At 37.9% G+C, this 60,165-nt stretch overlaps 1 long non-coding RNA gene across 2 annotated transcripts; it reads left to right on the top strand.

Annotated features, from left to right (window-relative positions):
- The first annotated feature begins 21,235 nt into the window (after window positions 1-21,235).
- On the top strand, window positions 21,236-59,441 carry LOC137636538 (uncharacterized). Of its 2 annotated transcripts, none has more exons than XR_011043142.1 (4): window positions 21,236-21,371; window positions 31,428-31,590; window positions 40,574-40,660; window positions 58,451-59,441. It is a non-coding gene; the product is annotated as an uncharacterized lncRNA (long non-coding RNA). The 2 variants fall into 2 exon arrangements; XR_011043143.1 differs by lacking the exon at window positions 21,236-21,371 and adding an exon at window positions 25,825-25,904.
- The last annotated feature ends 724 nt before the right edge of the window (window positions 59,442-60,165 follow it).

The raw sequence follows: 60,165 nt of genomic DNA, 5'->3' as shown, positions 1-60,165 counted from the left end.
GTTAAAGGCGTATTGGAACATCCGGTTTCTGGCGAAAGTCATTTCGCCAGAAACCGGCTAGTAAACGGTTCCGTTATCTTATAGCGAGGGACTTAGAACCCCCTCAACATAAGGTTTCGGTTGTCGGGGTAGTCTCAATCTTGGGGTGATCACAAACCTCTTGATTGTTACTACTTTGATCCGCTCTGGTTTGGGGTTCCAGAGACGCTCAAGTGTTGGTGACATGTGCTCCCAACATGTGCTCGCAACACATGGAGGTGGGTGCATGGTACTGATCTTGTTGTGGACGTCCCCCCTGTCTCAAAGGTCATGACCTCATCGTGGTGAGACAGTGGCAACATGCTTCATACATGGTGTGCTTCAATACACTACAAAATTTTATAAGCATGGCTAACTATGACCATAACACCATTGGTTTAAAGTCTCCTGCTTGTACTGAAAGGGAAAAGCACCTTTAGAACTTAATGATAATATTTCCTGCGGTTGAAATAGTTTCAACATATTACATTAGTATCAATGGCTCTAAAAATGCAAAGGGGGATAATACAGGAATAGTGATACTGTACAGTAGATTAAGTGGTACTTTTTTTGTTGGTTATCTTTAGATGAAATACATTTTGCAATCTTAAGTCAAATGACTTTATAGAACTTTGGACTTGATGGTATTTAGGTAGGTCTTAATGTGTCAGGTATTTTGGGGGTAAAAAACTTGATTGCATAGAAGTATATCTTGAGGTACAAATTGCTGTATAGTGGTCAGGTTCATAGCACATTTCTGTAAGGTAATTCTGAAAGCCTGGTTAAGGTAAGTTGTGAAATATCAAAGTTTTTATATAATTATCGAATGTGTAGTAGGTTTTAGGCGCGTATAAAAAAGTAGGTTTGTTGTAAAGTGTTTGTGAATGTCTTCTGCCCCCTATGTTTTTATAAAATAGTTTATTATTTTTCAGGTTTTTGTAAGTTTGTACCTATATAATAATTTAATTATGATCATTATTCTATTTTTAAAGGCTAAATAATCTATAAACTTCATACTATCTACCATAATATTTCTATGCAAATCCTCTAACAATTATATAAGTAAATACTTCGCTGATATTGACATATCTTTCTCCCTTTCAGGTAACAGGTCTGGCCTCACAAGGTAGTGTGGTTGGCAGCCATTTTGACCTTTTAACACATTTTTATTGCAAGGTAATACGATATTCTGTAAAAATTTCAACAACTATTATTTACCTACCGAAAATAAATGTTGAAAAGAGTATTGATATTTTTTTGGCCCCAAAAAACATTTAGTTTTTTCTCATTTTAGGAAGAGTTACCTTGTTGATCCTCCAACTCCCCCCCCCCCACCCCCTTCCACCCTGGATCTTACCAAAGAGTGCTCAATTATCGTAGAATAAGTGCTTAAAATAGTTTCAGTTTATTTTCTTATTTAGATTTTAGGTGAATATTTTTGTGGTAATTTTTTTATACTTATTTTTTTAATTTATTTGTAAAAAAATTTTATTTTGTACTTAGCTTTTATCTATTCTTTTTTAATATTAGAACATTCCTTGAATTTTTTTTTTTATTTAAGAAGGTATTGAATTGGCTTACAAATTAATTTTTAATGAATTTGTTTGGACCGGGTTAAAATCGACCCATCAAAACCTATCCAAGGTGGTGAAATAACATTACCTATCCAGGGTTATTAAATTGTTATTTCTAATTATTATAAGATTGTTTAATTGATTTGTATAATTAATTCTAATATGAAATACTTCTTGTTGTACTGTAAGGAAACCTTAGTTTTAGGAAATACAATATTCAAGTTTTAGTGATAAAATTCATATCCATTTAAGCACTTTTTGAAAAGGATGTTTATAGCACAACATTTTATTTTTGTTCTGATTTCAGTGATACCTGATTACTTAAAAGACATAGCAGCTCTTCGAATAAAAGGTATGTCAAAAAAATACTACAGTATATTATGTTAATATTAATTTACTACTTGCCATGACATCACCAATCTTCCACCAGTAACCCACAAGATCCATGCCTGCCTTCTCCCTCTGCTAGCTCGGCTGTGAAGGCTGTTGCTAGGTATCGTAAAAGGCTCCAGAGTGCGGCTGTTCAATGTTAGAAAACTAGTCACTCCTGCTGCGTGTGCTGTCTCTTCTGCTGCTTGTGATGTCTTTGCTGCTGTCCGCGCTGTCTCTGCTGCTGCCCGGGATGTGTCTCCTGCTGCAAGTTTTTAATTTTTCACTTTTTTTTTTTTTAATTTAGCATTTTTTTTCAAGTGTTCTCGCTGGATTATCAGAACATAAGACTAGTAATTTATGGTCATTCTATGATTCTATCTTCTTAGACAGTTTGTGATGTAGGCAGGCAAACTTTCATTGATTAATAATAGAACTTTATTCAGCAGTCTTCAATATTGGCAAAGTTTTTTCAACTTTATAGGGTATTTTGATTTCAGTCTTTAATTAATGAAAAGAAAACAGGTGACTGTACTGCCCAGAGTAGCCCTTCATGGAAGAAAAGTTAAATATATTGACATAGTAGCCTAGTCCTCTGAGGAAGAAAATAGACATAAGGACCCAAAGTAGACGGTGATATATGTAAAGAAAGTATTGACAGTGATAGTCAAAAAGTAGTCCTCTATATAGAAAGGAAGCAACAGTCAAAGCAACGAATTAGATATACTGAGTTAGGTATCATTGCTAGATTATGAAGGTATGCTAATGATCAATTGCAGGAGACTTTAACCAAATCCTTTACTAACATTCTCTAAGAGTCTATATCACTTATTACTTTACTTCCCACTTTTTATCTCCAAGGTCCGGGTCAGTTAGGCTTAAAGGAAAGACTTGCAAAAGTATGCCGATTCCTAGCTGACCTCTGTGACCTAATGTGCTGATTCCTGGCTGAGCCTGTCTGGGCTCAGTGAGGTGTAAAGGCACATCATAGCGCTTATGCGCGATTCACGCTGATTCCTGGCTTACTTCTGTGACTCTGTCACGGGTTGGTTACAGTGTTAAAGGCGTGATGGTGTCCGGGTCAGTTAGGCTGAAAGGAAAGACTTGCAAAAGTATGCCGATTCCTAGCTGACCTCTGTGACCTAATGTGCTGATTCCTGGCTGAGCCTGTCTGGGCTCAGTGAGGTGTAAAGGCACATCATAGCGCTTATGCGCGATTCACGCTGATTCCTGGCTTACTTCTGTGACTCTGTCACGGGTTGGTTACAGTGTTAAAGGCGTGATGGTGTCCGGGTCAGTTAGGCTGAAAGGAAAGACTTGCAAAAGTATGCCGATTCCTAGCTGACCTGTGACCTAATGTGCTGATTCCTGGCTGAGCCTGTCTGGGCTCAGTGAGGTGTAAAGGCACATCATAGCGCTTATGCGCGGATCACGCTGATTCCTGGCTTACTTCTGTGACTCTGTCACGGGTTGGTTACAGTGTTAAAGGCGTATTGGAACATCCGGTTTCTGGCGAAAGTCATTTCGCCAGAAACCGGCTAGTAAACGGTTCCGTTATCTTATAGCGAGGGACTTAGAACCCCCTCAACATAAGGTTTCGGTTGTCGGGGTAGTCTCAATCTTGGGGTGATCACAAACCTCTTGATTGTTACTACTTTGATCCGCTCTGGTTTGGGGTTCCAGAGACGCTCAAGTGTTGGTGACATGTGCTCCCAACATGTGCTCGCAACACATGGAGGTGGGGTGCATGGTACTGATCTTGTTGTGGACGTCCCCCCTGTCTCAAAGGTCATGACCTCATCGTGGTGAGACAGTGGCAACATGCTTCATACATGGTGTGCTTCAATACACTACAAAATTTTATAAGCATGGCTAACTATGACCATAACACCATTGGTTTAAAGTCTCCTGCTTGTACTGAAAGGGAAAAGCACCTTTAGAACTTAATGATAATATTTCCTGCGGTTGAAATAGTTTCAACATATTACATTAGTATCAATGGCTCTAAAATGCAAAGGGGGATAATACAGGAATAGTGATACTGTACAGTAGATTAAGTGGTACTTTTTTTGTTGGTTATCTTTAGATGAAATACATTTTGCAATCTTAAGTCAAATGACTTTATAGAACTTTGGACTTGATGGTATTTAGGTAGGTCTTAATGTGTCAGGTATTTTGGGGGTAAAAAACTTGATTGCATAGAAGTATATCTTGAGGTACAAATTGCTGTATAGTGGTCAGGTTCATAGCACATTTCTGTGAGGTAATTCTGAAAGCCTGGTTAAGGTAAGTTGTGAAATATCAAAGTTTTTATATAATTATCGAATGTGTAGTAGGTTTTAGGCGCGTATAAAAAAGTAGGTTTGTTGTAAAGTGTTTGTGAATGTCTTCTGCCCCCTATGTTTTTATAAAATAGTTTATTATTTTTCAGGTTTTTGTAAGTTTGTACCTATATAATAATTTAATTATGATCATTATTCTATTTTTAAAGGCTAAATAATCTATAAACTTCATACTATCTACCATAATATTTCTATGCAAATCCTCTAACAATTATATAAGTAAATACTTCGCTGATATTGACATATCTTTCTCCCTTTCAGGTAACAGGTCTGGCCTCACAAGGTAGTGTGGTTGGCAGCCATTTTGACCTTTTAACACATTTTTATTGCAAGGTAATACGATATTCTGTAAAAATTTCAACAACTATTATTTACCTACCGAAAATAAATGTTGAAAAGAGTATTGATATTTTTTTGGCCCCAAAAAACATTTAGTTTTTTCTCATTTTAGGAAGAGTTACCTTGTTGATCCTCCAACTCCCCCCCCCCACCCCCTTCCACCCTGGATCTTACCAAAGAGTGCTCAATTATCGTAGAATAAGTGCTTAAAATAGTTTCAGTTTATTTTCTTATTTAGATTTTAGGTGAATATTTTTGTGGTAATTTTTTTATACTTATTTTTTTAATTTATTTGTAAAAAATTTTATTTTGTACTTAGCTTTTATCTATTCTTTTTTAATATTAGAACATTCCTTGAATTTTTTTTTTTTATTTAAGAAGGTATTGAATTGGCTTACAAATTAATTTTTAATGAATTTGTTTGGACCGGGTTAAAATCGACCCATCAAAACCTATCCAAGGTGGTGAAATAACATTACCTATCCAGGGTTATTAAATTGTTATTTCTAATTATTATAAGATTGTTTAATTGATTTGTATAATTAATTCTAATATGAAATACTTCTTGTTGTACTGTAAGGAAACCTTAATTTTAGGAAATACAATATTCAAGTTTTAGTGATAAAATTCATATCCATTTAAGCACTTTTTGAAAAGGATGTTTATAGCACAACATTTTATTTTTGTTCTGATTTCAGTGATACCTGATTACTTAAAAGACATAGCAGCTCTTCGAATAAAAGGTATGTCAAAAAAATACTACAGTATATTATGTTAATATTAATTTACTACTTGCCATGACATCACCAATCTTCCACCAGTAACCCACAAGATCCATGCCTGCCTTCTCCCTCTGCTAGCTCGGCTGTGAAGGCTGTTGCTAGGTATCGTAAAAGGCTCCAGAGTGCGGCTGTTCAATGTTAGAAAACTAGTCACTCCTGCTGCGTGTGCTGTCTCTTCTGCTGCTTGTGATGTCTTTGCTGCTGTCCGCGCTGTCTCTGCTGCTGCCCGGGATGTGTCTCCTGCTGCAAGTTTTTAATTTTTCACTTTTTTTTTTTTTTAAATTTAGCATTTTTTTTCAAGTGTTCTCGCTGGATTATCAGAACATAAGACTAGTAATTTATGGTCATTCTATGATTCTATCTTCTTAGACAGTTTGTGATGTAGGCAGGCAAACTTTCATTGATTAATAATAGAACTTTATTCAGCAGTCTTCAATATTGGCAAAGTTTTTTCAACTTTATAGGGTATTTTGATTTCAGTCTTTAATTAATGAAAAGAAAACAGGTGACTGTACTGCCCAGAGTAGCCCTTCATGGAAGAAAAGTTAAATATATTGACATAGTAGCCTAGTCCTCTGAGGAAGAAAATAGACATAAGGACCCAAAGTAGACGGTGATATATGTAAAGAAAGTATTGACAGTGATAGTCAAAAAGTAGTCCTCTATATAGAAAGGAAGCAACAGTCAAAGCAACGAATTAGATATACTGAGTTAGGTATCATTGCTAGATTATGAAGGTATGCTAATGATCAATTGCAGGAGACTTTAACCAAATCCTTTACTAACATTCTCTAAGAGTCTATATCACTTATTACTTTACTTCCCACTTTTTATCTCCAAGGTCCGGGTCAGTTAGGCTTAAAGGAAAGACTTGCAAAAGTATGCCGATTCCTAGCTGACCTCTGTGACCTAATGTGCTGATTCCTGGCTGAGCCTGTCTGGGCTCAGTGAGGTGTAAAGGCACATCATAGCGCTTATGCGCGATTCACGCTGATTCCTGGCTTACTTCTGTGACTCTGTCACGGGTTGGTTACAGTGTTAAAGGCGTGATGGTGTCCGGGTCAGTTAGGCTGAAAGGAAAGACTTGCAAAAGTATGCCGATTCCTAGCTGACCTCTGTGACCTAATGTGCTGATTCCTGGCTGAGCCTGTCTGGGCTCAGTGAGGTGTAAAGGCACATCATAGCGCTTATGCGCGATTCACGCTGATTCCTGGCTTACTTCTGTGACTCTGTCACGGGTTGGTTACAGTGTTAAAGGCGTGATGGTGTCCGGGTCAGTTAGGCTGAAAGGAAAGACTTGCAAAAGTATGCCGATTCCTAGCTGACCTGTGACCTAATGTGCTGATTCCTGGCTGAGCCTGTCTGGGCTCAGTGAGGTGTAAAGGCACATCATAGCGCTTATGCGCGGATCACGCTGATTCCTGGCTTACTTCTGTGACTCTGTCACGGGTTGGTTACAGTGTTAAAGGCGTATTGGAACATCCGGTTTCTGGCGAAAGTCATTTCGCCAGAAACCGGCTAGTAAACGGTTCCGTTATCTTATAGCGAGGGACTTAGAACCCCCTCAACATAAGGTTTCGGTTGTCGGGGTAGTCTCAATCTTGGGGTGATCACAAACCTCTTGATTGTTACTACTTTGATCCGCTCTGGTTTGGGGTTCCAGAGACGCTCAAGTGTTGGTGACATGTGCTCCCAACATGTGCTCGCAACACATGGAGGTGGGTGCATGGTACTGATCTTGTTGTGGACGTCCCCCCTGTCTCAAAGGTCATGACCTCATCGTGGTGAGACAGTGGCAACATGCTTCATACATGGTGTGCTTCAATACACTACAAAATTTTATAAGCATGGCTAACTATGACCATAACACCATTGGTTTAAAGTCTCCTGCTTGTACTGAAAGGGAAAAGCACCTTTAGAACTTAATGATAATATTTCCTGCGGTTGAAATAGTTTCAACATATTACATTAGTATCAATGGCTCTAAAAATGCAAAGGGGGATAATACAGGAATAGTGATACTGTACAGTAGATTAAGTGGTACTTTTTTTGTTGGTTATCTTTAGATGAAATACATTTTGCAATCTTAAGTCAAATGACTTTATAGAACTTTGGACTTGATGGTATTTAGGTAGGTCTTAATGTGTCAGGTATTTTGGGGGTAAAAAACTTGATTGCATAGAAGTATATCTTGAGGTACAAATTGCTGTATAGTGGTCAGGTTCATAGCACATTTCTGTAAGGTAATTCTGAAAGCCTGGTTAAGGCAAGTTGTGAAATATCAAAGTTTTTATATAATTATCGAATGTGTAGTAGGTTTTAGGCGCGTATAAAAAAGTAGGTTTGTTGTAAAGTGTTTGTGAATGTCTTCTGCCCCCTATGTTTTTATAAAATAGTTTATTATTTTTCAGATTTTTGTAAGTTTGTACCTATATAATAATTTAATTATGATCATTATTCTATTTTTAAATGCTAAATAATCTATAAACTTCATACTATCTACCATAATATTTCTATGCAAATCCTCTAACAATTATATAAGTAAATACTTCGCTGATATTGACATATCTTTCTCCCTTTCAGGTAACAGGTCTGGCCTCACAAGGTAGTGTGGTTGGCAGCCATTTTGACCTTTTAACACATTTTTATTGCAAGGTAATACGATATTCTGTAAAAATTTCAACAACTATTATTTACCTACCGAAAATAAATGTTGAAAAGAGTATTGATATTTTTTTGGCCCCAAAAAACATTTAGTTTTTTCTCATTTTAGGAAGAGTTACCTTGTTGATCCTCCAACTCCCCCCCCCCCACCCCCTTCCACCCTGGATCTTACCAAAGAGTGCTCAATTATCGTAGAATAAGTGTTTAAAATAGTTTCAGTTTATTTTCTTATTTAGATTTTAGGTGAATATTTTTGTGGTAATTTTTTTATACTTATTTTTTTAATTTATTTGTAAAAAAATTTTATTTTGTACTTAGCTTTTATCTATTCTTTTTTAATATTAGAACATTCCTTGAATCTTTTTTTTTTATTTAAGAAGGTATTGAATTGGCTTACAAATTAATTTTTAATGAATTTGTTTGGACCGGGTTAAAATCGACCCATCAAAACCTATCCAAGGTGGTGAAATAACATTACCTATCCAGGGTTATTAAATTGTTATTTCTAATTATTATAAGATTGTTTAATTGATTTGTATAATTAATTCTAATATGAAATACTTCTTGTTGTACTGTAAGGAAACCTTAATTTTAGGAAATACAATATTCAAGTTTTAGTGATAAAATTCATATCCATTTAAGCACTTTTTGAAAAGGATGTTTATAGCACAACATTTTATTTTTGTTCTGATTTCAGTGATACCTGATTACTTAAAAGACATAGCAGCTCTTCGAATAAAAGGTATGTCAAAAAAATACTACAGTATATTATGTTAATATTAATTTACTACTTGCCATGACATCACCAATCTTCCACCAGTAACCCACAAGATCCATGCCTGCCTTCTCCCTCTGCTAGCTCGGCTGTGAAGGCTGTTGCTAGGTATCGTAAAAGGCTCCAGAGTGCGGCTGTTCAATGTTAGAAAACTAGTCACTCCTGCTGCGTGTGCTGTCTCTTCTGCTGCTTGTGATGTCTTTGCTGCTGTCCGCGCTGTCTCTGCTGCTGCCCGGGATGTGTCTCCTGCTGCAAGTTTTTAATTTTTCACTTTTTTTTTTTTAAATTTAGCATTTTTTTTCAAGTGTTCTCGCTGGATTATCAGAACATAAGACTAGTAATTTATGGTCATTCTATGATTCTATCTTCTTAGACAGTTTGTGATGTAGGCAGGCAAACTTTCATTGATTAATAATAGAACTTTATTCAGCAGTCTTCAATATTGGCAAAGTTTTTTCAACTTTATAGGGTATTTTGATTTCAGTCTTTAATTAATGAAAAGAAAACAGGTGACTGTACTGCCCAGAGTAGCCCTTCATGGAAGAAAAGTTAAATATATTGACATAGTAGCCTAGTCCTCTGAGGAAGAAAATAGACATAAGGACCCAAAGTAGACGGTGATATATGTAAAGAAAGTATTGACAGTGATAGTCAAAAAGTAGTCCTCTATATAGAAAGGAAGCAACAGTCAAAGCAACGAATTAGATATACTGAGTTAGGTATCATTGCTAGATTATGAAGGTATGCTAATGATCAATTGCAGGAGACTTTAACCAAATCCTTTACTAACATTCTCTAAGAGTCTATATCACTTATTACTTTACTTCCCACTTTTTATCTCCAAGGTCCGGGTCAGTTAGGCTTAAAGGAAAGACTTGCAAAAGTATGCCGATTCCTAGCTGACCTCTGTGACCTAATGTGCTGATTCCTGGCTGAGCCTGTCTGGGCTCAGTGAGGTGTAGAGGCACATCATAGCGCTTATGCGCGATTCACGCTGATTCCTGGCTTACTTCTGTGACTCTGTCACGGGTTGGTTACAGTGTTAAAGGCGTGATGGTGTCCGGGTCAGTTAGGCTGAAAGGAAAGACTTGCAAAAGTATGCCGATTCCTAGCTGACCTCTGTGACCTAATGTGCTGATTCCTGGCTGAGCCTGTCTGGGCTCAGTGAGGTGTAAAGGCACATCATAGCGCTTATGCGCGATTCACGCTGATTCCTGGCTTACTTCTGTGACTCTGTCACGGGTTGGTTACAGTGTTAAAGGCGTGATGGTGTCCGGGTCAGTTAGGCTGAAAGGAAAGACTTGCAAAAGTATGCCGATTCCTAGCTGACCTGTGACCTAATGTGCTGATTCCTGGCTGAGCCTGTCTGGGCTCAGTGAGGTGTAAAGGCACATCATAGCGCTTATGCGCGGATCACGCTGATTCCTGGCTTACTTCTGTGACTCTGTCACGGGTTGGTTACAGTGTTAAAGGCGTATTGGAACATCCGGTTTCTGGCGAAAGTCATTTCGCCAGAAACCGGCTAGTAAACGGTTCCGTTATCTTATAGCGAGGGACTTAGAACCCCCTCAACATAAGGTTTCGGTTGTCGGGGTAGTCTCAATCTTGGGGTGATCACAAACCTCTTGATTGTTACTACTTTGATCCGCTCTGGTTTGGGGTTCCAGAGACGCTCAAGTGTTGGTGACATGTGCTCCCAACATGTGCTCGCAACACATGGAGGTGGGTGCATGGTACTGATCTTGTTGTGGACGTCCCCCCTGTCTCAAAGGTCATGACCTCATCGTGGTGAGACAGTGGCAACATGCTTCATACATGGTGTGCTTCAATACACTACAAAATTTTATAAGCATGGCTAACTATGACCATAACACCATTGGTTTAAAGTCTCCTGCTTGTACTGAAAGGGGAAAAGCACCTTTAGAACTTAATGATAATATTTCCTGCGGTTGAAATAGTTTCAACATATTACATTAGTATCAATGGCTCTAAAAATGCAAAGGGGGATAATACAGGAATAGTGATACTGTACAGTAGATTAAGTGGTACTTTTTTTGTTGGTTATCTTTAGATGAAATACATTTTGCAATCTTAAGTCAAATGACTTTATAGAACTTTGGACTTGATGGTATTTAGGTAGGTCTTAATGTGTCAGGTATTTTGGGGGTAAAAAACTTGATTGCATAGAAGTATATCTTGAGGTACAAATTGCTGTATAGTGGTCAGGTTCATAGCACATTTCTGTAAGGTAATTCTGGAAAGCCTGGTTAAGGCAAGTTGTGAAATATCAAAGTTTTTATATAATTATCGAATGTGTAGTAGGTTTTAGGCGCGTATAAAAAAGTAGGTTTGTTGTAAAGTGTTTGTGAATGTCTTCTGCCCCCTATGTTTTTATAAAATAGTTTATTATTTTTCAGATTTTTGTAAGTTTGTACCTATATAATAATTTAATTATGATCATTATTCTATTTTTAAATACTAAATAATCTATAAACTTCATACTATCTACCATAATATTTCTATGCAAATCCTCTAACAATTATATAAGTAAATACTTCGCTGATATTGACATATCTTTCTCCCTTTCAGGTAACAGGTCTGGCCTCACAAGGTAGTGTGGTTGGCAGCCATTTTGACCTTTTAACACATTTTTATTGCAAGGTAATACGATATTCTGTAAAAATTTCAACAACTATTATTTACCTACCGAAAATAAATGTTGAAAAGAGTATTGATATTTTTTTGGCCCCAAAAAAACATTTAGTTTTTTTCTCATTTTAGGAAGAGTTACCTTGTTGATCCTCCAACTCCCCCCCCCCCCCCCCCCACCCCCTCCACCCTGGATCTTACCAAAGAGTGCTCAATTATCGTAGAATAAGTGCTTAAAATAGTTTCAGTTTATTTTCTTATTTAGATTTTAGGTGAATATTTTTGTGGTAATTTTTTTATACTTTTTTTTTTATTTATTTGTAAAAAATGTTTATTTTGTACATAGCTTTTATCTATTCTTTTTTTTTATATTAGAAAATTCTTTGAATCTTTTTTTTTATTTAAGAAGGTATTGAATTGGCTTACAAATTAATTTTTAATGAATTTGTTTGGACCGGGTTAAAATCGACCCATCAAAACCTATCCAAGGTGGTGAAATAACATTACCTATCCAGGGTTATTAAATTGTTATTTCTAATTATTATAAGATTGTTTAACTGATTTATATAATTAATTCTAATATGAAATACTTCTTGTTGTACTGTAAGGAAACCTTAATTTTAGGAAATACAATATTCAAGTTTTAGTGATAAAATTCATATCCATTTAAGCACTTTTTGAAAAGGATGTTTATGGCACAACAATTTATTTTTGTTCTGATTTCAGAGTGATACCTGATTACTTAAAAGACATAGCAGCTCTTCGAATAAAAGGTATGTCAAAAAAAATACTACAGTATATTATGTTAATATTAATTTACTACTTCCCATGACTAGCATAAAGATAGAAAGTCAAGCCTATTGCATCATTACTTGTTGGGGTCGCGTAGGTTTTACCCTCGGAAAAAAAATATTTAAATCTTCCAGGAATATGCCACCATTAACGCCACTATCCTTTGATAAGATTTTTCATTATTGCTATTGTAAATTCTTAATTTTCAACTTTTTGTCAAAATGATAATGTAAAGTACCCTTGACAGAAAATGCTAAGAAAGCTTCTGCCTGGATCATATCTGTAGTTAATTTCAATATCAATACTACTCTTCCCTTTGAAATGACAAATGCTGTTGAAGCCTTAACATCTTTAATGTTCTGTTTCAGATGAGAAATGTTACCTTTGATGACATTGGTCCACGATAGTACTTGGAAAGAACATTAAAAGAATGAGACCTGTTTCTTGGCCTTAGAGAAGACTTGGCAGAAAACTACTATTGGGAAAAGTTTTGTAACTTGGGTCATGGATGTCGGGAGCGGAATGATTGCACCCAAGTATGACAGTTGCTTGCATCACATTATTGCCTACTCCTATAAACAAGGCCGTACAGATATTATTATGAGGTTCTGTCCGAACTCTTCAGAAGTTGCTGTACCTCTGATTAATATCGTCCGCCCTAAGACTGATGCCAGTGGACAGATCATAGACGTGCCTTTGAAGCTATCAAAGTTTTGTCTTGAAGTCTTCGTTTTGAAGGAATCTGAATCGGACAAGCTGTTTATCAAAGGAGAAGCTAGTGATGTGGCTGAAGGAGCAGTTTTGATGCGGACCAGTGACGATAATGTACTACTGTACACCAGATTTCTTATTTAAATAAAGTGAAGCCGCCTCAGTTTCCTAGAGTACAGTGGAAAAGGAAGCTTGGGCTCTCCTTCATGCTCTTGAAAAATATTGATTCGTATAAAAATCATCTAATTATTTCATATATATAAAATTAATAGATAATCCATCTCTTGTATAGTTTTTTTTTTTTTACCGTAATCCATTGCCTTTTGTAAGTGAAATTAAAAAAAACTTCAAAATTAACTCTATGGGCCTTGGTCCTGCAGCAGTATAACATTGGGGTATTGCATATCAAAGGCAATATTAAACCTCATTGCCGACATCCCTCCCAAATGTTGACTTTTGCTTCTGTATACAAAAATTCTAGTCTATTAGTTTGTTATTTGGATGTACATGTTGTCTCCCCTTAAGGGGAGGGACAAGTTAAGATGCATCATGATATTTGTCTCTTTGTGTTCAATATGTACTTTCATGAAATTTATGTAATTGTATTGAACTGTTATTGTTTGCATTTTGTTATTGCTGCTATACTTTAATAGTTTTAAGTTGTTGTTTTTTTTTTTTTTTTTAAGAGTAGATCCACAGAGTCTGTGTAACTGTAAAGGTTAAATTCAATTATCTCCAAGTATTTCGTAATTTGCTCCCACAGGAATTGGTTTTTATGTCATTACTTTATTTGATTAGGAGTTATGCATCAAGTTTTCTGATGTGGTGATTTTGATTATTTAAAGATAAACCTAGATATATATAAATTATTTCTACATATAAGTCTTATTCAAATATAAGTTAGGTCAAGTTTTCCTTTAGTTTTTGTCTCCTTTATTATATATCACATCTTATCATCGCACACTCTCTTTAGACAAATTCAGCATTGTTACCAAATGGCATAACAACATATACATATAGATTATTTGTGTGTGTCGAGGAATGCTGTGCTGCCATCTCTTGTATATGTTTTTACTCCATGGACTAAAGAAGTTATTACTTTGTTTATTTGGTTGAACTCCTTTTTTTTTTCCAACATGGAAAGTCCCCAGCATTTCTCTTATCACTACTTGACACCTAGCCATCCGTAACAGTAAGTACTGAAAGGACTCCTTTATTCAAATTGTTCTATGTATTAGTGTATTATATAATGTCGTGTGTTAAAGTGATTTAGTGTTTATAAGGGTATACTGTGTAACTAATGAAGATTGTTTGTGTGTTGGAAATGTCATATGTTAACCTGCGAGTGTTTGATAGTTTATAATGTATAAACAATAAGGTTAGAATCAATTTTTACTTCATTGTGCATTTTCTGCAGTCAAGAACTTTTATATTATATCAAGTTTGTTGTTGTAAATATGTTTATATTTTGCAGAACTCCTTAGACCTTGGTCAGTCTTCTTCATTATTGGTCCTAGACCTTAGACTCTTGGTCATTGGATCTTATTTCATCCTTAGATACAAGTGATTCTTCGTCAGACTGTAATCACTTACAGTACTTTTCCTTATCATGATTACACTCGCAAGATCTTCAATAGACCTTTATATTATTATAGAGGTTCCTGGTGTTATACACGAAGTTTGTTAATTTTGTATGTTTCAGTTTGTAGATATAATTTAAGTTGATAAAATTTTTCATGTTATATCTTTATATTAAAAATTAAACAAGGAAACTTAAAAATTAACAATCAAATATATTTTTAAAAGAAACAGAGTTCATGGAATATAAAATGTGAAAACCATTACTCGACAATGTGTGTGTGTGTGTGTGTGTATTTATATGCAAACTCTTAATTCTTTCTTTACTCGTAAAAGCGCATAACTCTTGAGGTTTCCAGCAAGGTAGAGGGAGAAAGATCAGTGGCCTTTAGTGAACTCTCAGATGGTAGAAATGTCCCTTGGTCCAGTGCAACCCTTTCAAGTGGGAGAATGGTGCGAAGTATCTCACGATAAATAAATAAAGATCTTAAGTTTAAAAATCCAGAGTAAAGCTTAACATCATGGAAACTTAGTGTCCAAAATTGAACTAAGATGGCAAATTAGAGCAGCCTTTGTCAGTTCTTGTGATTTATGGCCTGGATATGTGTATTCACTGAAAGAAGACTTGACTGTATTCGAAAAAAAAAGACTTAGATGGAGGAACGTGGTTTCTACATTCTGGGAGAGAGCATGGCACTCCATATCAGCAAGAAGGTTTTTCATTCTTATTCTTTTTCTCACGAACTGATATTAGGGAACACATTGCTTGAACACAGATATGCGGAAAATATAGCAACCAACTTGACCATTTATCAATAATGTGAAAAGTCACTACTAGATACTTGAGACACTAAGTTGAAGATCAGGAAAAGTAATGAAACCTAACTTTATAATTCTCAGATATGACATTGAAAAACTAAGATAACACAAGTAGTAAAAAGGACTGTTATAGTGCCAAAACAGATTTTTCAGGCTTAGAAATGTTACCTGATGATCAAGTAGAAATAGATTTGAATATTTATTGCAAAAAAGTTGAAATCTTTCTGGAATCTGCCAACATCACAACCAGACAGCGAAAACTATCAATCCTAGATTTTAAGGTTTCATTGTATATTAAGATTTTAAGATACTATCTACTTTCAGTTTATGGTGACAGTTTTACTATTCTCAAGTATATCTTACTAATTTCACATCGTAAAATTATACAAGTTATGGAAGGTAATATCCCTAGAGGCATTAACTCATAAATTTGCTAAGGTGATTCTATAACAAAACAAAACAAAACAAAACAAAAAATTCGTGGTTAATTAAATATAATATAGTTAGCCTTAAAATAAGGTTTTCTCTAAATGGAAAGTCGCACCATTTTCTTTTACTTGAGCCCGCTCTTCTATGGGTAACTTTTTTTATATATTTCACTCGTATACTGTATATCATTTAAATATTAAATTATATTCTTATCAAATTCAGCTTTAAAAGGCCAACCTAATAGTAGAAAAGGGCCGAAAATATAGCATTCAAGGCTAACCAATTATAGTTACCAAATTTAGGTAACTAGCATCCAGGTGATCTGATGATAATATGATTCGACACCAAGTTGAAAGTACTAATTCAGTAGTGTTGCTTTGAGTGTGGTAGAGTAGAGATGTCTGCGCATGTTTTCTATTTCGGTTCATCGGAGATACATAATTTCAAGCTGCAGTGGTACATCATTTGTGAAATGTAAGTAACAACATTTGATTTCAATGTGTAGCATATTGATTAATATTGTTCTATGGGATGTTTTCCTTTGTGTAGATGTCTTAACACTCCGCGCTATCGAGTGGGGAAAGTGTAGCCACTAGCTGTTGCGGGCGGCCTTCGTCTACGTAAATATTCACAAGTTTTCCTTTATAGATAAATAAATAAACAAATAATCAATGTACATACTATAGCCCAGAATTAAACGTTAACATCTGAAAGTAGTTTTCTCGAACGTAGATCTTCAGAATTTGAAATAAATTGTGTGAAAGCATTAGCAATTTGATGATATTTCTTCAACGTTTCTGATACTCGATAATAGTCTCTCTCTCTCTCTCTCTCTCTCTCTCTTCTCTCTCTCTCTCTCTCTCTCTCGTAATGGGAGAATGTTATCTTTTTGGTATTTTGATTTTTTTTTCTGTGAAATTGATTCATCATCCGACTTTAATATCTTTAAAATCATCTCTTAGTAAAATTGATTATAAAAATCATTTAAAGAAAATTTATTTCATCAACGAATGCATGTAACATTATTGCCATTCCCTTATGTTTTTCTCTCTCTATCTGATACGTGATCTTGAGTCCTTTTTTTTTTCGTTTTGGCCATACTGGCATGAGGGGAAAACACAGAAGCCAAATAGGCACGCTTCCCCGTCCATTAAAGATATTTGTTTTGGGTCATTAGAGAAGACATTGACGTATCCCTTTTCAAAGGGAACCAGTCTTGGAGACCTGTGATCATGAATCAGTCTGGGAGATTTTTGATCTTGGACTCAGTCTGGAAGATCAAATTATGGAACAGTGTACAACATTTTGAACTGAATAAAACTAGATAAGGATCACGTCTCTCTCTCTCTCTCTCCCTTACACGTCGAATGTCAAATTCACTTTTGACGAATAACGAAAATTTATGTCAGGAGGAAAAGAAAAATCCACCGTGGACACACTCTCTCTCTCTCTCTCTCTCTCTCTCTCTCTCTCTCTCTCTCCTACCCAGCAATCTAAAAGTTTTATTTCAGTTGTCACAGATTGTGAAATGATGTTCCTCTAATGTGGCAATTTAATCGGTGAAACTTCAAAAGTTCAAACTTGTAAATTCGTTTTCCATTGAACAGGTTGACATAAATCTCTCTTTGTAGCTTGGCTTGTTATAATAATATCAGATACTCAGATTTTTTAAACGGTTGTTCCTGTTTTACTTAAGAATATTTTCCATTAATTAACTTTTACGAAATAATTAATCTGGTTAAAAGTAATAGTCTACACACATATATATATATATATATATATATACTGTGTATATATATACATATATATATATATATATATATACATATATATATATATATATATATACATATATATATATATACATATATATATATGTACAGTATATATGTATGTATATATATGTATATATATATATATATATGTGTGTGTGTGTGTGTGTGTATAATGGAGAAGGAAAGTATATACATAAGCATTTGGACAATTTATTTGCTAAGCTTCTCGGGAACAACGTTACCCATCATCGGAACTAAAAAATTAACATAAAACATAAATCAATTGACATAATTACTATAAACCAATGAAATTCAATTAAACAGGTCTGTTAAACTGAATTTCATTGATTTGACGTAATAATAATAATTCGATTACAACTCCCAAAAATAGCATAAACCTTAAAAATCAAAGGTTTTGGGAGATTTCCATTATTCAAAGGTATATAATCATAAATATTTCATTTATTCTGATGCAATCTAAGTTCGAACCATTACATATTTCCATTTCCTTAAGTGGTAACTTGTTTTTGTTAGCAAGGTCTAGATTTTTAGGCTGGGAATTCGTCTATTTTTTTTTATTTTTTTCTACCAAATGAAATGAACAAAATTCCTTTTTTGATTTTTTAATTTTAGTCATTTTGAGCAATAATGACAGACAGCCTCAATTTTTATCATATTCAAAATAACCTTAAAGTAACCTTCGTAAAAGATATATTTTATATGAAATAATTTGCGAATTCAACAATAGGTTTGAATTTCTTAAGAGTAGGCCTACAAGCCAAAAATGATGAAATGAATACTGAGAAATGACTGAATAGAATCAACAGCCAATATTGAAAATAAATTTAGTGGAAGGCTATATATATATATATATATATATATTATATATATATATAATATATATATATATATATATATATATGATATAGTACAATGGGTTTTTATCCTATATTATTGTATTAATTGAGTTTTGTTTCCCTATTGGAAAATCGTCCACCAGCAGGAACTAAAGATTATATTACGTTTTAGGTCAAATATAGATATTTCCAGTACTGAATCTTCATTGTTGATTAATCATTTTCAATTTGAAAAGAAAACACTGTCTTTAAAACGACGTTTTAATGTTATATAAGTTTTAAAGAAGTTTTTTTTCAGTTATGTCTCTTGCTTTGAGTTCATATGTAATAATGAACACATAAAAGCATATGATCTTTAGATAGTATTTTGTTCAACCAAATTTTTTATTCCATTGCATACTTAAGATTTATTTATTTGGTATATTATATTTTCATTTTTATGTCACGTGGCAGTTATGGAAACTGGTCTGCCACTTATTTTACCAAACAAGAAAGCAAAATACCTTTAAATTATCTGATTTTGAAGGAAAATATGGCATTAAAAGTATAAAAACTGGATTTATACTTTATATATCTAGTGATTTATTATAGAATGTAAATTTAATACGACAATATTCTTAACATTAAACAATAGAGATATTTATGACTATCTAGAAAAGAAAAAAGTTGCCAAAAGTTTTTATAATTTTAGATTTTTACCAGTTTCTATTTCAAGAACTCAACATATTAAGGTAGGGAATTAAAGAAAATATAATATTCATCATATACGTTTTAAATTTAATTGATTATAAAGAGCACATATTGCACAAAAATACCTTGCCATAATTCATAAAGGTATCTCGAATAGTTACTTTTACTGTCAGTAGGGGTCCTTACCATCGCAGTGCCCATGAATTTCTTGGGATTACAACCCTGATAGAATATATAAATATTGAATAATTATTGAATAAATTAGACAGCCAATATCTTAAGAAATCAGTTTTAATGTTACAATAAGCAGTCAGATGATTTCTTTTATAGTATTTTAATACTTTAGTTTCGTTTCTCTGTTAGAAAACCGTCTGCCAACAGAAAATCTAGATTCTATTTTATTTCAGATCAAGTATAGTTCTTTCCAGTGTTGTATATGCATTATTGGTTAATTCTATTCAATTTGAAAAGAATACATTGTCTGTAAAACGATGTGTTAATGTTATATAAGCTTCTAAAGAAGGTCTTTCAGTTATGTCTCTTGCTTTGTGTTCATGTGTAATAATGAACACATAAAAACACACGATCTTTAGATAGTATTTTGTTAAATCAAATTTTAATTCCATTGCATCTTTAAGGTTAATTTACTGTGTATATTATATTTTCATTCTATGCCACGTGGCAGTTACGGAAACTGGTCTGCCACTTGTCTTACCAAACAAGAAAACAAAATACCTTTTAAGTATCTGATTTTGAAGGAAGATCCGGCATTTAAAGTATAAAACCTATAACTAAACTTTATTCATCTAGTGATTTTTTATGAAATATATATTTAATACAAAATTATTTTAAACATTAAACAATTGATATATTCATGACTAATCTAGAAAAGGCAGAAGTTGCTAGCAGTTTTTAAAAAATATATATTTTTTCCAGTTTCTATCCCAGAAATCCAGTATATTACGAATGCCAATAAAAGTAGACACAATTTCTATGATATAAGTCGCAAATTTCATTCATCATATTGAGCACGTCTTGCACAAAATACCTTTGCATAATTCACTAATTTGATCTTTATTATTAGCATAATTAGATATGTTTTCTGTCAGTAGGTGTCTATGAATTTCTTAAATTAAAAGCCTTAAATGGAAAATAAACATCTATAAGTCATAAAAGGAAAGAAACAGCTCATATTTCAAAATATTTAAAATTAGCGTCATATAAAACAATTGGATGAACTATAGTTTTGTTTCCTTATTATTAAATCGTCTGCCAGCAGAAATCTAGATTTATTTAATGTTTTAAGTTATATGTATAACTTTTTAGTGTTGAATATTCATTATTTATTAATTATAAGATAATGTGGTCCATTTATAGGACTAGAAAATCAGTCCTTAAACAGAATAAGGAAAGGCTTGTCAGTCAACTTTCTTGTTACTATTCATAATTAAGTTATAAAATATAATTCCACGTTTACTGTACTGTCCACGGTTTATAAAAAAAATTAGTATTATTTTATAATTTACAGGAACAAATCGTAGATACGAAACTATATCATATTTTTTCTCGAGATTCTGGAAGTCACCAAGTCAGTGTTGCCAGATACGGGAATTTATCCCTAGATTTGGGGATTTTGGATATGTCTGATGGAGATATTCTGTACCAATTTCTACGAAGAAACAAACATTTATATTGTTGCAATTAGTTATCTTACACTTATATGCAGTATATTACTAAACCCTACGTGACCAGAAGAAAATATATTTGTGAAAAGGGGGATTTTTTATCATGAGTTTTAGGAATTTTTACACTAACCCTACTGGCAAGTGGCAACACTGCACCCAGGGTTGCCAGGTTGGCCTTTTTTCCGGCCAAAAAAAACTCAAATTTGACCTTTTGTATTTAAATAGGTTGGCCTTTAGTAATATGAAAAAATCCGGCCCTTAAATACTATATTTTTGACCTTTTTCTATTAATGGGTTGACCTTTTAAAGCCTCTGTTGATTAGAAATTGACCTTTTCTCATTTAGAAAACCTGGCAACCCTGACTGCACCATGTGAGTTCCTACTGAGAAAGAGGTTCCTGAGAATCTGAGATTTTGGAAGAAAAATGTCCCATAAGTCTTTTGTTTCTCCTCCATGTCAACAAGGAACGGCGATATATATTGAACTGTGCTGTGAATTTCTTCTGTTTCATTTACTGTGAAGGTAATGCTCAATAACTTCATGATATTAAAGTTATTTTACAGTTAATGTTTGTCTTTTATTCTTGGTGTGAGATTAGCCTGATGGCTGGTAGAAGTGTATCTTGAAGTAGGTCTATATTTCTTTCAAGACCAAGAAACTTCATGCTAGAAGATTAGGCCTACCCTTTTATATACTTAACGGTACAGATTTGCGTAGGGCGTATCTTGGGCGTTTTTGAAATAGGATTTAATAAGTTCCTGGGTGAATTCAAGTCTTATGTCTCTTTCCTGTACCATCTCTCAGTTCAACCCAATTCTCTTATGCTATCTCCCGCAGCCTTTGTTATAGCTGCTGCCTTTATTATTGCCAAAATCCATCTCAATGCTGTATTTTCAAAGGCAAAAAATTTTACATCGGCTGTTACAGTGCTGTACCACGACTGGTGCCCACAAGTTGATATCGATCTTACAAGTGAAATGTATATCAGGATTTTGATGTAATTTGGTAGTCGATTTGACCTTTAAACTGTTTTAGCCTGGCTATTGCTTGCTCTGCCCTCCCTAATGTCTCCTTGAATTCTGTAACTAGTGATCCATTGCTGGTAATGATGGTTCCTTCGTAAAGTTGTATTGTATTACAGCGTGTGATTTCTAACAGATTATATATGTTTTCCTATAGTAAATAACGTGATTTAACCGAATTTGACCTTCAATTCAACCGCAAACAAACATCAACCAATTCGACTAACTTTTAGTTGCCGAATTGGTTGCTGTTATTACATATGAAATGAAGGTGAAAAACGGTTAAATCACGTTATTTTCTACAGGTAAACATATATTTTCTGTTAAAATGGCTAAATATAACCACTGTTGTCATATGTGTTGTTAAAATATTTAAATATAAGCACTTGTTCAACGGTGTCGCTTCACTCACAAATGTACTGAGAACGATAACATTAGCAGCTTTACCAATGATACACAGTGTTATCAACGATGCCTGGGACTGTTACGGTAATATTACCAGTTACACAATATATAAAAATTACAAAAAGGGTACAGAACCTAACAAACCCACCTAACCTAACCTAGGGGTTCCCAGGTCACAAAACTCTCGTATATACTAGGAATGTTAAAATAAGGAACGTTACCAATTATACACTGTTAACAACGTTACAAAGGTATTGCTAACGGTAGCAATGCTACGGTAATATTATCATGTGTATTTTAATGAATTGTTCCTATACACTTTACACTATATAAAAAGGTACAAAAAGGGTACAGAACCTAACAAACCCACCTAACCTAACCTAGAAGTTAATAGGTCACAAAACACACATACCCTTTTGTTGAATGACTTACCTTTATGAAGGGGACGTCGTAACTTGCGGGACACGGGAGTGTGAGACTGACGGTTTAACTTTAAATAATATCTTCCATGGGAGTAGGCGACTTTCTCCTAAAAATGTACCCTTATAAGAAGTAACGGTATAACGACACCGACATTTCTTTTTGGTTTTAGGTATCTTGGTTTCGGTATTACAATACAACACGTGAATGTCTTTCTTGTAAGATAGGAGGGAACGGCACTTGGGACACTGTAAAAGGTGAGGAATTATATCGTGTACTTAAAGGAAATTATCAACATTGGATGAAGAATCATAAAAATCACCATGGAATTTAGCAAATGCTTTTAGGTATGGAATACTGTACTGCAGCCGTTATAAGTTTCTATATCTTCCTCCATGGCAAAATATGAAAAAATAGATTTCACATGAAATGACGTACACCTTACAAGGACAAAGGTTTCCAGCGAAAAGGATTTGGTGGAAGGGGTATGAATAGACCATTTAAAGAGATAAAGGAAGGGGGTAGGGAAATATTAACTGACAAGCCCCTTGTGTAAACTTTGAATACGTATAGGATCGTGATTGGTTAACGGGAAAACAACGGAGTCTAGAGGGTAAACATGAATGAACTGTATAGGGAAACTTGTATAGAGCAAGTATTTATGTGAAATCTGGGTTGTGACAAAGAAATAACAAAAGGAATAAAACCAATATAGGAAGATAAAATGCGGTGTATGATAAATACAGTAATATTGAATGGGAAATATAAAATGAGTTGATTTTATAAGGTATAGGATAATAAAACGAGTAATTCTAGGGTCAAAAGTACTGTAATATGTATACGGGGTTATTACATAAGTAATCATGTAATAGACTTGAACAGAGCTGGTAGAGAGACGGAGAGTTACATTTCACGGTTAGGGAAGAAGAAATCCTATTGGTGGGGGAAAAGTTTCTGCGTAGGGAGGCGGGGTTTTTGCGCAGAAGATCGAAAACTGGTATGTACGAACGTTCGTACGTGAGTGTGCTAATGTTAGCTTGGAATGCTAACATTTGTTCTACATCAGGCATTGGCAGCACTGGTTACTGTATTTTTTCATGAGGAATAGTCTTTGCAACGACGCCCCAAAGTTTATACAGTTATACTGTTTTGTCTTTTCCTCCGGTCATTATAAATCCAAGAAGGTAATGTATAGAGAAGAAAATGCTTGTTTTACGGCTATACATCATTTCCCCAGTATGTTTTCCCCACCCAAAACCCCGAGTTCCCACTGCGGGTCCCCCATTAACGTAGGATATAGTATATATATATATATATATATATATATATATATATATATATATATATATATATATATATGTATATGTATGTATATATATATATATATATATATATATATATATATATATATATATATATATATATATATATATATATGTATATATATATGTATATATATATATATATGTATATATATATATATATATATATATATATATATATATAATATATATATATATATATATATAATTGTTCCGTAACTGAAATACAAACCACGCTATTTACATTGGGTTTACCTTTTAGCGCAGCTGAAATGGCGAGCCATTAGAATTTAACGAGGGTGTATTACCCCCGTGCTAGTGAGCGAAGGGGTAGGGGAGTGGTAGCTAGCTACCCCTCCCCCCCTCACACATAGATGAATGCTCACTCTCACTTTTGGCTCGGACTGTGACAGACGTCTCTGTCTTGGTCCTCTCTTGGCAGCCATTGTTTGTTTTGTCTTTACTTTATCGCTTAATTTTCTTTTACTCAATATATATGTAAACATGTTTTCATGTTTATATATTTGAGTATAGAAACCAGTAAGTTTCCTTTTCAGATTTGTGTGTGTAGTGTACGATATCTACGTGGTGTCCTCGGCAGTTAGGCCACCACGGCGTAATTTTATGGGTGGCAATCGAGTTTGACTTCGGTCTTTCTCTCTCTCTCTCTCTCTTGAGGTCGTTCACCCTTTTACTACGTGTTACTACGCCCTTGTAGCTTCCTTTCCGTTTGGGGGGGTTGCTACACCGTACGTTTGTCTCAATTGATTTATGAATCTAATTGTAGTTGTTTTTTTCAGCTTGTAGGTCGATTCCTTTCGGGGTTTTCGTTCTTTCTTTAGTGTTCATTCATTTTTAAATTACATGATTACATAGTTTCATAATTATAATTGTTATAATTCTGTTTTGGTTATAGCTCTCCTTCCGTGATTGTAAGTGGTTGTGAGGGCACGTGCCTGTTGTGTAATTCTTATTTCCTTTCCCTCGGGATTCCTCTTCGGAGCCTTCCCGGGGGAATGAATGTGTACTAAGGATTTTTTTTTTACAGTTACCGATCTAGTTCGTTTCTGTAATATGGCAACGGTGTGAGCTGTCTTGTTGAGGCCTGGGGATTCGGCTGTTGCTGCCTCCCCCCTTGTATTTTCGTCAGGGGCGTGTCTCCTTCTACTGGAAGTATTCCTGTGACGACGGACAGCTCTTCAGTTCATTTTAGAACTCTCAGGAGGCTTGCCTCCTTGGGTGGGTAACTTTCCTTCCGAGGGAAGTTTTTCCTGTCCAGGCTTGAGTTTTTACCCTTTTGGGGGGTTCTTCTCTTGCCTTTTTTTCGTGCGACTATGCTCTTGGTGCTGAGCAGTAAATAAGGAAACGCTTCTCAGTCAACTTTCTTGTTACCATTCATAATTAAGTTATAAAATATAATTCCACGTTTACTGTACTGTCCATGGTGTTTAAGAAATTATTTCTATTTTAAAGAGCTTTGTTTTATAATTTACAGGAGCAAATTGTAGGTACGAAAATATTTCATAATTTTTCCCGAGATTCTGTCACCAAGTCAGTGTTGCCAGATATGCCTATTCATCCTTAGATTTGGGAATTTTTGGGTGTCTGATGGGGATATTCCATACCAATTTTCTTGCTCTTATATGAAGTATAAAGAGTAATTTGTATAATAATAAAGCCTACAGGATCTGGAGAAAATATATCTGTGGAAATTGGGGATTTTTGAGCTTGTCTTTTTTTTTTTTGGGGGGGGGGGATCTTTAGACTAAGCCATCTGGCAACACTAATTCTCGAAGTCACGAAGTTCCAACATGGCGGGGGTTTGTTTGTGTCCGGAACCTCTAGACTTTTTTTTCTCCCTGCTAACCTTCAAAGATCAATTAAATGTGAGTTATTTCTCAGGTTTTAATTATATCATATACGTAACATGCCTTCTGCTAAATGCTTTTTCTTTATGCAGTGATTATCACATAAACTGTGACCATGTCAAAACTTTTCTGATACCACAAAGTTTTAGGTCATGTATAAGTCTTTTTTTTTACGGAAATTGCTTTAGATTTTGTGCCAGGGTGAGGTCATGTTTATTTATCAGCGACCACCTGTTCTATATTTTTTCATGGAAAGTATTTTTCTTGTTTTAACTTGCTCTGATATCTACCACCTTACGTATCCCAGTAGTAATGGGGTCCTAATTCGGTTCCTTTGTGGGAATCGGTGTTGACAGCAAAAATGAAAAATAGTAGATGAAGAAAGTATCAGAAATCAACGAAACTACAAGAAAACTTAACCTAATTGTATTTCGTGCAAATATAACTGGGTGAATCAACCCTACTGAGTCACTGCCTCCGAGGTAGTTCTATTGAGGACCGTTTTCTATACACCAATTCAGAATTGTCTTTGCTTCGCTTGCATAATAACATTTTAATGCTCATTTGTTCCGGGCAGCGTATTGAGGTCCACTATTTAAGGCATTCAGGGTGTATGTATGATGACTCATGCCCCATTACTCCTTTATTTTCAACCCCCTAATGTTAAGAATAGTTTTTTTTTTATTATAAAAAGATCTGTTTTAATGTTACTTTTCTCTATATTCCAATGGTTCATAACTTTTTGTATAGCTTACTTATTTCTGTAGATCCTTTCCTCACTTGGCTATTTTTCCCTGTTGGAGTCCTTGGGCTTATGGCAGGGTTTTCTTATTAGTATTGTGTTCACTTATCATGGGCTCCTTACCCACATCTCCCTTTAAAAGAAAGTCATATTGGATCGTTTTCATAAATTATTCTGTTTCGGTTGTATTATTATTATTATTTTTATTATTACTACTATCCAAGCTACAACCCTAGTTGGAAAAGCAAGATGCTATAAGCCCAGGGGCTCCAACAGGGAAAAATAGCCCAGTGAGGAAAGGAAATAGATAAATGAAGAGAAAAAATTAACAATAAAACATTCTAAAATAAGTAACAACGTCAAAACAGACATTTCATATATAAACTATTAGTGTCTTGTTGACGTTCATGTAAAAAGCGAACAAATGCACCTGTAATTTCTTCATATTTAAGATAACAAAGTTTTTACGAAGCCATCAAATATATTTTTTCTAAATGAAAGTATGTTCGGAACCTCAATTTGTGTACCTTGCGAAATAGACGTTACGTTGTGGTCTTACCGTGATTTAACTGAGGCCAAGTATTCCTCTTTAAAACGTATAGGTACAGTAGGTTAAGAAATTTTTGACTGAGGCCAAGTATTCCTCTTTAAAACGTATAGGTACAGTAGGTTAAGAAATTTTTAACCGAGGCCAAGTATTCCTCTTTAAAACGTATAGGTACAGTAGGTTAAGAAATTTCACAACCTTGGAGACGCCTGGTATCTTGACAAAACCTTAGGTTGAATAATTTCACAGATGCCGATATATATTTCAATATAAATTAGATAACGTGGCAGCTGGCTATGATTAACAAATTTGAGTAAGTGTAAATGTTGGATTGAATAGAAACCAAGGGTTTCCTGTTAAAGAGATTAGACGTTGTCAGGTTACGTCGAAAAGGGTAAGTTTAAGTAGGTGAATTAATTTTTTTCAAGTGAAATCAGGTTTCCAGGAAAAATATGATAGAAGGAAATTGTTAAGCCTGATCAATGATTTAAGGGGTCAATAAAAGTACTTGAGTACTGTGGGCTACATAATAAGTTAAATGGTCTCTAAATGGTCCACAGGCTATACTGTATGCCAAAGTAATGTAAACTGATGGCTCTTTTGATTTTGAAAGTATTGAGTCTTAATGTTAAAAATTGCCGTAAAAAAAAAATGGTAAAAATCCTGGAATAAATGTTGCCAGGCATTTACTGTTTTAAAAACAGATATATTGACTTAAAGGGGTAATATTAGTCACCAATCCGTAAAAGATTCATATAATCAACAATAACTTTGGACATCGTTGTCACAGACTTCAAACTTGGTTTATAAGTGTATGAAAATCCACGCCAATTAATATATGTCGAGGTTGTGAATTAAGCTGACACAGGGGAGGTCGCCGCTCTTGAGTGTCCCTTTATAGTTCATTTCTTTTAGCAATGCATATTTGCACCGATTCGCAGCGGTGCCCTTTTAGCTCGGAAAAGTTTCCTGATCGCTGATTGGTTAGAATTATCTTGTCCAACCAATCAGCGATCCGGAAACTTTTCCGAGCTGAAAGGGCACCGCTGGGAGTCTGTGCAAATATGCATCCTAAAAGAAATGGACTATAGTTGATCATTGCGATAAGTTCTTTTCAATGTCAGTTTGCTACTTTCTTGACTCTTCTTAAAGCAACTGCAGTGTTCCCCCTCATTTTTACCTGGCTGTTGAGTGGCCTTAGGCCAGAATGGCTGGCCGTATGGCCCAAATTCTCCAAAAGCTAATGCCGTACTTTTGCATGAGTTTCATACCATAGGGTAAAGTGCAAATGATCAACAGTAGGAAAGCTTTATTTGTTATCGAAAATATTTCCAATAAATTACAGACTTAATTTAAATCAAGATATTTATAACCTGATACCTCCGAAGGAATTAAGTCTTCCTATACTTGGGGCTTGAATATGGCCATTTAACTAATGCTCCTGTTGCGTCAAACATTAACAATTGAACATACTGTATTTCATGTGGATGAATGAAAAAGTGATGTCATGTATTGATCTTAAATCACTTAGATCTTTTTTTATTATATTATTATTACTTGCTATGCTACAACCCTAGTTGGAAGCAGGATGCTATAAGCTCCAACAGTGAAAATAGCCCAGTGAGGAAAGAAAACCAGGAAAAATAAAATATCTTAAGAACACTAACATTAAAATAGATACTTCCTTTATATACTATAAAAGCTTTAACAAAACAAAAGGAAGAGAAACGAGATAGAAAAGTGTGCCCGAGCGTACCCTCAAGCAAGAGAACTCTAACCCAAGACAGTGGAAGACCATGGTACATAGGCTATGGCACTACCCAAGACTAGAGAACAATGGTTTGATTTTTGAGTGTCCTTCTCCTAGAAGAGCTGCTTACCATAGCTAAAGAATCTCTTCTATCCTTACCAAGAGAAAAGTACCCACTGGACAATTACATTGCAGTAGTTAACCCCTTTGGTGAAGAATTGTTTGGTAATCTCAGTGTTGTCAAGTGAATGAGGACAGAGGAGAATCTGTAAAGAATAGGCCAGACTATTCGGTGTATGTGTAGGCAAAGTGAAAGAACCGTAACCAGAGAGGAGGATCCAATGCAGTACTGTCTGGCCAGTCAATGGACCCCATAAAACACTAGCAGTAGTATCTCAATGGGTGACTGGTGCCACCCTGGCCAACCTACTACCTACCAATTGTAACCTTGTGATTCCTTTATTTTCTCTTCATGTAAAAACAAACATCCAAACCAGCCTCGTACGAACTAATATATTGGAATCAGTATTACATTAGATTTAATTATTTTCTCTACTCAAGAACAAACCCCAAAATGAGTCCTATACAAGCTATAGATTGGAATCAATAGTTTGGTTGAACTTTTTAAACTACCAGACATTTATTTACCACTACTTTCTACCAGGTAGAAAGAGTAGAAGACTTTAGCTACGGTAAGCAGCTCTTATTGGAGAAGGACATGCCAATATTAAACTATTGCCGTAAGGATAGAAGAGACTTTATCTATGGGAAGCAGCTCTTATGGGAGAAGGACATGCCAATATTAAACTATTCCCGTAAGGATAGAAGAGACTTTATCTATGGGAAGCAGCTCTTATGGGAGAAGGACATGCCAATATTAAACTATTGCCGTAAGGATAGAAGAGACTTTATCTATGGGAAGCAGCTCTTATGGGAGAAGGACATGCCAATATTAAACTATTCCCGTAAGGATAGAAGAGACTTTATCTATGGGAAGCAGCTCTTATGGGAGAAGGACATGCCAATATTAAACTATTGCCGTAAGGATAGAAGAGACTTTATCTATGGGAAGCAATTCTTGTAGGAGAAGGACATGCCAATATTAAACCATTGCCGTAAGGGTAGAAGAGACTTTACCTATGGGAAGCAGCTCTTATAGGAAACACTCCAATATCAAAACATTGTTCTCTAGTCGTTGGTAGTGCCATAGCCTCTTTATCATGGTCTTCCACTGTCTTGGGTTAGAGTTTTCTTTCTTGAAGGTGCACTCAGGTGCACTATTCATTTTTCATTAATTTTTTTCCTCACTGGGCTATTTTCGAGTTGGAGCCCTTGGGCTTATAGCATCCTGTTTTTCCAACTAGGGTTGTAGCTTAGCTATTAATAATATGGTGCATTGCTCCCAGCATCCAATTTTTGCCTCTCCCCGGCGTACCCAGGTCATCTGGTATAGTTGATTTAAAGAGGGAAGACAGTATTAGAAAGGAAATGAGGAAGTGGGTAACCTAAAGTCAATTTGTATTAATGAGGTGCATTTGCACCAACTCGCAGCGGTGCCCTTTTAGCTTGGAAAAGTTTCCTGAGCGCTGATTGGTTAGAATTATCTTGTCCAACCAATCAGCAATCAGGAAACATTTCCGAGCTAAAATAGCACCGCTGCGAGTGGGGCAAATCTGTCTCGCTAAAAAAAATTGGTTATAGATAAGATTTTTTTATTTGTGATGAACACAACGTTGGTTGAATTGAGTATTGAATTTAATATTAAATAAATGCAATGTATAGAGCAATATAATTGTTTAATCCATCTAAAAAATGAAATTAATAGATTTTTATTGTATCATATTTCTTTGATTTCTGAATAAGACAAAAAAAAAAATTATATTTTTTAATGCAAATTGTCTGTGAAGTGTATAGAGTCCAATAGATTTAAAAGGTATTATGAGGACTTGACTTTGAATTGTCCTGAGGCATTCATTGAGGTCACCTTTAGTAACAGACCCATAATTTCAACAGCAGTTTCAGCTCCGACCTCAGTGAAGGGTAACAGAAAGGTCATGATCGACTACTTGGTTGAGTTATCAAAGGGACAAACTGGTTTCTCAATCCTAATACCTGATACCTGTTATTAATATACTGAAGGTCCTTAACTTAATGAACAAACATTCAGAGATAGACAATTTCCAACTGAAATCATAAATTTTAGATGGTGTCAAAAGTTCATAAGGAAATAGAGTAATAAACAATATTTGTTTACTTTTGCAGCTGAAACTTGTAGCCATGGGAGTTGAGTGAATCCTACATTAGGCAAAAATTTAATATAATTTGAATCATCATCAGCTTTTTGGAACCTGTTACATTTGTAAATTGAGGACATTCTCTTCTATTTTACAGGCCCAAGATTGAAAGATAGTATAGGAGAAGGATAAGGTTATTTTTTATACAACTGTGTTCAACTATATTAATACTGCAATTTAAAACTAATGACTTATATGAATTTTGCAGATGGAATCTTTCAACAACTATGAGTGTGGATTCTTTACTGCCTTTTTTGGTCAAATAACTCAATGTTGACCACAATTAGAGGCCCATATATATACTGGGTTCATACCAGCATTAGCAAGATGATGATGTCATGCCAAAATACAGGTGGAGAAGAATTGCCCGAGTAAGTAATAGAGAAATTTTCAGTAGTCTTATCCTAGGGATCCTTTCTCTCGTAGGCCTACCAGATTCCAGAGATAAACTAGGAAATCTTTTCCAACAGGGCCTCTTGTTTAGCCAGTAATAATAATGTGTTAGATGTTGGAAATAGTGAAGTCTATGTGTGGGTTTTGCAACAGGGCAACTTGTTCTGGATGTTTGGAAATATACAGATCAGTATAATTTCTACAAGGTACAGTTGCTAATACTTCCCAAAACCGTGAGGGGTTTGGAACAGTTGCACAAGAGAGACCTTTTTGCTTTCATATTTGGGTAGACTTTACTGAACCTTGACATCGCCATTACTGCCTGCTTTTAGTGGGGGATTCAGAAATAGAGTTTTTGAAATAATTTAAACACAAATTTTCCATTAAATTTGTATCGGTACTTTCCAAAGTTCATGAGCATCACCCACCCTCCTCTCAGTGCTGTGTTGGAAAAGTTCCTTTAGCTATTGACAGATTTTCAGGTTGGAATAAGTAATGAGAACAAGGGTATTCATGCATTCACCCAAGTAACCTCCTGATAGGGCAGCAGCTATGCATGGCTGGGAGCTGTAAACATGTCAGCATATAACAAGAGTATCAGCCATAGAAAATTTTATATGAAGTTTGGAATTTGGGCTTTCACTTCAATAGGGGGGAACAGCACTGAACTTCGTTCAAATAAATTATTTTTTAACCAAGATATTTCTTTGGAACCAGACAAAAGACCGACTCCTTGTTGAACCTTCCCATGATTAAATACCAGTTTGTTAAAAGAAAAATAAAAAAAAAGAGGGGGGGAGGGGGGGCAAAGAAAGCCCAATAACTCAGAGTAATGCCCCACTTTAGCTCAGTTTGATGTGCATCTTTCGACTTTGTTGCTTGTCCTCAAGTGTTGAGTATGAAATGAAGTTCACATTACTTCTGTTCCTACATCGTAAATGAACGATGATTACTGTACTTCACATGGAAGCTTACATTATTAATGTAGGTTTGTTCCATAACTGGAATACAAACCTCGCTATTTAATAGGGGTATTACTTTCAGCGTAGCTGAAATGACGAGCCATTAATTTTTAACGAGGGTTAACTACCCACACCGCTAGTTAGGGAGGGTAGCTTGCTACCTCTCCCCCTCACACACCTGTGATTGAGCTCACTTTGCTTTCGGCTCGGATGTTGAACGGTCGTTGCCACTCTTCATCCTCGCTGACTTTTGGTGGCCATTATCGCCAATTTGTTTTCTCTCTTTCTCTTTGAGTGTGTGTGAAGTTGACTTCTGCGACCATGCGCACCTGCCCTGGACTCTCCAGCGGCCCTTGTGAAACATGTATGTCGGTGGTTGAGACTGATCCTCACGCCCTTTGTCCTTCCTGCAGAGGTCAACGGTGGGATAGTGTTAACAAGTGCAGGGAGTGGTCTTCCTCCCAGTGGGAGAGGTTCGCGCGACGGCGGAAGAAGTCCAAGCGGGATGTTTCTCCTTCGAAGGAAGAAAACCCAAGGCCTCATCTTCCGTCGCCCAACACTCCTCCGAAGCTCCTACTCGTTCGGTCTCTTACGTGAGACTAGTAGTAGTGTAGACCAAGTTATTATTGACCATCCCCGGGTCTCGAGAGGTGATGTTGTTGCTTCCCCTAGCAAAGCAGCCCCACCACTCTCCCCTGGTGAGGCCTTGTCACTAACTTCCCTTTTTCAGATACGGTCTTCCTTGGGGCTCATGGGTTCACCCTCCAAGGAATCCCTGCTGCAGTTCATCCGCATGGGTGCTTCTGTTAAGCAATCATCGTCGCCGTCAGAGGTAGATCCACCGACTCTTGTCGACGTTGTTGTGTCGAAGGTGTCTCATGCAGCGTCATCCATCTCTGCCACTCCAAACTCCACAGCTGTAGCTGCCGACTTGGTTTCCCCCGTTCCTGACCATCCTACGAGGGGGAAACTAAGTTCAACGTTGGTCTCTCCTGCAAGTGTTTCTTCCCCTCGGGGGAGTTCACTTATAGAGACTCCCCTTCGGAGTACTGCTGATGGTCAGCTTGCTGATCCAACAGCCCTCAGAGGGTGCATCCGTCGGAAGGCTCGCCTTCCTCTTCGCCTTAGAAGTCTCCCTTCGAGGTGCTTATTTGGTTCAACTTCATCACTGCAGTCCCCTGAAGAGGAGCCCCAGTCAGACCTTCATACAGCATCCATCACTGCACCTGCAACTAGTCTTGTGACTTCGGTCCTGGACCTCTCTGCAGATCGTTTGCGATCTCCTTCGGTGGATAGTCGTCCTTACAAAGGACACGTCGACCATCCATTCTCCAGACCTGCCGACCTTCCATCATCATTCCTGTGGCCTGTAGAGCCCACTGTAGTTCCACTTAAGTACACAGCTGCGCGCCATCACAGTCGCCCTGCGCGACAGACGCTCAGACCTTCAGCGCCCACAAGCAGATCATCACTCTACAGTGCTTCGGTGTGCCCGTCAACCTGCTCGTCCTCACAGACGGCAGCAGCCTCACGCGCCTACGGGCTAACATTCACCGACACCTCAGCGCTCTCCTGCGCGCTACGTACCCACGCGCCCACGATCACCTGCGCACCCTGCGCGCACACACCCAGGGTCACCCAGGCGCCAGCACACCACAGCGCACTTGCGCTTTCTTGCGCATACGCGCCTACAATCTCCTGAGAGCCAACGCTTGCTCACGTGCCAGCACTCGCCTGCGCTCCAACGCTCTCCTACGTTCCAGCGCCCTCCCCTGCACCAACATGTGCGCCCTTCATCGCTTGCTCGCCAACCAGTGCGGCAAATACCTGCGCCCCATGACTCTCCAGCGCACAAGTCTGTAGGTGAGACGACAACCACATTGCCGCCCTCACCTACGCACCAACTTTCATCAGCGCGCCAGCGCTCACCTGCACACCACCATGTGTCCACGCGCCAACTCTGTGTGCCACCATGTGCCCGCGCGCCAACTCTCTCCTACGGACGTGCGCCAACACACTCCTGCGCACCCATGCATGCTCCAAGATTCTCCCACGCTCGGCCCAACTTTCTCCGGCGCGCGAGCATGCGCACCGACAGGCACGAGCACGGATGTGTCATCAAGCAAGGTCGCCATCACCTCATTCCCCCTCCCGCAAACGCATTCCAACGCCTACTTCGGGAGAAGGGAAACACTTTCAAGCAGAGGGGTTCAGAATTTCTAAACTGCCTTCTAAGGCGGACCCACCTATCACAGTGATTCCTCGTAGGGAACCTTCGGTCCCTTTCCCTTCAGGGGATGAGTCTGACAGTGCATCCGTCAGTCAGCAGCCCTGGTTCGGTGCCTTAGTCAGAGCCGTAACAGGCTTTCAAGCCTGTCCTGTCTGATCGCTCATCAGAGCGACCTATAGCTCTAGACCTAAGGCATGGAACCATGGCTTCCTCTACCCCTTTGAAGAGGAAAAGAGGAGTTTCTGATGCGGTCACTTCCCCTCGGGCGAAGCTGACTCCATGCAGACCATCGAGACAAGTTCCTTCTGTTTCTCAGAGAGAGTCTCCATCCCTGTCGGACGAAGACCTCCCGTCACCAAGAGAACTGCGCGTGGAGAGAGACTCCTTCATCGCACCAATGGAGGAAACCTCTCTTCACGCCAAGAGTTCCCTGCAATCTGAGATCAGGAAGGACATGCCACACAGATCATCGATGTTTGAGTCTTGCCTCCTTCCTCGGAAGGAATCCAAAGACTCTAAAACACTGCCAAAGTCTCCCACTAGGGCTAGAATGGAGACAGCCAGCCACTCAGGGAATGTCAGCTATTCACCCCAAGAAGAGCCTTTGGGATAGGAGACTTTGCTGCAAGTTCTACAGCAGGAGACCACCAAGAGCCAGAGCATGCATTCTGGCAGGTTCTGACTCTAATGAGGGTTCTCAATGGGTTTTCCGACCCAGAGATACCCCCTCGACAGGGCAAAGACACGGTCTTAGACCGCGTCTTTGGTACTCAGAAACCCTCAAAGACCAGTGCAACCCTTCCCTGGTCTCAAGGGGTGAAGAGTACCAGGGATAAGATCTCCCTACAGCTCTCTGAGTTTTCCTCCTCCAACTGTGCCGGTACCACGAACAAGCTCCTCCCACCTCGCGAACAGCAGAGTACTGTACAGTACTTGGAGTTCTTGGAGGAACCCAGTTCAGCTCTTCCTCTTCACCACTCTCTGGAAGAGCTAACCAGGGGAATCCCTCTTGAGAGATTCTCCAATTGGGAGGTCTTGTTCTCGGCAACCGAGATCCTTAATCAGGAGGTCACCAAGTATGCTATGCAAGCTACATCATGGCTGGACATCTGGTTAGGGACCTTAGATATCCTGATATGGTCCGAGGATTTTTCCAGGGAACATACTAGGAAAGCTATGGAAATCTTCTTTCTCTCAGGCACTCGCACGATCGAGTTTCTTGCCCACCAAGTCTCGATCTTGTGGGCAAACGCCATCTTGAAACGTCGAGATACAGTGTCTGAGAGGTTCCACAAGAATGTCCCTATCGTCGAGATAAACAGGCTCAGACATTCCTCCCTAGAGGGGTCCCATCTGTTTGAGCCTAAGGATGTGGAACTTGCTGCTGATAGGTGGAGGAAGTCTCATCAAGACTCCCTCCTCCATAAGGCTTTAACATCTAAGCCCTATAAACCTCCAACACCCCAGCAGTCCCGTCCAACCAAGACCGTAACGACGACGAAAACAGCAGCGAAGACTGTGGTGTCTAAGCCTTTTCTTGTCAAGGACAGGAAAGGCAAAAAGTCCTCCAGGGGAGGAAAGAATCCTAGAGGGAGCAGCCAAGGCCGCAAACACTAGGATAGGCATTCCCCCTGCGTTTCCACCAGTGGGGGGATGCCTACAAAGTTACTCAAACAGGTGGAAGCAGCTTGGGGGTGATTCCTGGACAATGTCCTTGATCCGTCTAGGTCTGCGTCCCGTTCATAACATCTCTACCTCCCCTGACCAGGAATCCAGTGTCATTAGACTCCCTTGCCATGGGATCGGCAAGGGGGCAAGCCCTTCGAGCAGAAGTCCGGACTCTGTTGAAGAAGGACGGTCTCCAAGAGGTCCTCGACGGATCCCCAGGCTTCTTCAGTCGACTCTTTCTTGTAAGAAAGGCGTCTGGAGACTGAAGACCAGTCATCGACCTCTCAGCCCTGAACAAGTTTGTCAAACAAACTCCGTTCAGCATGGAGACAGCAGACACAGTCAGACTAGCAGTAAGACCGCACGACTTCATGTGCACTGGACCTAAAGGACGTGTAGTTCCAGATCCCAGTCCATCCATCTTCAAGGAAGTACTGTACTTAAGATTCAGCCTAGACAACAGAAAGTACCAGTTCAAGGTGCTGTGTTTTGGTCTCTCCACAGCACCACAAGTTTTCACCAGAGTGTTTACTCTAGTATCATCTTGGGCACACAGGATTTGCATCCGTCTTATCCGTTATATGGACGACTGGCTAATCCTGGCAGACTCGGTGTCGACCCTTCTTCAACACCGAGACAAGCTTCTGAGACTTTGCCAGGATCTGGGGATCATGGTAAATCTGGAAAAGTCTTCTCTGCTTCCTACTCTGAGACTGTTATACTTAGCATGATCATAGACACCAGTCTCCACAAAGGCTTCCCATCAGACGACAGGATAACAAGGCTGAGAAAGGTCGCAAGACCTTTTCCCAGAAGAGAAGAACTTCCAGTCCAATCGTGATTACGTCTCCTTGGTCGCCTTTCATCGCTGGCTCGTCTAGTTCCCAACGGTCGCCTCAGGATGAGATCCCTCCAGTGGCGACTCAAGTCCAGGTGGAATCAAGGTTACGATTCCCCAGAAGTCCAGATCTCCATGGGACCTGCGGAACTGACAGACCTCCAGTGGTGAGTGACAGATGAGAATCTACGAAAGGGGGTGGACCTTCTTGTCCTCCCCCCAGGATTTGATGCTGTTCTCGGACGCTTCAAAAAAAAAGGGTTGGGGGCCCACGTGCTGTACCGCACGACCTCAGGCCTGTGGTCAGAGTCGGTAAAGTACCTCCACATAAATCTCCTAGAGATGAAGGCCATCTTTTTGGCCCTTCAATAGTTCCAACAGTTCCTTGCAAGCCACTCGATGGTGGTGATGAGCGACAACACCACAGTAATGGCCTACATCAACAAGCAAGGAGGTACTTTTTTGCAGTAACTATCCCATCTAGCAGTAGAGATACTGAGATGGGCCGAAATCCACTCGATACCACTATCGGCACACTTCGTTCCAGGCAAAAGGAATATGCTCGCGACAACCTGAGCAGAGCATCTCAGATAGTGAGTACCGAGTGGTCTTTGGATCATCTAATAACCAACATAGTCCTGACTTTGTGTGGTTCTCTGACTGTGGACCTCTTCGCAACGGCCCTGAACTTCAGGGTCCCGCTGTACTGTTCCCCAGTCCCAGACCCCAAGGCTCTCTGGCAAGATGCTTTCCAACAACGGTGGGACAACATCGATGTTTACGCTTTTTTCCCCGTTCTGTCTGATGAGGAGGGTACTCAACAAGACCAGAACTTCGGTCAATCTTTCAATGACCCTCATAGCTCAGCTATGGCATCACGCAAAATGGTTCACGGATATTCTGCAACTCCTAACGGAGCCACCAAGAGAACTCCCTCCACGACACAATCCACTCAAACAACCACACACCAACATCTCCCACAAAGCCGTAGCCGACTTCACGCCTGGAGACTATCCAGTATCTCCTCTCTGAGAGACGATTTTCGCAACAAGTTGCGATTAGGATGTCTGGACATCTACGGAAATCATCAGCAGCAGTTTACCAGGCAAAGTGGAAAGTCTTCTGTGGTTGGTGCCGTGGAACGGGTATCTCTCCACTCGGATGCCACTATTCCAGCAATAGGGAAGTTCCTCGTGTATTTGCGTGAAGAAATGCGCCTATCAGTCTCGGCTGTGAAAGGCTATCGCTCAGCCTTAAGCCTGGCCTTCAGACTAAAGGGAATCGACATTTCTTCACTAGAACTTTCTCTACTCATACGGAGTTATCAACTTACCTGCCCCAAGTCAGAAGTGAGACCTCCCCCATGGAACATGGTTCGAGTTCTCAGGTCTCTTAAGAGACCTCCCTATGAACCATTACGCCAGGCAACAGGTCGCCACCTGACTTGGAAGACGGTGTTCCTGCTAGCTTTGGCCTCTGCCAAGCGAGTCGGTGAACTTCACGGTCTCTCATACGACATCGTCCATTCAAGGGAATGGGGGAGAGGTAACGTTCTGCTTCGTTCCTGAGTTTATTGCTAAGACTCTGAACCCGGGAGTAGCGGATCCTCAATTCGACTCCTTCCGGATTTCTAGTCTCCGTACTATAACAGATGACCCAGACCATCTCTTACTATGCCCAGTAAAGAGCTTGAGGCTGTACCTCAAGAGAAGTGCCGCAGCCCGTCCTCGTGTGCCAGTACTATTCGTCAGCACAGGAATGACTAAGAGAAGGGTCACCAAGAACACAATCTCACCATGGATTCGCAGGGTCATTGACCTTGCACTGAATCCAGACCCTCCTCCGTCACATCCTCCCAGAGCATATGATGTCAGCGGCATTGCTACGTCCCTGGCCTTCAAAAAGAAATTATTCAGTGACGCAGGTTCTTCAAGCTGGGGTGTGGAAATGTCAAAACACTTTCACATCCCACCACATGCAAGACGTGACCCACAGGAGACTCTATATGTTTTCTATCGGTCCTGTGGTGGCTGCACAAGAGTTGGTTTAAAACCTCAAGCTCCTTATTGGACAAGTAGCAGAAGGTTGACGGTATTGTTACCAAGTTTTAGTCTGCATGAATAAAAAGGTTTGACTGGCCCTTATTCTTTTCTTCAACATCCTCTCTCTTGGGGAAAGCAGCATCCTGGGTTCTCTGCATAGCTGACCTCAAACCACTGCAGGTAAACCATGCTCCCTTGTGTACCTAATATTAAGATTAATACCAACGTACCCTGACGAGGTGGTATTGGGAAAGTCCTAATGCACAGTTATCCATTTAAGAACTTCTGTACAACTTTCTAGGACAAGTCACACTTCTTCATACCTTCACACACAGCTTGCGTAGGCCGCAGACCTTACGTAGCAAGGTTTTAGCGAGGTGCAGGGGCTCCTTATTTCTTGAGTGCTAACACACAGATAAGGAGCCCCCGGGCAAAGCCAAAAAGCCAGACTGGCACGGACGTCCACCCTTCCTAATGGGTGAGTCATCCCTATTAAATAGCGTGGTTTGTATTCCAGTTACGGAACAAATGACATTCGTAGATTATTTGTATTTTTCCTAACTATACAAACCTTAGCTATTTAACCAAACTTACCTGCCAGCCCTATCCTTATTGAAGTCCTACCTGCAAGCAAAGTGAGCTCAATCACAGATGTGTGAGGGGGGAGCGGTAGCAAGCTACCCTCCCTACCCCCGCTAACTAGCGGTGTGGGTAGTTAATCCTCGTTAAAAATTAATGGCTCGTCATTTCAGCTACGCTGAAAGTAATACCCCTATTAAATAGCCAAGGTTTGTATAGTTAGGAAAAATAGAAATTATCTACAAATTTGTCATTTTAATGTGCTCCTGCCGTACCACAGGACGTTGGCAGCACTCCCGGACATGTAATTTTGTAGTTTAACATGTTAAGAATTAGCCCAAAGAATATCGAGGTCTAAGTCAGTAACTGGCCAGTGGAAGTGTCGGGCTACAACATCAATGAAGGGTTAACAGAAATGTCATTATTGTATAGTGTGTGTGTTATAAAGTATACATACAATGCCTGCTTTTGTGGCCCCATGTCATAAGATGGGACTTCCTTGTACATTATATTCTTAATACTGTATACTATTTAAAAGGCTAAGATAGGAAGTATAGGCGAGTGGTATTTATTTATAAGAATGCATTTATCTGTATTACTAATACTGTACAATTTAAAACTAAAATAATTTAAATCTTTCAGATGGATGCCTGCAGAACATGGAGGAGGACGATGATGATAAGTCCGTGCCTACTGGACGACGGTGGTGATTTTTTAATTTTTTTTCGGGTAGGCCAGGCCCAGCAACTACCAAGATCATATTGATGGATACTAAAGATACGTCTTGCAAGATAAAGTCTGCCACCAATACCTGTCTGCAGTGGCCAGTGTCATGATAACGCCAAACCTGAGGCCTTTGTCCTGCAGTGGATTAGAAACAGCTGCATTTTTTGTTGTGTATTACAAAGTTGTTCCGTACTGGAATACAAACCTACGCTATCTATTTAGGGGTATTACTTTCTGCGAAGCTGAAATGACGACCCATTAAAATTTAGCGAGGGTTAACTACCCACACCGGTAGTTAGCGGGGTTAGCTTGTTAACGCTCCCATTCACACACTGGTGATTTAGCTCACTTTTAGCTCGGATGGAGACCGGTTGTATCTGCTCTTCCTCCTAGCCTATTTTGGACTGCCATTAACTTTTGTCTTTTGACTTTTTCCTATCTCATATATATATATACACACACACACATAAATATATATATATATATATATATATATATATATATATATATATATATATATATATATATATATATATATATATATATGTATATATATCAAAACATTCTTAATGTTTATGTATTTATATATGTAGAAATGTTGTAAGTTTCCTTTCCAGTGTTTGTGCTGTGCGTGTGATACGTAACGACAGGTTCTCAAGACTCTGGCGCAAGGCAGGGGAACCTTCCCCTCCAACCTCTCCCCCCTTGTCCATCGGTCTTCCCCATCGGCAGATAACTTACCGCTGACTCGGTTGTCGCAGGGGAATCGTCATCGTTTGGACCCTCCTCGTTCAACTGTTGTCTTCGCTTTCCCTCTTCCTAAGGGAAACATATGGAGTGTGACCTCTCAGAGATTGACTACGGTCTTTCTCTTCTCAAGGCCGTTCACCTTTCACGGGCCTCCAACGGTGTACTTACGAGAGAAGCACCTTTCCCGTTGGCGGGTTAGGTTGCGCTTCCGATTGTTTTCTCTTATCTAAGTGTAATTATAATTGCTTGTATTGGTGGATAATGTGGGAGGTTGGGCTATGGCACCCTAGCAGTACCAGCTGAACTCGGTTGAGTCCTTGGTTAGGCTGAAGGAACGTAGAGAGTAGAGGTCCCCTTTTTTTGTTTTGTTTCATTGTTGGTGTCGGCTACCCCCCAAAATTGGGGGAAGTGCCTTGGTATATGTATGTATGTATTGGTAGGAGAACCAGAATTTAATCACTCCCTATGGAGAGCATTGAAATTGTCAACAAAGACAAGAGGGGCCTTTCTATCATCTTGTATCTTAAGTCATAATGGTAAGAATACAATCAAAGATAAAATTATCCACATTCAAAGCAGCACTTATGAGGAGCTGGGTACTCGGTCTTAATATACACCGCCATTCCCCTTGTCCTAGGAAAGGCATCCCTTTTCAAAATTATTGGCTTCTTAAAACCAGGTATAAGAAGCTCAGATGATTGCATCATATTAGGAACCAAAGTTTTTGAGCCCTAAAGAATATTTTACTGTCTGGATGCAGCTTTAAGGTCTTGAAAATTTGCGTGAAGACCACAAACATTGCATTATAGCAAATGACATGGACGAAATTCAAGACATACTGGCCCTGGATTTCGCTCAATGTCTCCAGACAGCATAAGAATTAATGGTAATAAAATAAGATACATCATACTTGATAACTAAATTAACAAGAATAACGAAAACAATATGTATAGAATTATAAATAAAGAAATTGATGAAACTCATAGAATATAGAAAAAATATCCGAAAAACTGGTCAACATAGAGGAGCCGATACACCATGCAAGGCTAAATACCCTCCAGGATAGCCACTTCAACTAACGGGAAGGTAGTAAGGATGGTCTTGAAAAGAAAAAGAAACAGATAAGTAAAAGACAACCTCTTGGTAAACCAACAGGCATCCATGGCCCTTCTATTAAGCCTGCCCAACACACCATTAAAAAAAAAAAGGTAGAATAGTGTGCTTGAGTGTACCCTCAAACAAGAGAACTGTAACCCAAGAGTAAGACCTTGGTACAGAGGCTATGGCACTACTCAATACTAGAGAACAATGGTTTGATTTTGGAGTGACCTTCTAGAAGAGCTGCTTACCATTGCTAAAGTTTCTCTTCTACCCTTACCAAGATGAAAGTAGCCACTGAACAATTACAGTACAGTAATTAGCCCCTTGAGCAAAGAAGAATTTTGGTAATCTCAGTGTTGTCAGGTGTATGAGGAAAGACAAGATTGTGTAAAGAATAAGCTAGACTGTTCAATGTATGTGTAGGCAAAAATAGAAATGGACTGGAACCAAGGAGAGGGATCCAATGAATTACTGTCTCTCCAGTCTAAGGATTCAATAGCTCTCTTAGCAGTCATATCTCAACCGGTGGTCGGACCGCATCAGCTGCGTCCAAACCCCAAAGCTTCCCAAACTATGCATTCCTTTTCACTTACCTTCTTCCTTAACTACTAGAGTAGGGAAGTTGAATAGGATAATTACGGAAACTGACGCTTGTCAGAATTCAGGCTGGAACATTGTTCAGCCAGATAAAGCCTTACGCCTCGCCATCTCAGTGTGGGATGATGTCATCACGGGCGCCAACTTTTCTGCACACGAAGGATTTTCTTCAGGTGCAAGACAAGCGTACAACTAATCCCAGGGTATTCCCCGCAAGGTCAGATCATGTGCGGGTTTGGGCATGAGACTTTTCTCAAACACACCAAGGTTGAGATATCCTCCCTAAAAGGTCTAGGTGGTAGCCTAAACTGTGACCCCCCGTGGATATGAACGATTGTCTGCTCAGGGGAGTCCCCTTCACGGAATCCTGAACTCGAGTACGGACTAAACCTCTTCAGGCAAACTAGAGAGAGTAACCCTGTTTAACATGCAGCTCTCGGCCTCTGAGAATTCTTGAAGCCAACAGGTCCCAGGGTTACTACCTCTGGCCCCGTTTGAGCAGAAATTTATTTGCACCATCTGAGGTCTTTCAGAGACCATTACTGTTCCAAGTGAACTTTACTAGCCTAGTTCCATCTGCCTAGATATAGGACGTAACTACATTCTCCTCCGTTTTTTCAAGCACTGAAATGGTGAACATAGAATTAGCAGCAATGTTTGCGATCCATACCTGTTCATGGCTCGACCATTGGTCTAGAGCAATACTGAATCCTGTGATGCGACTACGGAAAATCAAAAGGATCGTTATGTCGTAGTCACTTAGAAGATTTGTCATGAGCAGGGTCAAACCCCCAAGAAATCCTTTCACTTCAGGGAACTGTCTTAAAAAGGTCTGATGTAATCTTGGCCAGAGGCTTGGAACAGCTGCCCCCTGGAGAGTTATAAGTCTGATTTGGTGGATTCCCCTTATCTGCTCTCCCAGGCAGAGGTAGTCGGCAATAGTAAAGATAGCAAGATGGGAACAAACTACCTTGGAAGGAAGAGGTACAAGAACTGGTATGACACCCTCTCAGCTCCCACAGAGAGAATATTGTAAGATACAGTCATATCCAGTAGTTCAAACTACTCAGACCATGGGAAGGTAAAGGCTGCAGGTTCAATGGCTCCTACTAGTAATATGTGCGTTCCCGGGCTTACCACAGGTAGGGAGTGGACGTTAAAGTGCGGGAGGATATAGTAAAATTGTTCGAGGACCAGTCTCTGAACCTTGATATAGCATGTTCAGGATATAGATCTCCCCTTTTTCTTTCCTTCACTACCATGGTTAGACTAGATACATCTCCACTAACTGTGTTGAGGAGGACATCTCTGGCCTCCGGTGTTAGACATCCACTTCCTCAAGAGTATTCTAATGCCAGCTGCGGGCAAGGGAAGAACCTGGTTCAAGTTTCCATTTCACTGAGCCTCACAGTAGGAGGTAGGATTTCGTTTGGATTTATCCCACTACTTTTTCATTTTGTTGTTGGGATAACAAATAGAGAAAAGTTGGTTTCAGGCTGTTGGGTACCCAAAGCTCTGGTGAGGTACTTGATGCAAGCCCTTACCAAGGCTACCTGAAGGAAAATCTCTCAAGATACGACCTTCTGAGAAGAAGACTACTGTCTCAAACATTACCCTTGACTAGACTCAAGATCATGATGGAAAAATTAGGTTATGTTAGTATGGGCCCTTTAATTCTCTAGAATATGGAATGGCCCTAGAATATGGAATGGAGCCAGCCCTACGTGGTGACGGTCAGATGTCTGACCATAAACTGAAAACTTTCCTGTTTTCATAAAGAAAGATAATCCCCAAAAATAGATTTTAGATGACGGAACCTTATTTCTCTGGGAAAATATTTACCCATCCTGAGAAGCTATGTCTCGGCTATATACGAGAGTATCCTCGATGAGGGTTTTGTTTAGCCTTGCAAGACTATGAGCTCACAGAACCCCTCCTCTATCAGAGGAACCTTAGCTTCCCATATCCTTGGGGGACCATGTTGTAGCAAGAATAAAAGCTCAACTGTGAAGTCGTAAGTTGACCTCCTGTCTTTCCCATCCATCTGTTAAACAGGACTTCGGTACTCCCTTCCGAGGCTAGATAGCTTCTCCGGAAAAGCTAAGAAGTTGCTTATGGATAAGGACTTTTAGGGCCGTAAGATACGCATTTACTCCTGTCAGGAAGCCTGGCATAGATGTTTACGGAGAGGCCTAAACCAGTTATTCCCCCTGCGGAGTCGGGTCATCACCGAGTAGGAGCGGTCATAACTATCTACGAGTATGAACCAGGTATGACCAGTAGAGTTATGTCCTCCATACCTCCTAATTAAGCTTGCCCTTGAATGTTTTCCTGTCTTGAATCTTTTAATTTTGCCGGATTTCTTGTCACCCAACGTTCTCAACCAATGCTTTGGTAATGGTTGACGTCCTCCTCCCCCTTTGACTCAGGAATTTAAGACCAGGAGACCCAACGAAGTCAGATGGACACCACAGCCTCTTAAACATAAGAAACTGTCACCAGGTCTGAAACTTATCAAGATAAACTCAAGAAGACTACCGGACCGATAAAAGAGTGCTGTAAGGAATCACTATTTGACTAGTTGCAGTGAGTTTGCTTGACGTGTCACATAGGAATCCAATGGTAGTTTGCCTGGAAATAGTTAGTCAGCAACAAAGACTGTTCAGGTCAAATAGAACCCTTACTAGGGATTATTCTAGAGTGAGGAACCTTCCAAGACGACTACTTGATTAACCTTTTACCCTCAAAGGACGTACTGGTACGTTTCACAAAACTCATCCCTTTACCCCCATGGACGTACCGGTACGTCCTTGCAAAAAACTGCTATTTAAATTTTTTTTTTTTTTTGCATATTTTATATATATTTTTTTTTTTTTTTTGAGAAACTTCAGGTATTTTCCAAGAGAATGAGACCAACCTGACCTCTCTATGACAAAAATTAAGGCTGTTAGAGCAATTTAAAAAAAATATACTGCAAAATGTGCTTGGAAAAAAATAACCCCTGTGGGTTAAGGGTTTGAAATTTCCAAATAGCCTGGGGGTAAAAGGGTTAAGGACTGTTTGACAATTTTGAAACAGATCCCGTCTCAATCTTTAAAGTTCAGATCTAGTTCTAGAACTTGAAGTGGTTCCTTGTTTGAGGTAATTGGAACTCTCCTCCCCCAGATGAACTGACATGTTATCAGTGGATCTGCCACCTTTCCTGTTTCTGGTTCTATGAACAAATCCAAACTCCGGTGGGAAAAGATCTCGGGTTACCTCTTTCACTTTAGCGTCTCTCAAAGAGGTTCCCAATCTCACGAACAACTAATTTTTTGTCCTGTAGAGCAGTGTTAGTTTTTCTGATAGAACAAATAGCTGAGACATATCACTCCCTCTTTGTTCACGAGCTCTGGCCACTCCAGAAGAAATAAGTCAGTGACACAGTCTCTCAATAAGTAATAAAGACTTTCAGAAGAATCTATGCATGCTTAAGGACAGTGTCACTAGGGAACCCCCCCGAAGCACACAATTTATATGGGATTGCCGTAACCTTAGCGCTCTGCAAAACTACTTAGTAATACTAGACCCCAAAACCATTTTGTTCGAGTTTTGACCGGTTCAAAGAATGTGTTCAGAAACACCGTCTCTGATCTAGAGAAACTATCTTTAGAGTTTATACATCCTTGGGAAGCGTCGCTAGGGCTTCGAACACAATATGTGTAGGCTTGAGGCAACCTCAGCATTCTGCAAAACCACTCGGTAGTACATGTCCTCAAGCTAGTGAATGGAAGGGAAAACCCATCTTCGGACAATTATTTTGAAGGTGGCACATTCAAGCCTTTGGACACCCTCTTGATAGGCATTATGATGGTATTATTATTATTATTATTACTATCCAAGCTACAACCCTAGTTGGAAAAGCAAGATGCTATAAGCCCAGGGGCTCCAACAGGGAAAAATAGCCCAGTGAGGAAAGGAAATAAGGAAATAAATAAATGAAGAGAACAAATTAACAATAAATCATTCTAAAATAAGTAACAACGTCAAAACGGACATGTCATATATAAACTATTAACAACATCAAAAACAAATGTCATAAATAAACTATAAAAATTACCTAACTGTCAGTTCTCATGGGACATTATCTGGGTCTAGCCTCAAGCCTAATAGTTCTCGACATTATTTGCTAAAGAATTTCAAGGCAGGTGATGATCTTGATTGGACTTAAAGCCTGCTTTGGGTTTTCACCTCATTCCTTCAGTATTTAATGATATACTAAAATATGGTTCTTTTAATATGTATCACTTGATGTTCATACTTCACCCCTGGCAAAGATTCCCATTTCGGATTTGAACGAGCAGCCTTGCCTCGTTGTGAGCCGGATACTCTGTCCTCTGACAGTACTCTTTGATTGCTTACTGTTACTTACAGTAATTGTATCAGGGAAGGGTAGAACACTCAACTTCATGGATACTTCACTCCTGAGGAGAATTGGAAGTTTGGCCTTGCCTTTTAACAAGCCGGCTATACTGCCCTCTAACGATTTGCGTCGATCTTTTGTTATTACTCATGGTAATTAGGTTTTCGAGAGAGGAAGGGTTATACCTCTTAACTTTATGGAGACCTTCCTCCTAAGGAAAACTCCATATAAATGACTCAAAAGTTTTTATCTGCGTAGGAGTAAACAACAAATTTTAAACAATTCGTATTTTTCGTAGCTATATAAATCTGAGTCATTACCAAAGGCCCTACCACAACTGCCCAGTAAGCCTTTGACCAGGTGAGTGTCATGAAGAGACATGGTGACCAAGTGTCCTCTTGCTCCTTAATAGAAAGCATCATTAGTAGTTACCCCTTTTAAATAACTCTGGGTTGCATAGCTAGGAAAGATGAAATTATATAAAATTTTCCAGTTTTCAGAGGTTTGAACATAACATTAATATCTAATAAGAAAAGGAAGTGCAAAACTGTATTTCTTATTCTAAGAGTTATCCTCCTGCCTCTTATTGTGACCAGCTATCACTTAAATGACTAGGATTTAGTTCTTTTTAGCCAACAGTATTGTGAATATGAATATTTTTCAAGTGGAAAGTTGGGGTAAAATGGGACTTATTTCAGAAATGTTATATTGCAAAGATCCAATGTTCATTATTCCTTTGTGATCATTATTCTTTTATTTCTTCAAAGTCATATTAAGAATCTTTTTTGCCAGAACGTAACATGACCGAGTCAGTCTCTTGCCATGAATGGCAAGACATTCCAGAGAAGGAAGAGTTTCAAATACATTTATTTCAATAGGAACCAGTCCCGTCAGGAGCTGGGCCTAGATCCAGATCATTCTTATTTATAATTATCAGATTCGTAGACATTTGGATCCAGGTGAAGCATTAGGTTTTATGAGGATATGCATCTTATCTGCCATAGTGTTGGCTATGAAGAACCTCTCCGTGCTCAGGTGACTGGGAGGTGGTTTCTTACTGAGCCACCCAAGTGCACGTTATATGTTATGAGTACCACACTCTAATCAAAATATACACCATGAGGGTCTTGATAAAGCAGTTTTCAGATAAAGAAAATTCTGAGGTTGATCAGGTCAAGTCTACCCACCCCCTCTTGGCAGGGGAAGGTCTATGTGCATATGGAAATGCTAACTCCTACCTATTGAAATGGAGGAGCTGTCATAACACAGGGCACATCTAGTGAATGACCTAGTCATTCAACATCAGCATTTACTGCCTCTTAAGTCGTAGCATCTAGAGACTGTATCAGGGTCGCCGTTCCAATCAGACGCTGCTTCGATGTAGTCCATGCTATGCTTTGCTTTGTGCTTTGCGCTCTTTCTTTGCTTTCTGTGCATTTGGGATTAGTATTTTTCAAGTGAATATGAGAACTTGCCCCAATCTTGGAGGAATGTCCTTCTGGCACCTGTCATGGTAAGCATTGCTTCTTTATCTCAACTTGTGAATTTTGTATGATTTGGGAAAAATCAGATAGGTGTCGGATTCCTCCCCTTTTGTGTCTTCCTCTGCTGAAACTTCTGGCCTTTCTCTTTCAAATCCATCCTTATTTGAGTTTACCATAATAAAGATTTAGCTAAAATTAGTGCATGGTGCAAATTATGGGCATGAAGTTGAACCCTAACAAAACTCAAAATGATTGTAAGTAGGGCGAGGACAGGCGCTCTGTAATTGTCGTGTTTCTTTATTTGTGTATAACTTTAAATTTTAGGTGTGATTCTTGATAGCAAATTTACTTTTGAGAAACTCATTCGGTCTTTCTCTTCTTCAATTGCACAAAATGTTGGTGTATTAAGAAATTCTCAAGATTTTTGGTGATCAACATATTCTGAAGAAGTGTTTTAATTCTTTCATTCTGTCTTGTTTTAGTATTGATCTCCTGAGCTGCTGAATCTCATTTCAACTTTTAGGACAGGAACTTGAGGTCTATTTGTTGTCTTATTTCTGGTCTAAAAATTAATCTCTTCCACTGTTGTTCAGTTAGTTCGTTAGCCTATGCATGTTGCATAAAATTTTTCATAATTTTTACTACACTTTGCATTCACATCTTCCTGGACATTACCATCCTCTTTTAAAACTAGGTATGCAGTTAATTCTAATAGTCATGCTTTCTCTATCATGAAGCTCAACACTACACAGTATACTAGAATTTTCTTCCTTAGCTATTTGAATTAGTGGAATTTAACCCTGGATAGGTACGGTGGGTCGTTTGCGACCCCGAGCGTCAAAAAAAAACAGGTTTTTCTCACGTGACTCACCCCTGTGACTGAATTTGTGGGTGATCGACCTGCAGGAGGTGTCTCCCCTACACGCTCTAGTAGTGTCCAGATGTGCATTGCTGTAGCTGTACTCCTTCCCCGATTTCTGAGACGCGTCGGGGTCGTTCGCGTCCGAGTTTACCCTTCTGAGGTAGTTTGCATAATTATCAAAGTTATTACGTATTATGAAATTGTCGTAGAATGGTGCAACTTGTATAGGTTATCAGTTGTGGAAAGTCTTGGTGGATTGTTTGGCTACCATGTGCATGTTTTTTTTTTTAGTTAAAATGTCGTTCATCACCACGAGGACCATTTTACCGCGAGTGCCCCTTTTTCATTTTTTTTCATTTTTTTGCCAAGTCATTTTTCCGTAAGATATTGCCAAATAGTGTCGTAAAACTTTTGCTTGTTTAGTGTTGGAAAGTGTGTCTAGATGATCTGGCTACCCATGCATGACTTTGTTTTTGTCAGATACGACGTAGTTATTGGTATATTGGGTATTTAACTGCGGTTACCAATTTCTGTTTTTTTTTCAATATTTGTAAAAATTACTACGTAGTAAGGAATTGCCGTATATTATTCATTTTTTTTTCATGTTTATGTGTTAGAAAGTGTGCCTTGATGGTTGGGCTAACACGTGCATGTCTTTTTTTTTATCTGAGATGTCGTATATTAGAATGTCGGGCATTTTACCGCGAGTGTCCCTTTTTAATTTTTTTTAATTTTTTTGCCAAGTCATTTTTCCGTAAGATATTGCGAAATAGTGTCGTAAAACTTTTGCTTTTTTAATGTTGGAAAGTGTGTCTAGATGATCTGGCTACCCATGCGTGATTTTGTTTTTGTCAGATACGACGTAGTTATTGGTATATTGGGTATTTAACTGCGGTTGCCAATTTCTGTTTTTTTTTTCAGTATTTGTAAAAATTTACTACGTAGTAAGGAATTGCCGTATATTATTGATTTTTTTTTCATGTTTATGTGTTAGAAAGTGTGCCTTGATGGTTGGGCTAACACGTGCATGTCTTTTTTTTTTATCTGAGATGCCGTATATTAGAATGTTGGGCATTTTTCCGCGAGTGCCCCTTTTTATTTGTTTTGCATTTTTTTGCTTAGTCATGTTACCGTAAGGAATTGGCAAGTAGTGTCGCAAAACTTATATTTTTATAGTGTTGGAAAGTGTTTCTAGATGATCTGGCTACCCATGCCTATTTTTTTTTTTAGCCAGATATGGCGTATATATAAGTATGTGTTCGATTTTCCTGTGATTGCCATTTTTTCGTTTTTTCCCATTTCTTTCAAAATTACTACGTACTAAGGAACTATCACAGAGTAATATTTCATTTATATGTTTATTTGTCGGAAAATATGCCTTGATGGTTTGCCTAGCACGTGGCTGAAATTTTTTTTTTCTGAAATGCCGTATATTAGAATGGCCATTTTTCCACGAGTGCCCCTTTTTATTTGTTTTGCATTTTTTTGCTTAGTCATGTTACCGTAAGGAATTGGCAAGTAGTGTCGCAAAACTTATATTTTTATAGTGTTGGAAAGTGTTTCTAGATGATCTGGCTACCCATGCCTATCTTTTTTTTAGCCAGATATGGCGTATATATAGGTATGTGTTCGATTTTCCGGTGATTGCCATTTTTTCGTTTTTTCCCAATTCTTTCAAAATTACTACGTACTAAGGAACTATCACAGAGTAATGATTCCTCTAGATGTTTATTTGTCGGAAAATTTTGTTTACTTTTTTTTTGATTGAATATCATCAAATTTTTTTAGCTAAAATATTGTTTTACATTTTTTTTTTCGATTTTATTTCCCTTCAAAAAATTTTTTTTGGGTCAGAATTTTAATTTTATAGTCGGAAAATAATCGACAATTATCCAGCAACCCACCATACAATTTTTATGCATATCCAATAATAATTAGATTAGTAAATAACACCTTGAAATTGACATACCCTTCCTACATTTCAAGTGGCAGATTAGGGAGTCTGAGTCAGTGTGGTTGGCGGCCATTTTGTGGACATATCCGAAGCGTAAGCTGCCCTATCTATATATATTCTTGTTCCCTATAGAATTTGTGATATTTTGGTATATTTTTACCTGCATAAATATCATATTATATATTAAATATATGTATTTTTTTACAAAATTTCCAAGTACTCAAAAAATTACCTTTAGATATGGCCCCTGATATAAATGTAATTTACAAAATAATGAAGATTTTTTTACATATTTCTATTTTAGGATAACATATGTTTATTCCCTAAAAAAATTAGCCACTTCCTATTTCATTTGGGTACCCAAAAAAATTCATGAAATTTGGACAATTTTTTTTGGCCAAAAAAAGTTACCCTTTTTTTCTCATTTCAGATCTTCACCTCCATGGGTCTGACTTCATCCAAAATACATCAAGATGTGTCCTAAACATTCAAGAATCAATTCCTAAAAGGATTTGTGTATATATGTATAAACTTTTTTTTTTATGAATTTTTATGTCAGGTCTTTTTTTTCTACTTAATTTTTAAAAATATTTATAATAAATAGTTTTTCTGCAGATGAGTAGTATTTATCTTTACAGTTGTTTTAAGCATTCATTGAAGTTTTTTTTGGCAAAAGAAAAAAGGAGGTTACTGCAAAAACTGATTTTTCAAGAATTTTTTTTGGCGTCGGGGTCGTTCGCGTCCGAGTATACCCTTAAAGGGGTGTCCGAGGACCGTACCTATCCAGGGTTAAAAAGTTCAAGATTGCAGTGAATTTTTTAATGTTGAACATGCTGACATAAGTCTCTTTTATAGTTTCTTGTAGTCTGTTTATTTCCTTTCGTCACAGGGCTAATTTTCACTGTTGTAGCCCTTGGGCCCGTAGCATCCTGATTCTCCAACTAGTGTTGTAGCTAAGTGAGTAATAATAGTAATGATAATGATGACCTTTGCCCTTTCAGGCCTATCTAGAAATGGAAATACTAACATAACTTTTGCTATGGTTGTCCATACTGTATATCAGTTAAAGTAGCTTCAGGCAATTTTGTCCCTCCCGAGTCATATATATACGTGGTAATGCAGCAACTATGGCTTCAGCAGGTACCATAATGGCACCTCTTACTCCCCTCAACAAGACTTCAGATCAAGATCTACTACTAAAGACAGTCTTCCTTTTAGCTATAGCCTTATCAAAAAGAGTGAGCAAACTACATGACCTATCTTTTGTTTTCACACTCTAGAGGGTGGAAAGATCTGTCATTTACTTTTGTTATAGAATTTGTAGCCAAGATCCAAACTCTTTCTAATTATGATACCAGATTTCACTCCTCTACAGTACTGTCATTTAAGGAGGTAACTGATGATTTGCACAGTTTACTTTTTCCTGTAAGGGCAGTTTACTTATACCTTAAGAGAATGCTCCCTGCCGCCTGTCCTTCCATATCTTTGTTTGTTAGCACAATTCAAAACAAGAAAGGCGGGTCCAAGATCACAATCTCCTGGTCACGGGGATGCGATTATGAGAGTTTATATCTTTGGTAAAAGCCCATAACATTTTTGTTCTCTCATCAACCTTAGCGTTATGCAATAACCACTCGTTAGACATGGAGAGAGAGGCTGTTTGGAGAGCCTTCAAACCCTCGGGTTACCTAGCCTCCTCTCAGGGTTCACAATTTTCATGGGCTTGCTGCGACCATAGCTTCCTGCAAGATCCAGAATCCACCTCTTTGTGTCAACTGATCTGACTTTCATCACTCGAGAAGGGACTGAATTACTACTATCCCCTATTAGGGCAGTCCATCTCTATTTGATAAAGACTGAACCTTGTCGAACCCAGTGTCTCCAACTTATTTGTCAACAATGGGTAAAAGAAAGAGAGTAACTAAAAATTAGTTTCTCTTTGATTACAAAAGACTATAATGAGGCCTCCATCCCTTTGGAGCTCTTCACCCAGGGCTCATAATATCCGTGGTCTTGCCGCCAAGATTGTTTTCACTAAAACCACTGGATATCGTAGGTGCTTTTGGCAGGAACTTGGAAGAGGAAAATTACCTTTCCTATTTGATAAATGTTGCATAAAAGATCCTAGACACCTGCTCTCTAGGCCTTGTAGTGGTTGTCGCCCAATAATTGGTGTAGAAGCTATATTTCAACAGTAGTGTTATGGTATCAACTCATCAGTTTCTTATTAATACCTGATTTGTGAGCTGAATTTAAGTAACCTTTCGCCCCATCCTAACTCTTGCGGCTGTGGTAGTATCGACACTGATGGACACTCAAGGAGGTAAGCACACCTCTGCATCATGGGGATACTTGAATCTGGTGAAAGGGTTTGTGTATCGCCATGATCAGCAAAACTGTACTAGTCAAGGACACCATACTAGGTTGGTTTGTTGTGAATACTTAGACTGTGTAGTTTGGACCTCGTACCAGAAAGTATTTATGTATTTATGGTGGGGATTCCTGAATGTGTTAGCCTTGTTGAAGCAAGTCTGATAATTACACAGCACTCATATGCCATTGATCATTGTGAAGGTTGGAAGGTTTCCTTCTCTTTATCTCCCACAGTTTGTGGTGAGGACAGATGACCTGTCAATATGGGATTCTAGCAATCAAAACTATCTGCTACGGTTCTGTGAGGGCGTTTTGAGATGCTAAATCAATAGAGAATATTTCATAGCTCTGAATCATAAGCTTAAGAGAATGATCTCCAAAAACACTTTTTTCCTTCTGGCTTTTAAAAACTATAAGACATTCCTACCACTCTTTGGAGGTGCAAGGCACTGGACCCTCGAGAGTGAAGGCACACACAGTGCGGAGTATCTGGGTCGGTTCGCCTCGCCAGTTTTGGTCTTCAGAACTTCCCCTTCAGGATAAATCTCCCATTAAAAATTGATGGTTTGTTACACACTTAAGTTGCAGAGCCCTCCTCACACACCTCGCAGGCACCTCGGCCAAAGGTCAAAGTTAAGGCTGAGCTGCCTCACCTTCCACCCAATGAGCGGCTATGTTTACCTCGTTAAAGTTTAACAGTTGCTCAGCTGCGCAGATTGTCATACTACAGTGAACCCTCGCTACTTCGCGGTTCGACCATCGCGGATTCACCACTTCGCGGATTTTTTTCATAACCCATGTACATACATATATCGCGGATTTTCCGGAAATATCGAAAATACCGCGATGTGACCGATGGTGCGAGATTGGAGAAAGTAAGGAAAATTGAATCATGATTGATTTTCAATATAGATGAAACTTTGAGGAGCAACAAAGATATCATTTGTTAGAGAGATAGAGAGAGGTAAGGAATGGGAGGTAGTGAAAAGTAGCCCACAGAGAGAGAGAGAGAGAGAGAGAGAGAGAGAGAGAGAGAGAGAGAGAGGGGGGGGGGGTTTAAATGTAATAAACAAAAAAAATTTGATAGGTTATAACACATTGGTGCTTATGTAATATCAACTGTATACTGTAGACGGTTTGAATAAGTTAAGAAATGGTATAAACGATACTTTGTTAGTGTATTTGTACACACTCAAGAGCGGCAGCTAGATGACAGCTGATCTAATCACAGCCAAAAGTAAAACAAAAAGAAGTCAACAATACTCGATTTTTAAAACACACCCGAAATTTAAAAACAAAAGTACACGCTTTCTTAATGTGCAATTAACTATTTAAAGAGTGGCAATTTTCTAGAATAAAATGATATTTCCCAAAAAATAGTGGTTTGCTGATGAAATCGGATGCCGTATTTTTAGCTATGATTGAAATGGATGTAGACTCGGCCTAATTTTTTCGTTTTGTATTTAATTGACACTAAGAAAACTAATTTTAGTTTCTTCATCTAAATGTAAGTATTGTATAACACGAAGAAGAGAGAGAGAGAGAGAGAGAGAGAGAGAGAGAGAGAGAGAGAGAGAGAGAGAGAGAGAGAGAATGAATCAGCTGTTGTAATCAAATGGCGTGTTTTTGTTTCGTGAGAATTTCATCGCCACGCCTATAACAACAACATACTGTACTGAACTTTACAGTATTATACAGACTACTGTAATATGATAAAGTAAAATATTTGTAATCTATTTTATATGAAATGGGGCTATTTTTTTTTTAAATTTACATTTACGTATGTAAAACAACACTCTCTCTCTCTCTCTCTCTCTCTCTCTCTCTCTCTCTCTCTCTCTCTCTCTCTCTCTCTCTCTCTCTCTCTCTCTCTCTCTCTCTCTCTCTCTCTCTCTCTCTCTCTCTCTCATAGATTGTTTTCCTGCTTTGCTATGTATGTATGATTTTATATAGATACGGTAAATAATATTTGTAATAACATATTTTATAAAGGCTTTTACTGTAATGTCATTATTTATCACTTTCATCATGCGCGTTAAATTCCTTAGTTTGTTTACTGAGCGTACTTTATGACGCCGTCGTTTCAGGCGGCGTCATAAAGAAAAACATTTCATTTGGAAGTCCTAAGAAAAATTAAGTAAAACATTAGTAATAACCAAATCAACATACTGTACTGAATAATCAATATAATCAATGCAAAAACTAACCTATACACAGATGTGTAAATGCGTTTGTTTCTTCATTATAATCAGAGATAAACGTAAACAAAACATTGGTTGCCATTTTTTATCGTGCTTTTTGGCGTGTTTAGGAAACGCATGATATAAAGTCGCCTTTAATATTTGTGCCTGTTTTAGTTTAGGGTACGTTAATACATGCATTAAGTGTTCTGTACATTAAAGGGTAGTTTGTTAACAGTACTACGTACAAGGGAAGGTTTTAAAAGTCTGAATATACATGTTAAATAAATAGGTAAATATGGTGTCACTACTTCGCGGATTTTCACCTATCGCGGCCGGGTCTGGAACCTATCTACCGCGATAAACGAGGGTTCACTGTACTATTAAAAGTGTCGGGTTTTGTATGGTTAGGAAAAATACTAATTACCTTAAATTTGCAATCTTTAGCTGCTCATCACTTTTCATTTCTACTTGGTTGTCTGACGTTTAACTTGTAATACTGTATTACTAGATATTTTATTGCAAATTCCCTGATTTATATTTTTCGTTGACTTTTTGTTGTTGCTTTTGCATATACTGTATATCCTAATCTCACTGAAAGGCCACTATATTAAATCCCGTCTGTTGGTTTAGTATTCTCGTTTCCATTTAGATCATGCCCTCCATGCAGGGTCCTTTGCTGACGTGTCAATTTACAGGTTGGGATAATATTGCAGATTTCAACATTATTTCTCTGGTGCCCTTAATACTAGGTACAGTAAGAATATTCTTTTGAAATTATAATGGCATAGCATTATTATTTTTGATGCCACTCAGTCATGAAACTTGTTTCTAAAGTTTGCATTAAAATGCACCCATCACAATCCCACATGAAACTGGTGCCCTATTTCTCTCTACTGTCAAATCTTAAAAGATGTCGCCTTGTTTCTCAATCTTCTGTCATTCAAGAGATTTATATAAAGTTCCCTCAATTTTTAATCTTAATAGGGTATCGTGTATAGAGAGGACCTTTCACCCTTTGCCTTATGCTTATCGGATTAGATTGTTCTGAAGGCTCTGCATAGCATCGCTATTTTTGGTCATCACTGTTTCTATGTTTTCTTACTTTCATCATAATCCCTTTCGGGTCTTTGTAAATAGCCGTCCAGTTTCTGTTTTAGCCCAAGAGATGTATAGGGTTGCGTTTTCACACCACTGATGTCTATCCTGTGTCATTTTAAGCGGCTAGTCTCTGCCTCCTCCTTGTGCCTAAAAATGTCGATTGACTTTGTAATCATGGAATGGGTCTTTTTTTGTACTGTGTGGGACCAGTTCCTTAATGTTTTTTGGTCCCAATTTCCAGTTTCCTTTTGAAATTGTCTGTCATTGAGTCATTTAAATTGTTACCTTGGTCTAAAGTTGCAGAATTGTAGTACTTCAAACTTTTTTAATGAAAAGTTTAGTAAAATACAAGAATTATTTAAACTTTTCAAGTTCTCTCCTTGTTTTGAGAAATTTGTGAAGTTACCATAACAGTTACTTTATTTTTCTTTTCTGTAATTGTTTACCTGAGAAGTTACCAGAAATATTATTGCATAGGTTTTCTTGAATTGTCATATAATTTGCTGTACCTCTTAAGAAAATAGTCATATTTGCTAAGTTCTACTGATTAATTTGTACAATTTTCTGAGTAATGTCAATATGTAATCTGTTTATGCACAGTAGTTATGATAGTAGAGATGTTATGATTTAGAGATGTTCTACTTTCATTTAGCTTATTCACCATCTTGCTTTGATAGAGAATCAATTCACATCCTTAAGACAAGTTTAGATTTTTAAAAGTTTACTTGAATCTTCGGTGCTTTTTAAGCGCAAACTGAAATTACCATTCAAATCTGAAATTAGTGAATTAAAAACCTTGCTTATATGTTTTTGATTGTAATTTTTTTATGGAAAGTAGATATATATTTGTATTCAACATGCTAATGTCTAAAGAAATGATTAATTGAACAAATATAGTTTGGCAAAGCCTTCTTTTTTTTTACATAAATTTATTTCCCAGCCACTACAAAGTTGACATATCTTTTATGGTATTTTATTTTGTATTTCAGATTTTAAAGTTAAATTTGATGTCTGAAGCTGTCGCTACCTGGAATTATCAAAATAAGAGATAATTGCAATACTTGACTTGGGAGTAGGAGTCTCCAAAAGTTCAGACATCTTCACAACATGGTAAAAATGAGGCTACGAACACAGAACGCGTGTGGATATCACGGTGTTAAGAATGGAATGATGGGAGGCGCGTGGGTGGGAGTGGTAATAGCGGGCAGTAGTCAGATGTAGAATGGCACCTCGTAGTAACGGGAGATGTTGAGGAAGGAGAAGACGAATTGGTAAGGGACCTCTGATAGGGGCTTTAACACGCTCCAGTTACTATACAGACACCCTATTAGGGTGAGCGAGCTGGGTATATTCCTGGCATTCCATGCAACTTTTTTTCTCTGGTATATTTAGCAGCATTTATACCTTAGAAATGGTGCTATAAGGAGAATTTCACGGAGCAAGGCAGGTCCTTCGCCTAGAAATATATTTTCCCTATGTCAAAATCCCTGTCAATCAGAGAAGGAATTTATGATAAAGGTTAAATGAAATTTAGTATAATGATCATGTTGTACGAACAATTGGGTATCATACGAATTTTCTTGTCATAGTGTTTATTAACTATGGAAACTCTATAAGTAAGTTAGGGAGTGTACATGTAAGAGAGAGTCTTCAAATGTCTTTGTTTTCACCAAATGCCTAACAGATATATTTATCCATCTTTATTGCCCCCTTTTCTTTGTCATATAAATATTTATGTAAAATTTCTTTAGACTAATTATGTTTATCCACTTTTAAAGGGTGCCAAATCTCTTGCCAAAGTCAGAACCAATCTCAATCAGGTTAAAATCCAGTAAAATATTTATTGTAAAATTTCTTCAGACTAATTATGTTAGTCCACTTTTAGATGGTGCCAAATCTCTTGCCAAAGTAAGAACCAATTTCAATCAGGTTAAAATCCAGTAAAATATTTATTGTAAAATTTCTTTAGATTGATTGTTTCTTCAATTTTAAATATTGCCAAAGTCAAAAGAGATTTCTATCAAGATAAAATCCAGTGAAATATTTGTGTAAATGCTCTTAGACTAATTTTGTTCCTATTTTAATTGCTAAAACTTTTGTGTTAATAGATTTATACACTTAACTTTTTTGGTCAAATATCTGACTTATGGTAATAACTGCATTGGTTGGAAGGTATCTCAGTTTGCATTTTAATTTCCAAGTGTTTACATTTCATTACAAGACTAATTTGTATCACTGTACACTATGTATCATGCATTTGAGTTATTAGACCACATAATTTAGCAATTGTGGTCAAAGTTTTGGATGTAAAAGCATTTTTTTTTCCACAGTTGACTGGAGAGAGCTAGTCGAAGTCCCATAAATGTACTTATGAATACAAAGGATTCTTTGTGGGTCATTGACTAGATCTCTCTAGTCAGTTGTGCAAAAACCATGATTTTACATCCAAAACTTTGACCACAATTGCTAAATTTGCTGGACTATTACCTCAAATGCATGATACATAAGTTTACAGTGATGCAAATTATTCTTGTAATGAAATGTAAACACTTGGAAATTAAAATGCAAACTGAGATACCCTCTAACCAATGCAGTTATTTACTGTAAGTCAGTTATTTAACCAATAAAGTTAAGTTTAATCTATTAACACAGGAGTTTTGGCGATTAAAATAAAAATGCAAGATATATATATATCATGATGTTT

This window comes from Palaemon carinicauda, unplaced genomic scaffold (genome assembly GCF_036898095.1).
Source record: "Palaemon carinicauda isolate YSFRI2023 unplaced genomic scaffold, ASM3689809v2 scaffold321, whole genome shotgun sequence".
In the NCBI taxonomy this organism is placed as follows: domain Eukaryota; kingdom Metazoa; phylum Arthropoda; class Malacostraca; order Decapoda; family Palaemonidae; genus Palaemon; species Palaemon carinicauda.
The sequence above is the reverse complement of the archived record's forward strand: the minus strand, read 5'-3'. Positions and strand labels throughout refer to the sequence as shown.